The 68,935-nt window shown below is 45.6% G+C and overlaps 6 protein-coding genes across 6 annotated transcripts in view; 3 read left to right on the plus strand and 3 right to left on the minus strand.

The window, feature by feature from the left end:
* Window positions 1-4,579: 4,579 nt before the first annotated feature.
* Window positions 4,580-9,177, plus strand: zhx3a (zinc fingers and homeoboxes 3a). Its single transcript, XM_068742852.1, has 2 exons — window positions 4,580-7,215; window positions 7,687-9,177. Exons 1-2 carry the CDS (start codon window positions 4,580-4,582, stop codon window positions 7,718-7,720), a joined length of 2,670 nt encoding a protein of 889 aa, XP_068598953.1. The 3' UTR covers window positions 7,721-9,177.
* A 671-nt stretch (window positions 9,178-9,848) lies between these two features.
* On the minus strand, window positions 9,849-19,625 carry top1a (DNA topoisomerase Ia). Its single transcript, XM_068742238.1, has 21 exons — window positions 19,593-19,625; window positions 19,058-19,082; window positions 17,319-17,415; window positions 16,923-17,043; window positions 16,573-16,613; window positions 16,383-16,475; window positions 16,023-16,092; window positions 15,838-15,929; window positions 15,625-15,740; window positions 15,423-15,544; window positions 15,190-15,312; window positions 13,399-13,586; window positions 13,173-13,317; window positions 12,744-12,887; window positions 12,391-12,576; window positions 12,238-12,306; window positions 12,044-12,158; window positions 11,794-11,921; window positions 11,478-11,572; window positions 11,243-11,392; window positions 9,849-11,123 (listed from the first exon to the last, which is right to left on the minus strand). Exons 1-21 carry the CDS (start codon window positions 19,623-19,625, stop codon window positions 11,021-11,023), a joined length of 2,256 nt encoding a protein of 751 aa, XP_068598339.1. The 3' UTR covers window positions 9,849-11,020.
* Window positions 19,626-21,371: 1,746 nt separating this feature from the next.
* cyld2 (cylindromatosis (turban tumor syndrome) 2) lies at window positions 21,372-26,718 on the minus strand. The gene is made up of 13 exons (XM_068742985.1): window positions 26,284-26,718; window positions 25,883-26,012; window positions 25,171-25,418; window positions 24,921-25,089; window positions 23,804-23,936; window positions 23,195-23,293; window positions 23,027-23,106; window positions 22,850-22,970; window positions 22,572-22,704; window positions 22,377-22,485; window positions 22,183-22,301; window positions 21,903-22,107; window positions 21,372-21,553 (listed from the first exon to the last, which is right to left on the minus strand). The coding sequence occupies exons 1-13, from the start codon at window positions 26,716-26,718 to the stop codon at window positions 21,372-21,374; spliced, it is 2,163 nt and encodes a 720-aa protein (XP_068599086.1).
* Window positions 26,719-30,692: 3,974 nt separating this feature from the next.
* snai1a (snail family zinc finger 1a) lies at window positions 30,693-32,625 on the plus strand. The gene is made up of 3 exons (XM_068742836.1): window positions 30,693-30,768; window positions 31,274-31,789; window positions 32,441-32,625. The coding sequence occupies exons 1-3, from the start codon at window positions 30,693-30,695 to the stop codon at window positions 32,623-32,625; spliced, it is 777 nt and encodes a 258-aa protein (XP_068598937.1).
* An 18,018-nt stretch (window positions 32,626-50,643) lies between these two features.
* myh7ba (myosin, heavy chain 7B, cardiac muscle, beta a) lies at window positions 50,644-63,433 on the plus strand. Its single transcript, XM_068742221.1, has 43 exons — window positions 50,644-50,740; window positions 51,171-51,274; window positions 51,360-51,503; window positions 51,590-51,746; window positions 51,834-51,861; window positions 52,168-52,264; window positions 52,805-52,825; window positions 52,922-53,014; window positions 53,104-53,167; window positions 53,253-53,351; window positions 53,436-53,539; window positions 53,612-53,750; window positions 53,831-53,949; window positions 54,084-54,233; window positions 54,329-54,499; window positions 54,574-54,753; window positions 54,834-54,966; window positions 55,037-55,113; window positions 55,457-55,544; window positions 55,618-55,735; window positions 55,820-55,943; window positions 56,294-56,430; window positions 57,899-58,154; window positions 58,236-58,478; window positions 58,617-58,793; window positions 58,891-59,036; window positions 59,113-59,203; window positions 59,287-59,676; window positions 59,758-59,884; window positions 59,973-60,091; window positions 60,176-60,372; window positions 60,465-60,648; window positions 60,801-60,966; window positions 61,048-61,172; window positions 61,255-61,370; window positions 61,445-61,637; window positions 61,735-61,938; window positions 62,115-62,240; window positions 62,312-62,482; window positions 62,574-62,678; window positions 62,780-62,875; window positions 62,967-63,101; window positions 63,320-63,433. Exons 1-43 carry the CDS (start codon window positions 50,644-50,646, stop codon window positions 63,329-63,331), a joined length of 5,823 nt encoding a protein of 1,940 aa, XP_068598322.1. The 3' UTR covers window positions 63,332-63,433.
* A 71-nt stretch (window positions 63,434-63,504) lies between these two features.
* Window positions 63,505-68,935, minus strand: part of trpc4apa (transient receptor potential cation channel, subfamily C, member 4 associated protein a) — an 8,556-nt gene continuing 3,125 nt past the window's right edge. Inside the window, exons 7-18 of the mRNA XM_068742222.1 lie at window positions 68,710-68,911; window positions 68,458-68,643; window positions 68,222-68,364; window positions 68,014-68,145; window positions 67,857-67,915; window positions 67,583-67,768; window positions 67,420-67,510; window positions 67,166-67,306; window positions 66,974-67,085; window positions 66,779-66,891; window positions 65,976-66,182; window positions 63,505-65,435 (exon numbers count right to left, since the gene is read on the minus strand). Coding sequence (XP_068598323.1) covers window positions 65,298-65,435; window positions 65,976-66,182; window positions 66,779-66,891; window positions 66,974-67,085; window positions 67,166-67,306; window positions 67,420-67,510; window positions 67,583-67,768; window positions 67,857-67,915; window positions 68,014-68,145; window positions 68,222-68,364; window positions 68,458-68,643; window positions 68,710-68,911 — 1,710 coding nt within the window. The 3' untranslated portion in view covers window positions 63,505-65,297. The remainder of the gene's footprint in view (window positions 65,436-65,975; window positions 66,183-66,778; window positions 66,892-66,973; window positions 67,086-67,165; window positions 67,307-67,419; window positions 67,511-67,582; window positions 67,769-67,856; window positions 67,916-68,013; window positions 68,146-68,221; window positions 68,365-68,457; window positions 68,644-68,709; window positions 68,912-68,935) is intronic.

The raw sequence follows: 68,935 nt of genomic DNA on the forward strand, positions 1-68,935 counted from the left end.
GTGTAAACGCACACGAGGGGACGTAAAGCTGCTGTTAAATGAAGCGGAGCATGCTGCGCAAACGCAAGCAGAATTCAAACCCAACCCGATCCGGCGTGTTTTTCGAAAACACGTTTTCCAAGTCGAATCGAATGGATCAGATGTGCGTTTTTCTTTGGCAAATACAGTCGCTGGTGTTTCCCAGTGAGCTTAGAGGCACGTCCAAGAGCTCTGCCACCACCTGAGGGGACAGTGTCCAGCCCGGGCAAGGGGGGGGGGGCTCCGGGGACGTTCACCATCCCCAGCATCATCTGCCTCACAGGCGAAACACAAGGCCCGTCTTTTCACGGAACCCTTCAATGGCTCCCTGTCTGGAGGCCCTTGTCTTGCGTTTGATCGCCCATCCCGCTCGCCGGATGAAGCAGCCCATTCTTTGGAAAGGTGACCTGATTCTTCATGCAACCTCTCTCAAATATTGGCTTGTTTTCAGTTTCTGAGGCCCCGAGGCCATCTCATCTCATCACAGATCGGCATCCCCTCTGGTGGAGGCCCAACGGCGGCACCGTTTTAAACTCTTCGTCTCTGGCATCCCAACGCAGACAGCGTTCCTGCCTGTCGGACAAAACGAGACGAGAATCGTTTCAGACCGTGTGACAGCAAGACAGCGTTATTTTCACAAAGTTTTACAGGGCAGTGTCATTTAGATGGAGAATAGATCCCTCGGTCTAGTGGACGTCGTGTCCTCACCAGGGGTTAATCGAGTGCCGTCAGAGGCTGTCATGACCTTTCTGGGGGCAAACCACACACAACACATGCCCTGCGTCTGAAAGCAGCGAATCTGGATTACTGCATAAGATGCCGGTGACCTATTTTTGTTGTTGTTTGTCTTTGTTTTACTTTTTTTTTTTTTTCCCCCAGAAAGGAAACAGCCGTCGGTGTAAATGAAAAAGATCTGGGCCTCGCACTCTATCTGGGATCAGTGCGCACTGTTGGACGGTCATTTGAGGGTTTTAATCCTGGAACAGATTTATCTTTTATTTACCGTCCAACCGGCAACGGAGAACATCCACGCGGAGGCATTAAAATGGAAGTCTGTGAAAGTGCTTTTTGCTCTGTTCAAAGGCGCCGTAACAGGGTGGGCGGGTGGGTGGTGTGGGGGGGGGGTAACATGAAAGTGTGTCTTATGGCGTTCTTTGTACTCGACAAGATGCAGTACAAGACTTTGAGGTCTGCCAGACTTCAAAAGGAACCAGGTTTTCGGTGTCTTGGTGGCTGTATTTGTGCAGCTGATGCTATTCCCAGAATGCCAAGCATGCTGGGAGCAGGTGAGGTCAGAGAGATGTGGATGGAGGATGATGGGGTGACACTCGCGTTCGACAGCGTGTCACACGTCGACGTGTCTCCACTGTTAGAAGTGGAGATGAGAGCGACTCACAAAAAGGCGCCGTTTGGTTTGCTCGCCTGTTTTATCTGTGTCAAAAGTTCATGCAGCGGGCAGACGGTGCAGAGCGGCGCCTCCTCTCGCATAACGTTTCTCTCTGTTTTTTTTTGTGATGTACATTCTAACATTTAAACAACTGCCAAATGCAACACTAGCTGGGGCGTGTCCACGGCCTTAGAATCCAAACTTCGTTAGATATGGGCTTTGTGAGAGAACAAAGACGTGTTGTCAGCTCATTATGCGAAGAAGAAAGAGAAGAACTACTAAAGACTGCAGAGACGTCAGCATCCGTCTTTCTGGCTGGACTGTTTAGGAAGCGAAAGCCTGAGGGGGGGCTTTTCTAATGGCTTCGTGCAGCCGGTCGTCTGTGTATTGCATTTGCATGCAAGTGCGATGAGGATGAGATGAGCCTGCAGTTCCAAGATGCATTTAAAGGAACGTACAGACCTAGAATAAAGTGTAGCGGCATGCAAACGCAGACCCCCCCCCCCCCCCCCCGGCTGTCTTGATGCTGCATGTAACAAACGTAAAACATGCGGCTCACATCAGAGCACGGCAGTAAAACGCTCACCCCCGTCAGCAGTCTCTTCACCTTCACACGTACCTGCTTTATGTGAAACTAAAGAGGACCGGGACGCCGTGACCTGACCTGACCCGACACAGTTTTGCCATTCAGACATATTCTTGGCACCTCTGTAATAACTCCCATACTTTGAAATAACAATGCCTAAACACACAAAGAGCAGTTTACCTTTTGCAGACGACGATACTGAGCAGTCTGTGTTCTTTTGCATATTAATTGTTACTGCAGGCCAAGTTGAAAAACTGGTGTGGCGAGATGATAGATCCCGAGCGGCGAAGCGAATCTCACCCAGTGGATTCAGAATCCAGAAGGTGTGGATGGCCTTCATCTCAGCTGATGAGAGCGGAAGGATGGAATGTGATGTTTGTTTGTCCTTTTGACTGCTTCTATATAAACAGGCAGGGTTTGTTTATTTTGATGAAATTTTGCGAATAATATTTGAATATTTTAAATTATGGTTTTGGTTTCCTGACAACTGAACAATATTACGAGATAAGAATAAAATGTTTTGAACATTATGGCAGTATTTAAAAAAAAAAAGAAGAAATAAAATAGGCCAATCAAAGTAAAAATAACCCGACATGGATGACTGTTTCATTCCATCGCTATGCTCCATTGGATCCAGATCACAATCGAGAGCTGGAAAATTAAGATAGATATCAATAGGCAGTGTAAAAAGGCAGAGAGGGGTAGAGACACGGCGTTGTCACCAGTTTGTCATTGAGCGAAGGCAGATTCAGTCATCCGAGTGGATTTTGTGTGTCCGTGGGAGATAAATTGTAGCCTGAAACTGTTTTTCAGTGGGTAGAATTTAATGAAATTTCACACAAACTGTGGGGGTTAGGTTTAGAACCATTCATCTCATATTTAGGCACATTTGAATTTGGGTTATTTTCCTGTCATTCTGCTGTTACTCCACTCCGGATTGTGCCGTGGTATTCCATTAAAATTGCACCTCCCTCTCCTCCTGCTGTGGTTTGACAGTTTGGTGCAAATACAGGCTCTTGGTTTTTTTTTTCTCTCCACACTGAGGAAATTATTTTAGCTGCCATTTTTATGGAGGTATAAAACCAGTTGTGCAGTAAGACACCTTTGAGCAATCTTTAGTGAAATGATGTGTTTACGAACACTTCTGCCTTTGGGCTGCTGTGGTAAAAAAGACAAAATTATTCATCAATTCAAACCGGTAAAACTGAAGCGCCTCTGCACGACAACGTGTAATGAACTCATTGTCTCTGAATTTGCATTGTAAATTAATTCTTTTCAGTTCCTGAAAACAAAACACCCTCGACAGAAAACTGACATGCGTCTTAAGGCTTCTTAAAACTTGACTTCACTAAAAGTGGAAGAATTCGCATCTCCTTCCAAAATCCAGTGCGAAAAATCCACACTGGTCTTATAAAGCACACATTCTCTTGTCGATCAATTAGATAAATAATTTCCATCTGTAAAGATCCGGCATCTTTTCAGCCCCCCTGGTGAGATTTCCAACCAAGGACTTTTTAACCCGATCCCCTGGGATAAAGTTATGAATATCTCAACCCAAAAACATTTTTTCCATTGCCAGAAAATTATGTGCAGGGGATGAAGATCCGCCTTAAGATCTTCCTTTCCCAATTTTTTTTGCGGCCAGCCAAAGGAGGTGTATCGGGATTCCTTTGTCTTTCCGGACATCTGAATGGAATGGGGAATAAAAAAACAATACATTTAACACATGCTGTGGAAAGGCCCTGAAGGCGTACATTCTAGTCTGCAGTATTTATTGCAGGCTTTGTTAACACGACGCTTAGCTAAAAATAATTATTTGGACACGGCATCAATAATTAGAAAAAAAACAAACATATGGCAACAGTGAAGACAAACAACAAATATCCCCGGGATTAGACTGTCTTTTTTGGCTCTGTCAATTTTCATGCTCGTCTTTTCTGAATCCATAAAAAAAGAGACAGTTAGACTGAAGTCTGAAAATTCACCAAGTAAATAACCAGAACACTGACAGGCTGCATTGGGTTGTGTGTGCGTGCATGTGCTTGTTCCATTAATACATAAAAAAAATGTTTTTGTAGATTTTCTTGAAAAATGTGATTTTTAAACATTTACAAAATGACCTTTTGTTAAGAGCAAACCCCTCGACGCTTCCTTTATCGTTGTGCACTCCCACCTACACCAGAACCTCCTCTACATCCTTCTACAATCACGATATGTCATGGCTCAATGTTTAACGCATCAATGATACACCTGCTATCCAAATAAAACCGGTTTCTATGTGTCATTTAATATTCAGATGCCACAATGCTGTGTCTGTAGTCGTTAAATTAAAGATGGGCGGGGGGTTAAAGAAGTCTCATGCCTCCCTCTTTTTTATCCTCTTTTCTCACAGGTCTCTTGGAAGCCGTTAGACCTGTGCATGTAACCGGAGTCCTATAAAGTGGAAGAGGGCATGAAGCAACACTGTGATATATTGGCTGGTCCATGACACAAAACTATTTCCAACCCTCTCCACACTCCACCCACCCTCTGTTTTCATCACACAGGACAAGCAGTCACTCTCAGACCCATCGATACAAAGATCCGCAATGGCCAGCAAGAGGAAATCCACTGTACCCTGCATGATTCCATCCAAGTCCAAACATGTGCGTGAGGAAATCATACTGGGCTCGTTACCAGAACTCCTACCAACTATTCCAGAAGATAGCATACTCAGCATCTCTGGAGAAGAGTCTAGCCATCTCTCTCGCAGCTCCTCCAAATCTGAAATTGGCATCGAGATGCAGAAAGTTGGTTCATACCGCTGTCCAAACTGCCGTTTTGAGTCCAGAGATCTAAACTACTTTTTGGATCACATGCACAACTGCCACTTAGACTTCAGGGCCCAACCCACCTTCTACTGCCTGGACTGCGGGCTGTCCGTCGTCCGCTTTGAGGCTCTGGCTCTGCATAATGCCAACGCCCACCCGAAGATAATGGAGGGCTTGGTCACTGCCTCCTTAACTGTTAACAAGAGAGATGGAATAACAACAGTGGAGCAAAGCCTCTTTACGGATAGTGGAGAAGACTACAAAGAATCTGGGATCTCCCTCACCAAAACGCCGATTGCAAAAATGATGAAAGGCAAGGCGGAGCACAAAAAGATTGTGGTTTCTCACACCGTAGAGGTACGGAAGATAGACACTGGAAAGGATGTAGACCCCAGCATGCTGACACATGTGCCTGAACTCCAAAACGGGGCTCCCCGTGTTCCTGCTGCCCCAGCTATGCCGAGGACCGCTGTAACTCATGTGATTGCAACGACAGCGTCCAACCAAGTCTTTCACCAGCACAATCCCTCCCTTTACTCTCCCTCCTCCTCTGATTCCAACAAAGACCTTCCAAAGGTGATGATCCCTCTCAGCAGCATCCCCACCTACGATGCAGCCATGGACACCAGCAGCTTTCTGAAAACATCCTTTGGCAAGTTCCCCTATCCGACCAAAGCCGAGCTCTGCTACCTGACTGTGGTCTCAGAGTTCCCCGAGGAGCAGATCAAACTGTGGTTCACGGCCCAAAGGCTCAAACAGGGCATAAGTTGGTCTCCTGAGGAGATTGAAGAGGCCAGGAGAAAGATGTTCAACACGGTGTTTCAGGGCGGAGCACCCCAGAAGCAACCAGCTACACCGCGACCTGTCAATCATATCGTAACCCACCACACTGTCACTGCGCACCCAGGCTTAAAAGGAACAAACTTTCAGTTGGCCAAAGTTCCCTACAGCAGTATGAAGATGAGGCCTGTTGGTCTCTTCGGCACTCAGGCAAGCATGTCAAACAACCCTCACGTCACCAGGGTCTCATATTCCACTCCAATGGTCCCCCCAGAGTTTCCAGCCGCAGTCAGAACAACAAAGGTACAGACCAAGAATAATCAATCCACTGTGGAGCCAGACAAGAGCAACGGCCTCGGCCTGGACACGACTGGAAGCAAAGGTTGTGTCGGTAGCACCAGCAGCAGTCGAAGCAGCAGCAGCAGCAGTTGCAGTAGTAACAGCAGCATCAGCAGCTATTCCAGCAGCAGTAATGGTGGCGAGACTGTCACTAGGAAACTGGTGCATAACAGCAGCCCCATCAACAGCGTTGCCACTCGCTCTGCCGACGGGAGCAATAATGATACGCACTGTGTTACTGACACCAACAGGAAAGCGAATGTGAAAAGCAACGCTTTGCCTGTTGGGTTGGACAGTTCAAGTAGTACCAAGAGCCAAGCGATCATCACTAACACCAGCAAATCCAATATCACCCGTAACAACCATAGCAGCGGCGTCAACAATCCACAGGAGCAGGGCCAAGTCACACAGCCAGAAGACGAACGCAACGGCGGTGTTGATACTGCGTGCAATGACAGCGTCGCCAACCTGAACCACGCCAGCAAATCGCCAACCGAAAGCACCAGCGCGACTGCCGTGACAAAAAGCGTGTCATCCATTTTAGACGAGGCCAAAGGCAACGAGGACTCTCCTATGAAAGGCATGTCAATCTTACAGCAGCTCATCAAGGACGAGGACAGAAGATGCACAGAGCTGAAAGTCGACCCCATCAAGATCAGCTTCAAGAGGCTGAAGATGAGTGAAACGGAGATCACGTCTAAGGGTCATCAAGGACAGAACTCTGAGAATGCCAAGACGTCTGCATCTCAGTCATGTTTGCTGCCACCCTGGGGCAACAAGACCCCCGAGCAGCTACTTGTTCTTCGCAAGGTTTTCTCCAGCACCCGCTGGCCCAGCAGTCAACAGTATGAAGACTTAAGTTTCCAGACTGGCCTTCCCAAGTCGGAGGTGGTGCGCTGGTTCAGCGACAGCCGGTACACCCACAAAAATGGCCAGCTGAAGTGGCTGGAGAGATACCAACGGCCACCTGCTGATTCAGAGGAGGCAAGGGGCCACGGAGGCGCTGAAGCTGAATCTCCCAAGGACTCTCCAGTGGCAAAAAAGAAACTTGTTGAGCGAGACATTAACCCTGAAGGAGAAGCGGGGCTGAACTCGGGGCAGCGGGTTTTGTGGCAGGATTCATACTCCCCGCTGCTGGGTCTGATGGGGGCCAAGGGGAGCAGTGACAGAGGAAGAGCTGAGGAGTCAGAGCAGCCAGGCATATTGCAGGATCCCTGGTCAGAGCGAGGAGAGGAGCACCAGCAGCCGGCGGCTACACAGTCTCTCATTGAACAGCAGCCAGGTACTCAAGCCAGGTACTTCACTCATCCTCTTCGAGTTTGAACTTGTGATGAAAGCATCTCAAGGAAGATGCCCATCACTCACGCGCCATGTACAATTTATCAATCAGGGAGACAGAAGCAATATCCGCCCGGTGGGGTGGCGAATGCTCGACAGCTTGTTTGTAGCCATTGCTGCGTGACGTACAGTTTAAAGGAGGCAGGAGAAGCGGGCACAGGTACTCCTGCTGAGCAGTTTATTCAAGCAATCAGGTCTGAGCTATAACAAGCTATTTTTGGATACGTCGGAGTCTAGGTCTTTGAATTATATATTGAGAGCGCATGCTAATATATGTGAATAAATCATGCCGATTGTCTTTTGTAAGGTGGATTTACGCGAGGTAATTCAAACCGTGCACAGAACCTCGTCTACGACTGTAGCACCACACAACAGGAACTTTCCAATGCCATCCTCTCAATTTCCTCTTGTTGTCTTGCTACCGATAGGGATCGCCTGAGGATGGAGCTGCTGGAGGTGTGATGAAGCAGGTCCAAATATCACCGGAGGAACGGCATGATTAAAGGCCGACTTGCACCCCTGGCCGTGGTCTAAACCGAGTGTTCATAATGACAGCAGATGTGATTGTAGCTGGACAGTTGGACTCTGACTGTAACTGTGAATACCCACCTCTCCTCCTCCTCCTCCTCCTCTTCCATCTGCCATCACTTCCTGCCATCGTGAAAAGAAAGAACTTCTCACCTTTGAGTCCTGTGATGTTTAAGCCTTTCATGCTTCTTTTGTGGTTGGTGTGGGGAGGGTGCACAACGAGGTCAGTGCGAGGGATCAAAAGAAAAGAAAGTGGAAAAGGCGCACACTGACTGGAAAACTGACTTGAATGAGGGGAGATGGGATATGGCTGAAAGATTATGTTTTGGGGTCGGAGGGAGAAATATATATGATTGAAACTGCACTATAAGAGAGGGTTTTTACTGACTGGATAAATAAAAGATGAGTCATGGAAATGTTATTGTTGGCTTTGTGATATTTTTTACTTTTAGCAACCAGTACTTCAGCACTGCCTTGAATTTTACTTTTCTGTTGTTTTGTTTTTTCCCCAATTCTATTTACTCTTCTATAGTCACTGTAAGTCCAGATGCAATCAAAACATGGTTTATTTAGATCTGTGTAAGTGTTTGTGATCACTTTGCTGTTCAGCTACACGCAAGAGACTATATACAATGCACTAATGAAGACAGCAATGCTAAAAACCACACTGCCCAACAGTAAAGGTATTGACAGCTCTGTGAAGATCAATACACTACACTGCCCTGCAAACTGAACAGAGAAGCCTGTCACGCTAACGTTGCCTTACTCAGCTCTGTCCATGTGTTTATATGACCTGTCTGTTCATCACCTTGCTTTCCAGCTACTCTTCTTATAAAAAAAAAAAAGATAAGAAAACACATGCCAATGCATCAATGGTCACTATTGGTCTTTATCTGTGAATAAAATCTTGTGCTGCTTTCTGTACACTCGGAGATGTTTATCTAAGCTGTAATTGTAACTATTATTGTTACTGGCAAAATGTTGTTTCAAGCAAAATTATCAATTTGATCCCGAGACACTGACAGAGTGAGATATTGTGCTAGCTAGAGAGCCAAATGGGGAGACATTTGCTCTCCTCTGAATTTTATTGTCTTTATATAAACGCAGTCACTACCATGAATCCTATTAAGCTGCATCTTTGTCAAGCTGCTAAGAGCTAAGAACGGTGCTATACCATCCAAAGTGAAATTGGAGGTCGATCTCCTACCAGCAGTGTATGCACTTGTGTCGAATGTTGCAAATTTATTTTGGTTCGCGATAAATGGAATCTGGACTTACGGTGTTATGATCACTTTAAAAAGAAAATAAGATTTTTATGAAATAATCTGATCATAAAGCTCTGTTGTATCATCCTTTCTACACTTCTGAAACTTTACAGAATAAACTGAATACTCACTAAGCAGCGACGCCTCATTATTTGCTCAGCACTTTGCACCCGGGGGGGGGGGAGAGAGAATATGAATTGGACCTTGGATGCAAGACAAAAACTTTAATGTGATGCCATCAGGTTGAGCACTGCTGGGATTGAAGAGATGCATACAGCCTCACCTGCTGGTAGGCAGCCGGCAGCGCAGTTGGCCAGGCCGGAACGATGGGGGAAACTCTTCCTTGGTAGGCAGCTTTTTGAACTGTGGCGTCTGATGGGCGAAGCTTTGTCTCTCGTTTCATTTGCAGATGGCAACCAGGCCTCAACTCCGCAGTGAAGAATGTGTGCTGTGGGTGGAGGCCTGCCACACGCTGAGATTGTCTTGTGCCTTCTGCAAAAGATCTCAAGTCATGTTATGGTTTATTGAATACAGTGATCCATTCTTTGAGGTTTTAATAAAATTGTACTGAGCTGGCCTTCATTAGGTTTCACAAGAGAATATGTGTTTGGCAAAAATCAGTCGTCATAAATGTGGTAAGACCGTTTCTATGGTTGCAAAGTAAAAATTAAAAAAAGCAGCTGTGCTACTTTAAGGTCTTTGGAAATGGGGTCTCAAAAAAGACAAGTCCTTCAGTATCCCTCAGACATGCATTTTTGAACAAAATCACAGGTACACAAGAACATTTACTTGTAGGGATTTATTCATTTTTAAAGCTACAATGAGATAAAACTCAATGAAAGCATGATCAAAGGCTATGACAGAAGGTAAAACAGGAGTAGAATGCTGACTTTACAGCTACTTACATCAATGTTCCTATCATATGTGGCATAAAATGAACCTATAATTCACATGAAATGTTACATTATCCGTAATCTTTACATAATTAAAAACTGCCGAAATTTTAACTGATTGGTGATTTTTTTGGCAAAGTCGATATTACTCACATAATCTTCTGGGAATAAAAACGCTCCATTTTACGGACTTTAAATACATCATCATAGCATTATCTTCAAGTAACAGATACTGGGGGTCTCATGTTTCAGAACAATTATTAAATTAATTAAAAATCAAATGTAGATGGGGCTATGTAGAGAGATTCAGAGGATGCTAGCAACTTAAAAGGATAAAAATGACTGCTTCACATTTACACTGAAAAACAAGTCCCTGATGGAGGCTTTAAAACAATGCATTCACATTCTGCTTGCTTTAAGTAAATATTGACATGGTTGCAGTATTTCCCCTCGACTGCCCAGACATCCTCTTTCTTGCTCAACACCACATTATAGTCCAGTTTAAAATATTCAACCCGCTTCCACTGTGGAGCCCCTCATTCACACAGTCACGCGTGCACACATCTCAAAAGTCGAGCTCGTACTTCCATTTCCTCAAAAGGCGCGTGGGTGTAGTTAAGGAATTATTTGATTTAACTTTGTCTAGCAAAATATAGAATTCATTAATACATGTGAGGGATAAAAAACATTGCAAGTGAACAGATAAAATAAAATACAATGCATTTCGTTTCTGCTGAATACAGTAGATATAGACCACAGAGTTCAAAGTTCAGACGTTTTTGCAAATGACGGGGACAAAGACAAAGGAGTCATCCAATTACTGGGACCGAGTCTTGATGCTCAGTTGTGGGTATAGTTCAGCCTTGATGCCTGATCTCAGATCAGATTTTTAGACTACCCAAATCACCTTGCTGCCCCCTTCATTATGGCCTCATCTTGTCTTACCATGTCGCTGCGGTTTTTCTGCTCAAACGGTCTGAAGTTCCTGGTCAGGTCATCATCGAGCAAAATTCAGTTAAGCTAAAACAAATGTATCCAATTTAAAAAAAGGTACGGGATAAAACCACAAACTGGATTTAAAATTCAAAGTCGTCATCTGCCATGTCGATCGCCCAGGCAAATTTTTCACGCTGGGTTTTGTTGTAGATCTTCTCGACAGGAATGTTGCACTTCTTACACCTGGGAGACCAAAAAACAAAGATATTTAGACATAGAAAGTCAAATTGTTTGTTCACGGTCTTAACTTATATACCCACTTCTATAACATCAGACAGTTTTCTTTCTCCAGAACTTCTTACCATGCCACAGAGATGCGAGGATCCAGATAGTTGAGTTTAGAAGTACCGAGTGCAATCTGCTTGTTCTCTTCGCGATCGGTCGCCTGCACCTCCAGCTTCATCAGCTGCTCTTCTATCCTCTGAACCGCCTTCTTCTTGGCCTCCACAGCTCTACAGAACCAACAGCAGATAAAGTTACAAACGTGTTGAACGGGGAGAGGAATCCCTCATCTGTAACCAACTGGTATATACTTACTTTCTGGATCTTTCGTCTCTCCGTACTTTGGCATCAGCCTTGGCGCTCTTCAGTTCTCGTTTGGCGTCGGAAAGCTGGCCCCTTTTAGCATCAATCTAAGATAAACAGTTTCTGAATGTAGCTTCTTAGCGCAAGGATCAAAACCTGACAGGACATAATCAAGTACCAAGATACTCGTTTTAATTTAGCGTTACTAATTCTACATTTGCACATATAGGGAGCTTAAATGCTTCTCTCGTCAGTGAAAAGCGTGAATATCACCTATAATTGAAAAGAGGCCGTCAGGCTTAGACAAAGAGCAGGGCGCTCAGATCACCTTTGCCTGCAGGTTCTGCATCGACTTCTCAAATGTCTTCGGTGGAGCCCTCTGATGGTTACACAGGATGGCTACGGCCCTGTTGGCCCGGTTGTAGGACAAGATCTTTGCTGGAATGTTGTCCTCCGCTAGGCAGGGACAATGAGTACAATCATTTAAACACTAGTCACACCCAAATGAAAACTTTTAATATCAAGTAACCGTGCCATCGGCATGGAACTTGATGAAGTAACTGTCGGGGGAGCCGTACCACTTGTCAACACCTTCAGCTGCTGTTGCAGTGTGATTGAAGCATTGTAGGTACGGAAGACTTTGGCTGTCAAACCATCCATCAACTCCTGAAGGTGCTTGTTCAGAACGGATGTCTAGGCGGAGAACACTCGCTAGAAACCAACGGATTCACCAGAACTTCCTGATTCCATAAACGGGTCACGTTTTGCTTACATTCAGGCGATCAAACAGGTCATCTTCGGGGTCCTTGTTCTCCATGAACAACTGAAGGTTCTTAAACACCTACGACAGGCAGAACACACAAATACTTAGGAACCATACAAAAAATAATAGTAGAATAAAATCAGACAGACAATGCCTCCTTACCCTTTTCTCCACAGGGACCTTGTTATAGTAACGGATGGAGTCTTTACCCAAAAAGTCAAACTCCACCACAAACTCTTGACCATCGTTCTCTGGGTACAGCTTGATGTGTTCAACCCTGAGGGAGCAGCAGCCGACGGTGTCCGCCGTCTCGCCTTCCTCCTTCTCGTTACCCGCTCTCAGAGCCAGCTAGAGGACATCAGGGTTGAAGCAGACTTACGTTACCCCTCGCTGCAGCCGATGTTTAAGCACCAACAGAAACCCACTTAGAAATTAGCCAGTTAAAAAGCAACTACACTAAATTTAACCTCCACTTGAGTTCACACACCAAAATCAATAATGATTATGCATGTCACCTTGTCAATGAAGTAGAGCGCCACAGCCCTCTGTCGGATCCTCATCTCCTTAGACTTCCAGTCTTCACGGTACTGCGTTCTAATGCGGTCCACACACTTTTTCAGCCTACGAGCCGTTTCATACTTCTGCCAATCTTTTTCTCCCTGCAGACAACAGCATGGAGGAACGAATTAGAAGAGGAAACATTTGCGTCAAACATATGGTCAGTCCGTGGCAAACAAAATACTTCCACACACACACGTTGCATCACAGCCTACCTTACCTGAATCAAAGCCAACAGGATGTGTGTAAAGATTACGTAATTATCAATAACTGGAAATGAAAAGAAGCACTGCCAAAATCTAAATGTCCAACTCTTATTTTTATAGTATCTGGTATCTGGTTTCAGAGCCCTTAAAACTAGGTCAATACATTCCCCATCTGTCTACCTTGATCCGAGAGCTGGGATTCAGCATGATGTACTTGATGGAGCCTTGAATGTTCTCCGTCCACGACACCAACCAAGTCACCTTGTTGTCATGACGAACCTCCTTCCACTTAGTACCTGGTGGAGGCTGGGGGTGTTTGGAGTCCCTATGAGGAGCACATTCAAGGTTTACCTTCCTAAAAGTTCACCCGAATCAGGAGAAAAACAACCAAAAAACTTTCACTCACTTGCTGCAGTTAATGATAATATCCCGAGGCCTGCTGCGACGCTTGAGCATACCCATCTTCGGATGGTCTCCACGGCCACGGAACAGGCCTGGGGGCTCAATGCGGAAATTAGCAATACGTTCTCGGTGGTTGTCCATGATGCAGAAGCCGTACTCCTGCAGAATACGCTCGTTCTCCTCTTTTAATTTCTATAAACAGAGTGGAAACTTCACATCACACATTGCCTCTGAGTCAATACTTTGAGCCAGGACATTTAACTCACAATCCATCCACCGATCACAATGGGAGCAGAATATTAACACGTTTGTTCAAGTTTGTCCAGATTCCAAATGCGAGATTTATAAACGAGCAGCAACAGAATCTCCTATTACGGTAAATCTAACGTAATCTCTTTTAACACAGACACTTTGCCAACAACTCATACTCCAAGAAGATTGTTTTCGACACCGCCATTAAAAGGATACACCTGAAAAACCCTGCCGATGAGGACCGGTCAGCCGGGCAGTGGCTTTATTGCATTTCATCTGTATGGAAAAAGTTCCACCACAGCAAAGGGCAACAATCAGCCTATGCTTGATGAACTACTGAATTAACGTTGGACATCAGTTTTTAATGTTCAAAGTTCACGGTTCATGAAGTTTTTATATACACAATGAATATCTGAAAACAAATTTTACTTTGTTCTGTGCCGACCTTTTAACTCTCGAAGATTGATTAGATTACCGTTTATCTATTTCCATCAATTTTATCACGACATACCAACAAGGTACACTCAAGGTACGAGGTTCATTACACACATACTGATATATTTCAAACATTCATTTCGACAATCATAACTGCCAACTAATGAAAATCCCAAATTCAATGTCTCATAAAATCAGAATATCAAAACCAATACAAGAAAGGCATTTTTGGAAATGTTGGGCAACTGAAAACTACGAGCATGTACAGCACTCTGTACTTAGTTGGGGATCCTTCTGCCTGAATTACTGCGGTGCGGCATGGAGTCGGTCCGTCTGTGACGCTGCTCAGGTGTTCAGAGAGCCCAGGTTGCTCCGATAGTGGCCTTCAGCTCTCCTGCATTGTTGGGTCTGGCATATCACATCTTCCTCTTAAGGCCAGGCGAGTTTGCTGGCCGATTAAGAACAGGGCTACCATGGTGCTTAAACCAGGTACTGGTAGCTTTGGCACCGCGTGCAGGTGCCAAGTCCTGTTGGAAAATGAAATCTGCACCTCCATAAAGTTGGTCAGCAGCAGGAAGCAGGAAGTGCTCTACAACTTCCTGGTGGACGGCAGCGTTGACCTTGGACCTCAGGAAACACAGTGGACCAACACCAGCAGATGACATGGCATCCCAAACGGAATATAACATACAAGTTACTTTTTAATGGCATTACTGAACGAAAATAAACTTTCATTATATTCTATTTCTATTACCTGTATTGTCGATGTACTCCGCTCTTACTGGCGAGCCAAATCACTTACAAAATATTGCTGGCAGGCTAGCTCGTATCTCGGAACACTCGCATGCCGTGGTATTTACTGTACTCTGAGATATGTCGTGGCTTAACGGAGAAACGCATTCATATCCTTTGTGTGGGATCAGGAAATGCTGAGAAAGGATGAAGGACTGCTGGGGATGACCACCGTTTTAATAAATACTAGATTAACTACGCATTTAAAAATAGGCACTGGCATCTCATGGTTGATATTAGATCTTGTACTACATATCCAGTTTTGACAATACAAAACAAGATCAGATGTAGTGCCCACCCAAGTTTACTAACTAACCAGTTTCTGCTCTTTTGTCTTGTTCTTTCTGGCTTCAGACTGGGCGTTGAAGTATTCGCCCATCTCTGTGAAGTCACACTTCTTCAGGTCAGTGATCTTCGCCCTTTCCTCCGGAGTCATTTCCTGCAGCACCAAAATGTGTTATAAAAAATAAACAGGCATCTTTGCACAAATCGCAAGGCCACATTTTTTGACATGCATAATAATCGTAAACAGGTGACAGATTCCTCTACCTTCCTCCAATCTTTGAAGAAGTTTTTACGGAAGATGTCCTTTGAAGTGTACTCGTGGTCCAGCATTTTAGCAAAGAAAGTCGCTACCTCCTCCGCTTCTGTCCTGAGCTTCATGTGCTTACCTATGCAAAAATAGGCGTTTTATTATTACATGATTCTACGGTAAAACCAGATATTAAACTAATGGCAGATGAGCTCTTACCATCATAATAAAATTTAACTTTGTCAGGAAGAGGCTCATAAGGTGGTGCAAAAACTGGTCCTTTGTGTTCCAGAAACTTCCATTTGACGCCATCCGTGTATCTCTCCTCTTCCCACCTGAAATCGACCACAAAATAAGCCGTTTAAATATATCAGGCTGCGCAGACGACCACGTAGCCACACTGCATCTACAGATGGCAGATAAAGAACTCACCATTTCCACTTCTCCTCAGGCTCTTTCTTTGCTTTCTTTTTTCCATCAGCAACTTTTCCTTTTTTGTCTTTTGTTTTTTTTGATTTAACATCCTAGAACCAATCAAAAACATTATCCAAGTTCATTCTAATGCTTAGAGGAGGGGGGGGGGGGTAAACAAGTAGTCATTAGAAGCCATTTCTCACCTCATCTAGTTGTCTTTTCTTGGCCTTTGTATCATTTTCTAACTTTATTTTCTTGGGCTTGATATCGTAACTGAAAAAACAGCGGTACAAATTTAATGGACAAACTACACAAAACACAATGTGATAATATGACAGAGACACGAGCATCAAGTTGCATAAGGGCCCGCTTTAAAATGTCTTCTTATCAGGATTAATCAGCCTTGCTATGAAAATTAAGGATGCTTATTCTATTCATGCTGAGTTTTGCGGCCCAAGATCAGCCAGACAAGCGTTGTCCACCAGCGCTCCATTTTCATCAGCCGAGAATATCTTCCTTCCCCACACTGAACTAGGGCCTCTTCGCACTCCAAAGCCACTCACTCATTATCGTCATTGCTTTCTCTTTTTAGGGACTTCTCATGTTTCGGTGAGAAGTAACTATTATCCTCAGGTTCAGACTTCACGTGTGGAAGGCTGCAAATGACAAAAGAAACATAACTTATCAAAATCAGCAGACATCTGCCGGTAGCCCCAACATACCAGTCACGATAAACATGGAGCCAGTACTTACCTGGAAAAACCATTTTCCTTTTTGATTTTACCGTCATTGGACTTCACCTGAAACATTTACACCAAGAATGTAAAACATAGTAAATAGGAAGAGCACGGGATCATCAACATGCCCAGACAAAAGCTCATGAACAACCGTTGCCAAGTATTGTGATGGTTAATCATGAAATGACGGACTTTGTTTATTATACCCATAACAAAGAGGCTCCAACAACTGTGCACTAAAACATGGCTGATCAACGAACGCAGATATCACAGAGCTTACAAAACACAAAAAAATGGACATGCCAACTTCAATACATGCACGGGATAATTCCAGTCGTTTCATGAATTATCGGCACAGAAGTTCACCTTGTCTTCCTTCCTTTTCTCCTTGTGCTTGTCCTTGATTTTGTCTGTGCTACCATCTTTGTGCTTCATCTTTTCCTTCTCCTTGTCTCTGTGTTTTTTGTCTGAGGAGTCCTTGTGAGCACTGGAGTTAAACAAAATTATTTTTAGGCAACTCCAACTATATGTGGAATGTCTGTGCAGACAGCAATTGTACGTACAGTTATCGTATTTTATGTAAACTGGGAAAACACTACTATAAAAATAAAATATTCCACTGAAATGTAACATTTCATAAATGTTTTTTGTGCTGCCATCACCTTCAAATCCAACCAAAGGGTTTCTACTAAACTCAGGGCATAATTAGACATATAAAGGGGGTTGATAACCTGTTTTATAGTTTTAAATTACAGATCGTACCTGTTGCCATGCTTTGATTTTTCCCGTTCCTTGTCTTTCTTGTGGTCTTTGTGTTTGTGTTCCTTCTCCTTATATTTGTCTTTATGCTTGTGAGAATCTGAAGAAGCAGAAACACATTCAATAATGGGTACGGTTGCTGTTTAACTGAAGGCAAAACCTTGACTTTCATACATAAATTACAATGGTGAACACTGCAACCCCGTTTAACATGTGCTCAACCATAAACTGATCGATACGGTCGATTTCTGAACATGCATCATGATCTAATTATCGTACAGTGTCGAGATGGAAAGTAAGCCGCTTCACAGCACTGCATCTGAAACATCTGACGGGTTGAAACATGCTTCTGAACAAGACAGGCCTTCTACTCTCGTTCCATAAGTTATCAAAATTAACGCCCTATATGGCAAGCATTGTAAAAAAAAAAAAAAAAAGAACAAATAAAACTGGTAGGCTAAGAGCTAAGATGTCTGGATATAAATAAAGTTCCTGATATAATAGGGTAGACATAAAAGTGAACTGAAGTTTAAGCAGGCATGCAAACCCAAACTAGAAGACTTGAGTTTTGCCTTAGTAGTTCCATTCATCGCTTAAAACAAGTCTTTCATATCATTAAAAGGACACGATTTGATCCATCTTCTCATATCTAAACCTGTCATTGAGCAATAAGATTCATTTTGATTACCGGTAATCCAGTTAACCAACAGAACCTCAGATTATAGTTCACGGCCAAATAGCAAACGCATCATGGATGATAATCAAAACTACATAAATAAAATACAATACAGACCGGTCAACAATTAAGAAGCCTGCATAAACGCTAACCTAAATTGATCAAACAGTTTAATACCACTGATTACCATTTAAGTAAATATCACTCCCAGTTAAACGTTGCTCTTCATTCACAAAAGAAAAGTAAATACGCAGACAGCCACAACAATGTTTTATAACAATGTGGATTCACAAAAAAGTTAATGTGTACTTGTTATTAATCTTTGAGACACTGTTGAAATATTCTGAAGATTGTCCTAGATCTTTTTTTTTTTTAGCTTTTGCATATGTCCTAGGGGGAAAGCTGTGCTTAGAAAGTTTCAAAAACATGTAGAAATGTAGTTTACCATAACAGTAATATAATTTTATTTAACATTTAATGATCTATTAGTGTTGTAGTTGCGGTGCCGGTCTTCAACCTCACTTGGGAGAAATGTAAATCCACTACAATTAAAATTTAGCAAAGAAAAGCGTTCCAGACTATCCATTTGCCTAAAACAGAGTCCCATTCACAATACTGGATCTTCATAAATGCAAAAAGCCTTAACACTTCTCCTCCACACAGCCAGCTACACATTACAGGCTGCTCCAGCTTGCAGTACAGTCAGGCCGCTTCACCGAAAAAGAAAATGGCGCAGAGACTAAGTCCTCAACCCCCAAACCCTTACTTTCAGGTGGGAAATTCGGTATTTTAAGCGAAACAACAACTAATTCTAATGCGCCAAACGGATAAAACACCTCCAGATGTGTGTCAATAATTATTGGAATCGAGAAACCGCCAATCGGAAGAGCTTTAATTTTACCTCCCTTTTGAACAATAGGTGCCTGTGAGTGAGACAGAGGACTTAGTCTCTGGACGCCATTTCTGTCCTATACTGAGAACTAACGTTAGCGCGACGCTACATGAAGCTAAGCCAGAATTAGAGACAAATGATCTAAAACCTGTTAGCTTTATGACATAAACTCACCATTGAACCGAGATCCACCGTCAACCTGAAAAATCAAACAGATAAACATTAAATTTCGCAGCAGCTAACTGACTGGCTAACTAACTTTGAACTTGCTGGATGGCCAAGCGACAGTTCATTAGCTTCCATGCTAGCTGGGCTATATTGCTATGCTACCTATGCTACACTGGCTAGTAATACGGTTTGACTGGCACCAAAGTCACTACGGCTTTCACTGGCCAGAGCTAAATGCTAACGCCAAATACATGCATCTTTAACACACTTTGCTCTTCACCTCACCACTATCTACACAAAACGGAATACTAACCATTTCCCATTTTTCCATGACACTAAAAATATGCATGAGATGGATCATGCCAAGTCGCTGTTAACAACAAATCGAGTTGGCTTACAACCACACTCGGCTAACGGGCGCTAGCATTGGCTAATCATGTTAGCTAGCTAAGCTACCTTGTCAAACCAAGCAAATAAAGGTATCAATAAATTGTACCCAAAAAACACCAGCGGTGACATTTCACGGTATTTTCAACATTACCTGGTCCTCACTGTGGGAATGGTCCCCACTCATTTCCTTAACGTTATTTGACTGAAAAACCAAAAATGAGAAACGTGTAACGCTTGACACCGGCGAGGAGATGCGGCCCGGCCAGAATGAAGAAAAGGCCCAGACGTAGGAGAGAAGAAGTCCCAATTATACACCAATGCGCATGCGCATACATTTAAACGGAATAGAGCAGTGTAGCTCCTCCCCTTCCCAAAACGTGGTTCTCTGTGGACTCAACACACAAACAACCTGGCGCTGCGAGTTAAAGTTCCCGAAGCTAATGGAAGAAGAAATAAAAATAATTGCATGTTTTACTAATTTTGTATTCATTTTCTGATGCTTGATATTATTCATTGTGTACTTATTAGCCTGTTGAAACTAATACCTAAGGCATAATACTTTATCGTGTATCTTATGTGTGTTGTCTGCACTCTCCTGGCTTTATGTGGTCTGACCTAACAAGGAACTGAAATTAACAAATATATAATATATAAAAACATAGATTATTTTGTTGCCAGTCTTGTATTTATACACAGTTACAAAAATAAGCAGAAAACAAAAACAGAAAAGTTAAAAAGGAAGCAAAACCAACTAAAACAAGTTCAAATAAATGATTGGACCTATACAAGCATAATATATTAGATGGATAGAGAAATATATAAAATGCAATTGTGACCAACATTCTGTTCAAGTTTCTATGTAAACCAAAATTTTGAATGGTTACTGAAAGAAATTACTTTATAGACCTATATATGAAGGTATATAGGTAGATTAGAATACAATCTGTGTACATGTCAAATGAGATTTAATATAAAATTAAAGCAAGTACTTCTGTAGATGTTTTACAAAAAAATTACGAGACTGTAATTGGGAAATATTATTTATAAGGTTTGGAAACAATATGCATCTGGACATGCATGTGTATAATGTATACAAGTATATATTATATTGAGTAATTACATATTTTTCCATCTCCATGATTTCTGTAGTCACTCGACTAATGCAGTGGAATGACGGGTCAGCATACCAGCAATTGAAGGTGGAGCATAAATAAATAGGGGACCTGGGAACTTGACGTTACAGCCAAACTTATTTCTGTCCACAAGGTGGCATTACACCCCATTAGATTACCTGCTATATGGTGATATGCAGCACGTCATTTTACTACACCTTAGTTAGCATAATCTGGGAGGCTTCGGTACACAAGATCTTAATGATGCATTTTTGCAAATCGTGTGTTGACATTTTAGGTGACGTCACTTCAAAAGACTCGTCACATAAGGGGTTAGACAACAGTTTAGATTAAAGCCATTCACGGTCTATTGAAGCAGGCCATTATGCAAAACTCTTGCATAATTCTAATGGTTGACATTAACCAATATCTACATGCGGCTTGCAATACCATACAACCAAGTACATAAGTGTACTTGCCAATAGTCTTTTCGGGTGAAATTTAGACGCTCCAGTTGTTAAAGGTCTAATTTATGGCTTGTTTAGAGACACAGACAACAAGGTTTGTAGAGAGTTTTTTTTTTTTAATGCTCCTTTATTGTATGCTCAGTATTTGCCAAGACTACACAAAGCCAAATTTCAGATAAATCCTTTCCCTTCAACAATGTTGTATTTCACTGATTTTGAAAAGCATCGATTTCAGTTCCTCCTGCTGGGATGCAATGAACAACATTCTGCCAACTCAGCAGATATGAGGTCAACAAGACCATTGTTGAGAGAACATAGTGTCCCAATTCTCAAGGGCTTTTCGGATTCCCGTTACGTTTTGAGCGGCTTGTCCGGGTTCTGGTAAAGAAACATGTAGGAGTCGCACAGCAGCCGTTGCCCCAACTCAGGCATTGGTTCACGAAACATCTCCCTCTTTGCCACCTTGGACAGGAAGTCACCGAGCTCTGAACAAGCTCTGATCTCAGGAATGCTGTAGCCATCGTCATCACCACCTGCGAGGAAGAGCAGCCATGAGGTCATCCATCGACTCATGAAGTGATAAAAGCAGTAATAGTCGTCAGACGGCTTTATCCGATACCGTCAAGGCTGAATTATCGGGAAGCCAAACAGTCATTTTTAATCTCTTCATAAAACCAAAATAAATCAGTCTGCATGAGAGTCACGCTACTTTGGGTCACCCCCACACAAATCGTTAAATGTTAAAGTTCAAATCAATTGTAAGCCATCGTCTGCATCGTGGGAAATTCATGCATAGCTTTTAAAATTTGCAGAGATGACCCTTTTCACCTAAACTGTTCCAGGAAAGTTCAAAACATGTTTCCAAACGAGATAAAATCGCACCATGTCTGTCTGCCATGCTGTCAAAGAAGATCCAGGAGTTGGGATCAGGGCCGTACTTGACAAACGACACATAATGGCTGGTGTTAATGCAGAGCACGCCGAACAGCTGCATCTTGCGTCTCGGAGCACGGGAGTCAGAGGCCAGATTTTCTGACAGTACGAGCGCTCTGGAAGAATGGTCCTGCCTCGAGGGGTGGGTGTGCACCTGACAGAAGAGCGGAAAGATGTACATTTGAAGTTCGGGTATTTAGCGACACCTGAAGAAAGGTAACTAGCTTACGCGGCTGCTGCACTCGTCGCAGTACTGCTTGATTCTTCCCGGCTGCATTTGATGATCAGGCAGACAGTCCACACATTCAAACCTAGCAGTCCGCCCACAGATAACGCACTCCCTTGGATCTATTGTGGAGAATAAAGCAGGCGAGATCAGAATCGTTTAAAGTTATTGAATGAATGCTGATCGTATTTGCTCACAATTGAAAAGGAGATCAGTGATGTCCAGCTCAGTAGATGGAATAATGTGGGAGAACATCTTGTACTTGTTTCCAAATCTTGGCATCTGAATTATCAGCAGGGACGGCGCCTGATAACGGGAGACATTCGTCAAATTAACGTGAAATCTTGACTCAGTGGGTTCTCATTTTAATTTAATTAAAGAATGGCACTCACCTCCTCAAACTTCATGTCAACCGATAGACAGGACGTGTCCAGCAGCTGTTGGACAGTGGGCACCTCTACCATCTGCTCCTTTTCCAGAATGATCTGGAGAGTGTAGGCACTATGGGATTTGTCCTCATCTGATCTATAGAACAAACCTACAAGTCACTTCTGCCCACTGAATAGGGCTTCGAGGCTTGTGGAAGTGCAGAACATCGTTTGAAATGAGCACATGCATTTTCATACGTAAAAGTCGAACCACTTTAAATGCGAGTAGATCAGGATCTCACCTGAGCTTGAGCAGCGGCTCCACGCACAGCACCCTCTGGAAGAAGACCGTGATGAACTCCTCCGGGTCTGCAGAGAAGTCGCGACACAAAGAGATGCCGTCAGCATGTTGTGCCGCAATGCCTGAAGCCCTTCAATTACACATTTTGAAAGTGCAGGTGACAAATGTGGGCGTGCACCTTTTTCTTCTGTCCGGAATGTGTCACAACCAAGCCCATTACGGAAATTCATCACACTCTCAGCAGGCACGAACCCATGTCTGGGGAAGAAGAAAAAAAAACAAGTATGGTCGGTGAGCAACAAAACCTCAAACACTTGCAGACAATCCCCCCCCCCGCTGAAATTACCTGCGCAAACGGTTGACAATCTCTCTCAGAGAGCGGATTATGGGATGCTCCGTCTCAGGAGGGTTCTTGCAGATTCCCAAGTTCACAGATGTGAATAAACTGAAGACCACAAACATTTTAACCAGTCGTTATATTACAGGTGCACCTACTCAGAGTCAAATAGTTCCATTTAAACTCAATCTACAAACAATGTTGTACATTTATAGTAGTTCTGTGACATTCAAAAAAAGGAAATTCTTACAGATTCTTTATTTTTAAATTTAACCAATAACAAAATATTTGTCCTGGTCAAATAGGTCAAACATGTTACGTAAGGTTATTTGTAAATGTATATTGATGAGGGGTGCCGTTCAGGTGGTTCAGCAACATTAACATCGCAGAAATACAGAAACACATTGCATATTATTAAAAGAAAAAAATAGTGGACAGTCCAAACAAAACTTAGTATTCTCTTATATTTTAATCAGTATTTTTTAAAAAAAAGAAGCATCTCAGTTAAATTTTAACTTTACTATTTCTTCAGACTTCAACTTGTCTGTAAAAACCTGCTCCAAATCCAGTTACACGTGCAAGTAAGCACCCGCATATTTAAGGGGGGTGAACTCTCACATGAATAGAGACGCGTCCAGGTAGCAGGAGTTGACGTGGCCCTGAATCCCTTTCATCCTCCCAACCAACAAGGGCAAGACCTCAGACGCAGGAATCGGTGGCGCATCCTCTTCGGCGGGATCAAACGGGGGAACTGAAAACACAAGGCAGATCCTAGAACCATCCGGTCCAACCGGATAATCACGGCCGAGCGCCAAGGAGAATAATATGTAATCAACCCACTTTAAAACGAGACCGACGTAATTGTTAGATGCGCTCCAGGACAAAAGGTCACAAACCTTGAGGCCTTTCAAGCACCATATTTCTCCCCGGACGGGTGTGAAAACGGAAGTCAAACAAAGCGGCACGACGCGGGTTTTACGCGTGCGCAGCCCCGCATCCGAGGTTTGAAAACGCGAACGGCTTCCGAGCTCCCTGACTGCCGCTTTGTAGGACGCACGTGTTAATGGGCCCAGGTAATTAGCGCACGGTGACGTCATACTACGAAACAAGCTTAAAGAAATAAAATAAAGAAACACCGACCTCCGATGTAGATTTGTTACAAAAATAATCTGTGTCAACTTTCATTACATCTTCAACATAATTGTAATAAATATAACATCAATTAGCTATATCATTTTTTCTCAAGAATTTTGAAATGGAATTTTCGCGTTGTCCTAATTGGCATCCACATTAGTAACAGACATGACACTGAGGTTAACAAACAGCATTTCTGTTGTCTATCAGAGCGTTAACAGACTGTTTCAAGTACTGGTACTTTTACCTCGAAAGGTTCTATGATTGTTTTTGTGATTGTAATAGTTAAATACAGGAATTGATTTTTAAAAATCAAATGACACTAATTTGGATGACGCTGAGGAGTTCTTCTGGACCTCTTGAATCTGGACATGATGCTATTTTAATAGTTCTGTTGTTTGCACTGGATTTAAATTAGATTACATTTGAGTTTATTTGAGTGTTTTTTTTACATGGTAACAAATTATATTATTGCAATTTTCAATCTCTTGTTATCCCATGCAATATTTCATGACATTCATTAAGAAGGTTAAGTAATATTAAGTGTGTTTGATCTGAACTTCTTGTGTGGACACGCACTAACGAAGTAGAAAGATCTAACCTGGGGGTCTCTCTGCAGGTTTGTTGTTCTCCTTTTCTGTAGAGTTCCAGGCAAACCTGCTGTCAGGACTGCACTTTGTGATGGGAACAAATAATGCCCGGTTCCCTTTGCAGGTGAAATACCTCTGGCCTCCATACTTCCCATTAGAGCAGTTTCTCACATCAAAGTCCTGAAAACAAAATCAAATGATGATCCTTTGATGCCTAAAGACAATAGAAAATGTAACTGCACATCATTTTAGGCAACTCACCAATTCAATCCCAGCCCATTGACCAGACTTCTCTTTTAGGAACCCCAGCCACTGAATTACCCCGTATACTTTGAAGCCTGTGTTGGACACCACCTCCACAATAGAGCCGACCTCCAGAGGTGCATGCGATGCGCTCGAACTTTGGTTTTGAATGCCATTCTGTTCCGTGTGAGTTTCCCTCACTCGTCGTGGTTCCGATCCTATTCTGGGCACGGAGTTGATGCATGTCTCAGGGTTTCCATTTAGACCTGCATGGAGCAGCATATGGAGTATTGTCACATGCTGACTTTATCAGAATGCATAATCATTTGCGGTATGTAGAAAGCTCGGAGAGCATAATGTTCTAAAACTATTTAGTGTTTCGAATTCCACAGCCATAGGACCGGTTTTTCCAGCTGTGACTTCTGTGTGTGTGCAGGAATTTGACCCTCATATCAGAAATCAGCAACAGATCAGTTTAAACGTAAATGTTAAAAAAAATAAATTGAAAGGGTCCTCAGGGGTCAAGGAGGAAAAATAAAAAGCTGCATGCCTCTGGTGCCAGATTTGGTCAATTCTGAAGTAATTATGCAAAATCATAAACATTGAACTTGGTTTTATTCTGATAAACTCAGCAGACCCCCCCCACACACACACACACTTATTGTAGGGTTCATATCTATGTTGAATATGAATGAGCGAGATTAGCTGTGACTTTGGCTCTTTTACTTACTCCCGCAGTTGCTGTCTTTCCACTGTAGCACCGGCGGAGCAGTATATGACGAGACCACCTGGACGATGTCTGCGGCACAGAACAGGGGCAGAGGTGCATGTTTCTTGGATGACGACTTGAAATCCTGGTCCTGCAAGGGAGGAACAGAAAATTCAGACAGGATGAGCCGAAAGCAGATAGAAGATTTGTGCGTGTGAGTATTTTGTGATAATGACTTTACATCTCTGTGTCGATCTCAACAGGTGACACTGACACGGAGATTACCGGAGATACTGCGGTCATGCCGCGGTTGAATGCAATTCCTTGAGTCAGAGTTATGTCTCAGAAGCATGATCAGCCTTATTATTATTAGTTATTCCTGATACACTCATTCTGATGTCGAGGCAAACAACTTTACCCACCACGAACGTCACTTCGAAACCAAGCATGCACAGATCGTCTCGGTTGTCCTTCCTCCCAATCTGCATGATATTCTTCACTATCGCGGACATGTGTCCTGATTTGTGCTTCACCACCACCAGGTCTTCCTGAGACAGCTCGCAGATGGCCGAGAACAGCTGGAGGTTACACAGCAGATCCAGGCGCTTGCTGCCGGATGGAATAAAGAGCAGCAGCTGGGCTTGATGGCGGCTCAGGGGGTACGTGTCCTCCAGCTTCACGGTGCCTCCACTCTTGTGGCTCACCGCGTTGCTGCCGCCGCTGTACATCAGCACCGACAGCTTTCCGTGCTGCTTCTCTGACTCCACATGACCGATGCATCCGGGGCAGAAGCCTTTGCTGGACTTGCCACGTAACACAATGAAGAACTTCTCCTTGATGGGACTTGTGGCATCCATGGAGTTTTCTTATTCGCCCCGTCAGAGCCTCTCAGACTGTGTGGAAGCAGATGCGGTTCTCAGACAAGCAGCTACTTGCAGGTGTGCAAATGATATTGTGTCACAACAGCTCCAGGTTATAGGTCATTTCATTAAAACCTCTGGAGATAATAAATATGTATTATATTTGAGTGTCTAAATAAAAACTGCAATATAAAGAGAAAACCCTAAATTTTTATACTCCTATAAATAATCTTATAGTTTCTAAAAACTAGGTTTCAATATTCTTTAGGAGGAAAGTAGAGCTCAAACTTGAAAGCGCGTGTTTACTTACTGTTTGATCTGTGGGGACTCGGCGCGCGCTCACTTCTGCGCCGTCCAGGTAACCCGCACGCGGTTAAATACTGACCTGCGTGCGACCAGCCACGCCCACTAGGCGTCGCTCCACAGTCTCCGCGTCGACAAAAGGTTCTTTTATGATGGACAACGCGGATAAAGCGGACATGAAAATGAATTAATAAATTGTGTCTCTTTGTGGTAGAGCGGCGGGGGGCGTGGCGCCGCCGCCACGCGCAGGTGAGGCAGTAGGTTTCGGTGTAAAGTGAAATCTGCCCTCAATGCGACGATTCCATAATCGATGATCTGCTGTTAATTCATTTTCCCTATTGTTCGTGCGTCATATAATGGCAGAGGTGTTTCCTTCCTTCCTTCTTAAAAACAGTGTAAAAAAAAAAAAGAAATGAGCAAAGTGTTCAAACGAATCTCGTGACTGCTGTGCGACTTTTTGATTGACGTGTTTATCTGCTATAGACTTAACGCACGTCACCTGTTGCACCTCGTGATTCAGTTGGTATGAATGCAGTTCATTTTGAGTTCAAATCGGTTTTACGCAGCAGACCAAATATTCTTAAGCGCACGCTTAATACAGGAGCGAGACGCGTCTCACAACAGAATGCATCCGGCAGGATTAATGACAGATTAATTTGTCATCTTTCATGTGAAAAATCCATCCAGTAATACGAGTTTGGAATTGGAACACAAGATAAGGTTAGAGACGGAGACAACTTGGAGGTATTTGTAGGAGGACTGTCCCCTGGTGGCTGATCAAAGCAACACAAGGGTCATCAAATTCACGTTGTGTCACGTTTGTGACAAACAACTTATCCGGATAGCATGTTACAATCAGGCCTTACATGGAGATATCCACGAAAAGGCCACGTTTGTGCGTGTAATAAAGCTATTATAACTCTAAGTGGGTTGTGTTATTACCATAACGTTGTCTTTGCCCCCCCCCCAGGTAACTAGTATTTGTCTTCATTCTTCAACTTTCTGATCTTCCCCATGCAGAAACTGCACACTGACTCGCAAAGTCAACTTAGTGTAATTTTGGAATGCAAAGAATTATTAATATGCCAAAATGGTTTAAGTAAACATTGTCAGTCTAGTTGGGTCAACATTGGGAATGGATTCCTCGAGGAGAGGCTGTCATTTTAGCTCATTTTGAAAGACCAGTGAAGCGATCTCGACTCGCAGCAAGAAAACAATCAAAACAGTAATTATTAAATATCTGTTCCTTGAATTTAAATCTAATCATTTATCATTTAAAGTGTTCAAACCAGGGCACTGTCTGCCTGAACTGCTTACTGCAGAAAAGTTCCCACATTTATGGAATGCTGGCAGCTCTGTTGTGGCCATGAGATGATGCAGTCCATTTTCTTGGATGTCCTGTGATTTCCTGTAGTACAAGCAGTAAAAACGATTCATTGATGGGGCTTTTATTTTGTGAGTTTTCTAATGTTTGCACAACTGTTTGGCCTGTAAGCCCAGTAGAAATGAGGCGTGACTGTGTTATGATTCTTCTCCTAAATGGTCTGCCCAGGAACTCCAACATCATGAAGATAAAAGTAGTATCACTGAATCCAGCAGCTCGTAAACTCCTGGCGTGATTATTTATGCCAGATTGCTCGTAATTGTGCAATCAGCTCTGTCTGCAGAGATTGCAGGGTAGAGGAATTGATTATCTGGCAAATCGCTGCACCTTGACTCTTAATTATGTGACAGTAGGCAGGAAGTGCGTTAAACACCTACTGTACCGACTGGTTAGTTTAATAATAATTAGATATGCAAATACGCTCATGAATCGGGTGAATAGGACAGAAAATTGATTCAGACAATGAACATTCCATGAAAATTTAAATGAGAATGCCTGATATTTTCTGCTAAATGCTCCTCCAATGTTAAGTAACTTCAAACTGAAAACTGTTTGTCTGATAAAACTCACCCTGTGATGCTCTTGGCTGGATTTGCCTTAAACCTTGGCTGAGTCACATCCTGTAGTGTCACTCTCAGGTAACATCACCATGTTATATTTTGGGTTCAGTAACATTGTGACCTTGCATGGCAACAGCAGCAGCTTGATTGATAAACTGCATCGATTGCATGTAAGAAATACTTTTTCGGAATAGAAGACGAAGCCAAAAATCATGTATCTACTTCCCACGCAGGCTGTGAGCATGGTTTAACCCTTGAGCATAGGAGATGTCTATAACACGACCACATATAGTTTCCTTCAAGGCAGATATGCAGGATCAGAGCAATGGTCACTCCTGTGGAAAAGATGATATATATTGTGGTATAAATATATACATATATATGTATACTAAAGCACAGTCTCCAAGTTATTTTTTTTCAATACATCCTTTTGTAGCAATAGCTTATAACGATAGCAGCATGAACGCCAACAATAAAACTATTCCTTTAAATTTGTGTTTTGTTTTAAACTTCAGTTCATCATTGCAAAGACGGAAGCGTCCCAAACCCACAGCTGTATATAAATGGTGTTATAAAACACCGTCTTCTCCATCAGACTACTTGCATTATTTATCATCATTCAAGAGATATAATGGTAAACTCTGACTAACTCTCTATTAGGCCAGCGTCAAAATGAGTTAGTCCACATATGTCAGTAAAAACTGAATGCTTCTGTATAATAATCTCCGAGAAGAGCCACAGGATGGAATTATCGATTCAGATTTAGAATCCAGATTCTATAATGTATAAATTTTGAAAGCGTCGTCGTGATGATCAGGAATAAATGTGGTATTCGTCCAGAAGACGGCGCAGTTGCTCTACTGAGCTCTATATCAGGGTGCAGCTTCATCAAATCAAGAGCAGCAGGTACGCTGTGACGACACCAAATCAACTCCTCTCACGACAGGGAGCGAGCAACATTAAGTTATGTACATCTAATAAAAATAAGTAAATTGCTACTGTCTTAATTTTTTAATATTTCCAGACCTCGTCATTTACAAATTTCACAAAGGATGACAACTGATCCTGTAAAATCAAGTCTCCATACTTGAGGATAAAGTCACCCGGAGATCTTACACTAATTTTATAAGCAGACTAGTCGACTTATCCAGTTTCACGTCCCGATATCTGCTATAGTGTTGAAAACGGAATGAAATCCAGCATCAAAGATAAAACGCACCAAACAGTTCTCAATCACATTTAGAGGCATCCATATCTGCGTAATTCACCCAGAAAGTGCCATTTACGCATCATTCACGTCGTCATTAATACCCAGTCATAGCAACATCTCTTCACCATTGCTCTTTTAGCGGGTGAACGCAACTTAATTGCTGTGCGTAAACGTTGTGCGGCTGTAGTGTTTTTGTTGTTGCAAAGTGTGGCGCACGAAGACGCCATCCTGCGCAGTGATATGGGAAGCGGGGAGGGCCCTCGGGGCGAGCACACCCCTACTGCCTGTGTCAGAGTATTTGAGAGCAGAGGCCAAGCGCTTACTCTCTTATGTGGAAGCGACGCACACACATATGCGCGTCTCTGCTGTAGTTCACCCCGACTTGTAGTTCACAAGGGGCATTTGTCGCATATATGCCGATCCCGAGGAGCAATATTTGATTTGCTTACTTTTCGCTCTTGCGCAAACTGTGCGTCGTGACCAGAGGATACTTTTACGCACACTGACAAGGACAATGCCTCGATCTTTCTTAGTCAAAAAGTACTTCGCCAAACAAAAGCCCAACTACAGTGAACTGGAATGTCAGAATGGTGAGTAGAAAATAGTTTGTTTTCTTCCATGACTCGTACCAGCATATTTACCGAAGCGCGTAAACACATGAAACCACACCGTTATCTTTTGGGTCGTTTCTACTCTTTGGTCAAATTAAAATGGATTTTTGGAAGTTTATTCTGATGGGGTTTTTTTCTTTTCTTTGCAAGCCCTGTTACTCCCCGTTAAAATCACTTTTCCTCCATCTCCAGCCAGACAGAGCTCCATTCATGTTACAAGCCCTTGTGAATACGTGGGAGGAAACGGCCCACGAAGCCTTCCCAGCTATACGCTTATTAGCCGATGCGAAAAACAAGAAAGCATTACTAAAACTCCTTCGGTTTATTTCAGCTTCATTAGAGATTTGTTCTTTTAAAGTTGCTGGTTATTGTTTCGTAATTTACTCGTGTGTGTGTGTGTGTGTGTGTGTGTGTGTGTGTGTGTGTGTGTGCTGGATGTTTGTTTATTGGCTGGCCCATTGAACCATCGTCTCCTTTCTCGTAGACGCTCCAATGGAGAGGTATCCGCTTGCTGAGCTCTCCACAGGGGACAACACCTCCACTGCCACCTGCCTCACAAGCCTGGTGTGGGACCTGAGTGTGCTATCCACCCTCTACCAGCCCACATCCAAAACAGAACCCCCAGCCACCCCCGGGCCCCTGGACCTCAGCTCCCCATCCAGTCTCAGCAGCAGTGCCAGCAGTTGTGGCGAGGAAGATGAAGGACGCACCTCAGACCCCCCAAGCCCCGAGCCCGTACACGCATACACGCCACGCCAGCGGATGAAATGCACCGGCGTTCTGGCTCACGTCACCCGCCCTGAGGAAGAGGAAGAACGGGAGACTGCCGTCATAGCAGCCAGGCCAGCCTTCCTCTGCAAACACTGCCCGAAAGAGTACACCAGCCTGGGGGCGCTGAAGATGCACATCCGCTCTCACACGCTGCCCTGTGTGTGCACCACCTGTGGAAAGGCTTTCTCCAGACCGTGGCTGCTGCGCGGCCACATCCGCACACACACAGGTAAAACACGGCGGAACAAATCCTAAAGCACGACACGGCCGTCCTTATCGGTAACGTTTCCACTGTATTGCTGAGTCATGGGTGAATAAATCAGTGTGTGTGTGTGTGTGTGTGTGTGTGTGTGTGTGATTCCAGCTCCTTCACCGTTGGAGTTGGGTGTGAAGGAGCAGGAGAATATCCATGAGAATCAATTTGATGAGCTCGGTCAGCTGATCAGCAGATATAGGGAAGCCCTTTGTGGACCCTGCACTCATTGATCGCTCATACATACTTAGAGCTGCAACAGTGACTCCTCAGCTGATCATCTTATGGCTGAAGGGGGGGGGGGGAGACAGCAGACTGAGGAGACAAGGAAGATTAAAAGAACGCCTATCTGTGAGCGGCAACAATTTGTTAGCGTGCTAATCTTGTTTGGCTGATTGAATTATGCTAATTGACTCAGTTTAGGACTCGGCCAACCGACCATGTGCTTCTCCGGTATCTTCAGAATGTGTGTTTGTGTGTGAGAGGTGTTAATGGAAACCTCTTTTGAGGTCCGAGACGCCTGACTGTTGACGTTGCGTGACGACCGCCATTAAAGCCACATGCAAAAGGGGGGGGGGGGGGGGGGGCAGTTCAATCAGATGACGTATTTCCTCCCTCTCTTTCTAGGCGAGCGCCCGTTCTCCTGCCCCCACTGCAACCGGGCCTTCGCCGACCGCTCCAACCTGCGGGCTCACCTGCAGACCCACGCCGAGGTGAAGAAATACCAGTGTGGAATCTGCTCTCGCACCTTCAGCCGCATGTCATTGCTGCAGAAACACAGCTCCTCGGGGTGCTGCTCCGCCACGGTGTGAGACGCCACGGAGACAGGCAGAGGGGACCCACTCGGAGTTCGAGGCAGTGGAAGGCTGCACAAGCCCAGCTGGCCTGTTGACAAACTGTTACGCCACAAAGATCAAGAAATGGCCTGCTTTAAGAGACTTGGAGGGCATCAGGTTTCATTATTGGATATGCCTTTATAAGCCGTTTAAATTATCTGCTTCCTGCAATCTAGATTGAGGTTTGGAGGCTGGACCAAATCTGAACAGAGCAACGCAGACACTCATTTGATACCAAGCCCTTTGATGCTATTGTTGCCCATTCCAAATATCTAGTGAACTCATTCGGGTAAGAGGTGTCCTTTCCTGTCTCTGTCTCGGTGCCGACCGGCTCTGGATCACAACCTCCAGACACAGCTGCCAAGAGGTAGGGGTGCGTGGGTGGCATAAATCTCTCAACGTGCCTCAGAACACACACACACACACACACGCACACATATACACTCACTTACAAACAAGCGAATGCACACACAGCTGTCCCTGGTACTGTGGTGTCGATAGACGAGGTGCTAACAGGTGCTTCAGCCATGACCTTCAATGGTTGATAGCAGGTGATTTCCACTGCCCTTGGTTTGCTTAGGAGAAAAAGAGGAAGCATGTCATCACAAAAGAAAGGCATCCGTAAGTCTTTAGCGGCGAGGATTGTTTCAAGTCTCTGTTTTGGCTACATCCAAACCTCCTCTTTAATCTGATGATTTTCAGAGATAGGAAAAGACACTCCGTCATCCAGTCTTTCACTTTCCAAAGAAGCTTCACTTTGCAACGCCGCTGCCAGATGGGCAATAACGCAAGCCATGCACTCAAGGTTACCACAGTGTTAATAATAACAACACCCAAAGCCATATTTTGTAACATAAATGAATTTGTGCCTTGAAATTGTAATAATTTTGAAACCAAAAATGTGCCTCTTTTACCTCAGTTATTATTTGTGGATGTAAAATAAACATTAATTGCAGTATTAGTAGAAATTAGCGCCAAACAGTCTGTAATAGAAGAAGGCTGGGACCAAAGATGAAAGGTTTACAGTATGGAGGCATGGTTATCTAATATGTGATCACAACCCTCTAAATTGACAGATGAATTTTGACTTTCCTAAATATTTTACGACTGTTTTATTGTGCAATGTGCAGATTTCATTTTTTTTTTCATTATGTCAATTTTGTACCATGCTTGTGTGTTCACTTCCATTTCTTGTATGTTGTACCTGCTCAATTTTCATTCAATAAAGTAATTTATGTTTATTAAAAACTTCCTCCGTCAGCGGCATCAAATCAACAGGTGCATAATTTCATCTCTTCCTTCGTAACGTAGAAGTGGCTGCACTCCGACGCGGCCGTGGCGCAACGGCTGATGGATCATTAACTGGGAGATTTCCCGGCATCTATACATCCGTGGCGAAGCCGAATTAGCAGAAGTGCAGGTGAAGACGCTGCGATTGAGGGCAGCAACTGATTGCACCTGCTTCCAGCTTCCACCTGCCACCTACTTTTCACTGTCACTGTGCAAACACTGCTGGACAAATGAGTGTGTGTGTGTGTGCGTGTGTGTGTGTGTGTGTGTTTGAGTGTACGATTGAAATAGAACCTGAGAGGAATTCAGCTCATCTTTTCATGCTCGTGCATTATCTTCATATGCTCACGTCACCTTTTGAAATGTTCTTAAGGTGGAATTCCAGTAATCCATCGCCATGATTGCAGTGTATTTGTTTGTGTATAACATTCTCCTCTTCCTCCGCCCAGACGGTGAGTTAGAGCCTGCCCAGACATGGAGCTTTGGGTTCCCATGGTTCTCTGCTCTCAGTCAGTCAGTCAGTGGGTAGTTTTGCGTGGGTTGAGGCCCAGCCGGGCCGGGCCAGCACAGAGTGAAGTAAGCTGTTCCACAGCCACGGTTTCTCGTTTCCCCGCTCGAGGCAGGAAATGTGTTCTCGGCTACCAGCCTGACGGACCGCTGCAGCGTGTAACAGTGACTCACTTCACACTCAGCACTTCAGACGCTCATGCTTATAGAACGCTCAAACATCTGTGTCCGAACCTCAACCAGGTCCACGGTGGAACTAATGAGAGAGTCCTTGATCGCGGCTCCTTTGGTCATCATGCTCTCACGACTTTTACCCAGGATGCTCTTGCATAAACCGGCTGTTAAAATCTCAGCTGTTGGCGGTTAGCTCGGGACTATTTTGATGATGTCAGCTGGTATGTCCTGAGGTGAGGGTGTTAGCTCGGTTAGCAAAGCAAAGACGACTGAAACGGGTCTAATTCAGTCTCCAAACTTCTTCTTTTGGGTTTCTTCTGTTCACCTTTAGTCTTCTTGCATCTCCCCAATTGATTATTTTAATATATACATTTAATGTGTAGACGCTCATCTCAAATCTTTGCTGCCTCACAATTCAGCGTTCTTGTTGCCTTTTTATAGAAACATGAAAACGCACCGTGCTCCCCTCCCTGTTCTTTGTGGAGCTAGAAGGCCTGGATAAGAAATCTGAGAGCGTTTTTCTGCTGTGTGCTTTACAGTGCCAGAGCACTCACTGTAATTTACCAAAAGTGGCTGCTATTTATGCCATAAAGCATGTGTTTAACATTCCTGAACCCCACTGTGTTTGTGTATTCCTTGCTCTCTCACTCATTGGCTTTCTCCCACTCACTCTCTCGCTTGCCTCCTTGGCTGTATTTCTATTTGTGTGTGTGTGTGTGTGTGTGTGTGGAAACAGTCCCTACAGAGCAGCAGCCCTTTCCCTCTTCACAGAAGGATCATCTCTCCCCCTCTGAGACAAGGCCGACAGGAAGTGGGAGTTTACATTGGCCTACTTTACCCAAAAAAAAGCAGCCCCGGTTGAAGAGCTGCAAAGCTCAAGTGCTGTTACTGTCATTGCCGCTGCAGCACTTCGCCATCACCATCGCCCCCCCCCCCCCCCGGTCAGCTGTCCCACCCGATGCTGCTCCTTCAGCCAAGTTTTCAGGGTGGAGTTGGGTGGCCAGAAACTACTCAGTGGTCTTCGGTGCAGCAGTTAGGGCTCTTTGCATGGGAGACAGGAAGGGGCTGTCAGCATCTCGTAAACAGGACTCATCTTTCACTTGTGACTGAGACGACCAGGGGAGAGCTCACCCAGGAAGATCCTTTAGATCATCTTCAACCCAGACTGTGGTTCAGTCAGTGACCTCCTCTAAATGAACCACGACAGATGCTGCATGTATGCAGACGACTGCTCACTATCATCTCAGAGTCAGTGGTCATTGCCTCCGCCGAGGAGGTTATGTTTTCGCCTGCATTGTCTGTCTGTCTGTCGGTTGAACTGTTAGCAAGATTACTCAAGAAGTTATGGACAGATCCTGCTGAAATTCAGTAAATGTTGGGAATCTTGCCAGGAACAGTTGATACATTTATAATGATGCTCCAGAAGAGATCCTGGATCACTTTGAAATTGGAACTTCAAAATTCGTTTTTTAATATCTCGGTTGATTATTGTCCAATGTTTATGGAATTTGACATTGTCATGTAGGGTGGAGACTTCTATCTGACCACCGAATTTCATCCAGATCGGATCCGAATTGCGGATATTGCCGCGATCTGGATGTCACCCTTTACTTATAATGGAGGCTTTGTAAAAAAAAAAAAAGAAACATGCATTCCATTCACTCACCAAAAATCACAGTCATAAATATGAACTAGAATGCAAAAATGTCTTCTGGATCTGATCCAGAATGAGGTTAGGAAAAAAAAACAAACATTGAAAACCCCATTTACGGATTCAAAAATCAGTTAAAAACACACATCAACTCTGATTCACTTTTGCATTTCATGGTTGGTGTATAAAGATACCGAGAACAATTTAGAACCTTTTGATGATGGTCCAGAACATTGATGGTCTAAATCCAATTACGAAGGGAATGAGCTGCTTGGTGCTCTCGGAGTGCTTTTCTAGTTTTAAGTATGACTTTATCACAAACACATGATCCAACTAACGTGTGATGCATCATGTAAATTTGAAAGTGGGACATGTAAAATGTAACCTCAACACCGGATTCAGTGTAAAATAGCTGCCATTTGAAGGTGTGGAAAAGAAGCCATCCTCATGCTCTATGCTTAAGAATAGCAAGCCTGCTCAGTTTTGATAGCAGCAAAGCCAACATCCTATCCTCAGCTGTGTTCCCCGGGCACCTCTCACCTTACTTCCTTGGCCTTCTCTGCCACGATTAGCACCTCTCAATGTCTGTCACCGTGCTCAAGAGCACTTAATTACTTTATAATGCTTAGTAGTTAATAACCTTCCCCGTCGGGGTCTGATGGGAGTCTCTGGGACACCTCCTGCTGCTTCGTCACACTCCTCACACAGTGAAATAGAGAGTCCTGATGTAAATCTCAGAATATAGAGCTAATCCGCCGCTGCTTAGCTACAATCAGCCCAGAGACACAACCGCTGCATCTGGTAAATAAGAAGGCCAACAGCGGCAACACCACAAGCATGCCTAATGATGGATTTGATCAGGCTGTGGAGGAGCCCCAAGGCCGAATTGGATTGAAGTGGTTGTGGTTAGGGGATGGGGGTAGGGGGTGCATAATAAAGAGTAATGAATCACACACTCAGTCACAGGGTCGCCAGTTATGAATGTACTCTCTGTTGGTTTTCCTGGAGCCTGGAGTTTACTAACTGATGACGCAGGCTAGACTTGATCAGAGACATGTGTTGCAACGGATTCAATGCCAGTGAGAGTCAGAGAGAGCGAGGGAAGGGGGAGAGCTGGAAGGATGCATGGCGCCTAAGCTCTCTTCTTTTCCTCTGTGTGTTCTGCTGGGCATTGCCTCACATAGGGGCTTATGGAGGGGGGGGGGGGTTAAACCTGACTTCTACCCTGGGACAGGAAACAAGAGATTCTCTTGCCTTAACTTTCTTGAAAAAACATTACTCCTCAATTTTTGAGTGGCATCTCAACGAGCGGAGGAGCAAAGGTTTGGCTCACCACGGAAGCCGATAAAATCGATTTGACCTGGACAGAATGAAAATATGATAATAGTTCTAATGTGACTGTTCTTGAATAAATCAGAGTCACCAGCCAAGCTTGAAGCTCTGGACGGCTTAAGCAGGCGTGCTAGTGCTATAAGCTAAAAATAAATAAATAAGAGCAGCGGCATGCTCACATGATAAAGCTAACATCTTGATGTTTTGTTGGTAGAATTGTGTTTTGATACATGACAGTTCACCCTCAATGCAAAGTACAACACGATGAATTTAGCAGGATTGTGGTTTTAAGCCAAAGTCGAAGACAGATGATGCCGCTGCACAAAAAAGATAAGGAGTCACCAAAGAGTTTAGAATTCTTCCTAAAGGGTATAATCTCCCCCAGACCATCTTTCATTAAAAAAAAACAAAATATCAACCTTGTGATCAATGCTCTGGGCAACATGAGTGTCATGAGAAGATGTAATGAGAATCCAACTGACCATTTCAGTTTGGAGTAAACAACTCTGCTCATTTAATGCACGTTCCATTCAATAGTTGAGGAACCATCAGCGCTCAAATGTCTTTACCATGAGATTCTGGTTCACCTGATAAATAGCACCTGCTTAACCCGCTGGAATGCACCTGAGCATATTTTCCCAGGCAAGGTGCAAAAGGACGTTGAGTTGTTGCCGGAGGCTTCGCTGTGTGAAAGAGGTAACGTGCACCTGATCTCACCTGTCAGGGCATGTCCTGGTGTAACATGTGTAAACAGCATCAAACGGCGCGCTGGGAAACGCTCTTTCCCTTCTTTCCAAGGTTTTGATTCGTCGGAACTGAGACAGATGTGTGTGAACGAAAGGAACGGCGACTTGGGCAAGCAGAGTCATGCCACGACTCGACATATCACACAAATAAATATCACCCAGAGTCGGCCACGGCTAATTGATAGCACATTTAGCAAGTCACAAATCTAGGTCTATAGAATAGACGGGACAAGGACTGTTCTTCATCTGCGCCAATAAATATGAAGGAAGTTGAGGGTCAAGGCGTTGATGACCTGGAACAGATGCACGGGATCAGAACGCAGATGGCAAACACAATCTGCTTTACGTTCAAACACTCGGATACAGAGTACATTTGGCCGCTGTTAAATTGTCATTAGTCAGCAAACATCCTGTCACCAATATTCCCAGGTACAAACACAGAGGCGTAGGGGAACACAGAACGCAATCGGAGGAGGGCTTCTCCGTGTGGGAGGCCTACGCAGCAGCTGGATGTGATGGAAAACACTCCGACACTCCCACCAGCACCCCACAGGCCATCCCTGTCATTGTGACGCATCGGGACTGTTGACTCCCCAAAGGCTCAAAGGCTCCAGACATGGAGGAGAGCAATCTACTCATCAGCGGTCCAGCTTTCAAACAACTGCAACCAAACAGAGAACCGGCTGATTCTGCAGGGTTATTTCCCAAACAATAGACACACACACACACACACACACAGACATAAGGAAGCACTCCCCCAATTTCCAAACTGTGCGCACGCACACACACACACACATTGCTGCACATGTTGAAGCCATTATCCTGTTGCTTGTTAAGTCATTACTCTATGGCTTGTTATTTTCTCAAGGAAGAGAAAGCAATCTATCCACAAAGGAGTGCTGAGAGATTTGCCACCCGACTGAGCCCTGGGATATGGGAAGTTACCCTGAAATTTGAGGAATGTGGTGAGGTCTGAAACCTAAGGAATAGAGAGGGGGGGGGGGGGGGGGGATCTTATTTTGGAACCTTGAAGCTTCTTTCCAGATCGTCGCAGCAGCCAAGACTGTACGAGATGCACACTTGGAGGGAGGGAGCATTACAGACGGTTCTGATGACAGTGCAGAAAGGTTTCAGTCCACCAATGGGACACGGAGGAACTGACATAGTCTGGGAGCTTTGACATATTCACGCTGGATCTCAGACATCTGGTTTCCATTTCCCTTCTCTCCTAAGACAGCGAGCCGCTGGCAGCAAGGCTCTTCAATGAAATTGTATATTCAACTTCCTGTGTTATCAGTTTAGCATTAGTGTTTGCACCACAAAGGATAATGAAAGAGATGCTCGGCACAGCGTTAGTTATCACAGGGAAGAGCACAGCTTTCCTCCATTTCTTTTTTCACTCCCCACCCCCCCCCCCCCCCCCAAGCTCCAACCACCACCCTCGGCATTTACGAGCAGGAACACCCCGTGACCGGCCATTTTTCACAGCATCCTCTCCACACTAGCAAAACATGTGAGCCGGCACACTGTCACCAAACTGCTAATGGGTGAATCCTGTCCCTGAGCTCTGCCGCCAACACCTAAGATCAAAGCCCTGGAAGAGATGGGGACAGGTTTAATGTTAACACCCCCCCCCCCCCCCCTATCTTCCTCATCCCCGTCTACCTCCTCTTTGACACCCACATGATATGTCTGAGTGCAGCCAAATGGTGACACACCTGTCCTTCCGACATTTAACAAAAGCCGCGTGACTGTCTTGTGCCTCCATTCACAGGACCAACGTCAGGGCAAAGTAATGCGTGTTCCGGCTGCAAGCGATAACAAGCCCGATAGCATCATGCAAATATGTCGGATGTCAATGAGACACTGTTCTTCGCCAAAACTAATCATCTGTGCTGAGGTCTGTTTGCGGACAGATGAAGGGAGGATACGGAAGAGCGGAAACCTCGACAAGTCTCCGCGGCGAATCTCTCACCCAGTTATCCTTGCAATCATTTTAATTAAATCAATTGGCTCGGCAATCCCCAGCTGTTAAATGTTCGGAGCGGCTTCCATACTGTTGAAGGGCGTTGAGAACAGAGAGGGTGGACAGGGGAAGGAGGGGAGGAGGGCCAGTCAGGGCAAAGGCAGGAAATCCCAATGCAGCATGAACTATTTTCCTCCATAGTTCCACCAGAACAGCTCTTTGTACCAGCCCCCCCCTCCCCATCCCCCTCCATCAGGCCTCTGCCTTTGACAACCATCTACTGCTGTTCTGCGATGCAACCGCACCACTGCCACCACCGTGGAAAAAACAATCCAAACCTCTGTATCGTGCACATACTCAGTTCACATGTGGCCTGGGACTCAACAGTGTCGGGGTTGTGGAGTGTGTGTGTGTGTGTGTGTGGGGGGGGGGGGGGGGTGTTAAAAGCAAGGGGTTCCCCTACATCTCAGTCCAAAGTCCCGCTGTGGTTAGACTACAGACAGAGAGGCACCTTATATTATACAGAGCGCCTGACTGTCAAAAAAAAAAAAAGACAAAGAAAAATATAAAAAGAACGAGGCGCACATGTGTTTCGAAAAGCCATTGCGACACAAATTCAACACAGGAGGGAGATAATCTGCCACAAATCGAGGCAAATCTAGTTCTTCTCTGCAAACATTCCATGGCAATAAATCAGAATCTTTTCTCAGTATCACTTGTTCATGGAAGATGCACATGCTCTTCACGTGACTCCAAGGACGAGACGGCTCCGCAACAAACCTCCAGTCTGTTTGTGACTCTCATTTCACGGTGACACACATTCCATTTGATTAAGGCCGAGCGCTCAGAGGAACGAGAAACATTCTCATGGACTCTCGTGGACGGCCAGAAAAGCAAATAGCATCAGCCGTAGAACGATACCCGCTGGATGCGTGTTTCCACACCGCAACATCAAATCCAGACACAGTGCTGATTTATTGCAGAGCAGGAACCAGGCCAATGATTGACTTGGATTTATTTTATGTACAGTGAGACCCCATGCAAAGAGTGAGACTGCCAAAAAAAAAAAAAAACACAGCTGGGGCTCAAACTCAAGACTGTGGAAGAGGCAAGTGTGAGCATAGCGGGTTAAAGTAGGCAAGGCACCTTGCAACAGCTGGTCTGAATTAGCCGTGAGGTTGGGGGGGGGTTGGCTCAGGGAGGTGGAGTGGAGTCGAGGAGACTCCTGGCGCCAGGATCGGGCCAGCAGGTCAGGGAGGATGACGATTACCAAAACACTAGCAGGCGGCCATAGCCCTGCAGAGAGGGGGGTGTTCCTGACTCACACCACTCACAGCTACAGGATGGACAGGAGGGTGGACGACCATGGGGGGGGGGTGAATGTGTGTGTGAGAGAGAGGGACGCTCCTACTTCCACTTCCTATGAGATATCCGCTTCCTGTCATTGAGAAACATGGAGAAACACCTTGTTAATGGCTTCTCGGTGGAATTAGCTCCGCTCTAATAACGGCTGCACGTGTACAGTTGGGGTTTACAGCGGCTCGCCGCTCTCTTATAAAGCATCGACTCAAAATAAGTTTTGGTTCTGCAAATGCGACACGATTTCTTTCTGTTAGCTGCATGTAAATCCAGCTGCTCGCAAGGTGCAGCCCAGTCACAAGGTTCCTTTTGTGCCTCCTCCCTGACTTAGCTGGCCACATGTGAACTGGTTCAGAACTGTCACATTACTGGTCACGTACATGAGCAGGGCTCTCCCTGCTGACGAAGCCGAAACACTGCATCAACAAAAAGCAGCAAGCCTGGAGCTACATGGCTGCTACAATTAGGACAGTCGGCTTAGCCCTGATTCGCCGCCATGGCGAGTCATCATGGTGTCTTTTTTTTATCTCAAGGAAAGCACTGAGAATGGAAAATAACAAATGTTGAGCAGGAATGATCTTTCTCTACAAACCTCACACTGACGTGTTTTTACATTTAAAGACTGAATTTACAGTGTCTATTTGTAAACTAAGTGGATGTGCATGTATATTGTCCACTTTTCTATTTATTCCATTCATTTTATTTGAGAACACCAAAAATGTCAGCAGCATAAATTGCCCAACTGGAGAATCTAACATTTTGCGCAATCGGTAATCGGTGTGATTCCCATCGTCACCGATTATACAGCAGAGAACCGCCTCTGGATGATGTCATCATTAGGCACGGCGTCCCATTGTTCAGACAGAGCAAAAGTAGCATGATGGTAGCATGATTCACTGACTGTGAAAACCTAACTGCTAGTCAATAGAACAACTTGAGCTCCAGTAGAAGTTTGATAATTATGCACTGATGGTGGATTTGTTCACGATCGAGCTCAGTAACGTTTGAAGATACTTAAAGTCTGACTTGCTTCACAATCCAACAAATCCCGTTTACGGCAGGAAGACTCCCACCACCTTGAATCGCCTGTTTCAAAAGGCAGATGTTATGACTAGGGCTCGACGGCATACTGTCATTTACCAACGACAGTCAGCATATACTTTACAAGGAACCTTCCAAACGGATAAACTTTGTTATAGGCCTTACAAAATCCCCAACTTGGCTTCGCACTCTGGCGGATCGCACCAGTCCATCTCTGCCTTTGGTGACACTGACAAGGCCATAACCCTCTCTGTTACCTTTCCTGAACCATCAACACGAGTTCTCCTTCAGTGAGGTTCGAATTTAACGTCCTGCCATTCCTGTCTTCCATGTAACAAGGGCAGATATTCCTTCAACCACCGCTCCCAGAAAATTGAGGCAATTTAAGACACTGAACTTGTCTCCAGCGTTTCTGAAAGAAGGGGTTTCCCTTAGCAATAACAGATGGTTTGGTGTCAACGGGACAAAATTAACAAAAGTCATAAAGGGAACAGTTGCTTGCTTATTTCATGGGGACATGTAATTAATGCCCTGCTGCAGTAGGGGGCAGCACCTGCCAAGATAGCCAGGGCCACCAAAGGGGAGTTTTTGACGGGTATGTAGTTGACATTATGTCCTATAACGCTCCCTAAGAATGAAATATATCCCTCTATAGGAAAGTCATTCCCACCCTGATTTTCTTTCATTTCTGTTCGGGTATCGGCTACAGGTAAGACAAATCCCCCTGAGACTACAACCTCTGATGTTGACACCATTCTAGTACTGCCAATTAGGAGATGACAACAGAGTCTGGACACAGTGTCTTATTGTGTGCTAAATACAGTACGAGAGAAGAGAAGGGTTCAGACACACTTGGTGGCAGCTGCCCAAGTGTGTCTGGCCTGCTGCCGGGAAGTAGCACTTCTCCGAATGCCGAGCTGATCCTTCTGTTACGTCTCAGAGAGTGAAGCAGGAGCCCCCCCCACCCCCCCGGGGCTCTCTTCACCTGCTCCAGCTTCTTGCTCCACATCATCCTGGGGCCCCACATGCCTCTGACTAGCTGTTAAATGTTGGCAGTAGGGAGCTCTCTGAGGCCGGGGACGAGGCTGTCGCCCCCTGCTGGTGGAGATTCTGGAAAAAACCTCTGTCTATAAAGCATGTGTAAAACATACTTCATTCCTGGTTAGTTATGTGGATATATGCCACCAAAATATTAAGTATTATATTCTAACCACCAGCAACAAGAGTAGAAACAAGATGTGATGACATGTTTCTGGGGTATGATGACTTTTTGTGTCAGGGTGCATCTCCCCATGGATATTACTTTTTTAATTTTCTTTCTTCCTATTTTTTATTTTTTTTTGTATCATTAGGGAGAGAAAAAGCAGAGACATCTCATGATGATCCATCTCTACGTGAATTTGGATCCAACTCCGGATTGTGTTTGTCTTGGAGATTTAAAAATAAAAGATTTTGGAGAGGGGTGAATCACTTTGGGTCAGTGCGGTTACTGTGAGAGTAAAGCCAGCATTTGAAGATCAATATTAGTAGATCAATATTTTGATGTGTGGAGTTACTACTTCAATGACCATAAACAAAAGAATATTGGCAGGAGTCCTTTACATTCCTCAGCCGTCTCGTCTACAGCCGTTTTACCCGCCTTGCCGGTCAGGGGTGTTGCTGGAGCCTATCCCTGATGACTACAGGCGAAAGGCAGGGTACACCCTGGACGTGTCACCAGCCCAACACAAGACAGACACCAACTCACAGCGGACAACGGACAATTTGCAGCAATTAATTCACCTAAACTGCATGTTTTTGAAGGAAACCGGAGAAAACCCACGCAGACACGGGTTAGAACAAACAAACTCAGCACAGATTGGAATCGAACCCAGAACCTTGTTGCTGTGAGGTAAACAGCGCTACTCACTGCGCTGGCCAAAATATTAGCAGAGGATGGCTTCGATCCATCGACCTCTGGGTTACGGGCCGAGCATCGCCGCTATGAGTTTCCTGTCTGGACAAATTTCATCAATACCTTGTCTAGGATCAAAGCTTTGACAGAGAATTTTATTTCGATTGTTATTTTTATGCGAAATCCTATTTGGACAACTGTTTTAGAGTCCTGTGTCTCCTGCAGTCTGTAGGGAATCTGTCCCCTGGCGATCAATTCCTCGCATTCTACCACCAAGTGAACTAAATGAACTCACAATCTGATGGAAAGACACAAGTGCTGCCACTTCCCCTCCTCTCCCTCTGTGTTTGAGCAGTTGCCACAGGCAACAGGTGACGTCGTCTTCTGTGGAAGAAGTGGCGATGGTGTTTGTGTGTAAGCACGCACTTTTGTGTATGCCGGAATGCTTGTGCATGTGTTCATAAAGGAAAGATGGGAGGGCATGGAGCCTGTGTAAACTGTAAGGGAGCTGCCACGCGGCCTGCTGAGATGCCGATCATTGCGACAGCCGCTCTGTCTAAACTGCGATTATGGTCAGAGGCTCCCACTCCCACTCCCACTCCCACCTGCATCGCTGGACGCCTTTAACAGAGCCACGCTGACAGGACGTTAGATGCTGCAGGTCGCTAAGTGAACGTCTTTCCAAGCAGCTACACAGATTGAATTGATTGTACAGGATAGACAAAAATAAGCTTCAGCTTCAGCCTATTAAAATAATTTATAAACATTCTTTATTTTGTAACTCAGTGTTGTTCATTCATTCATTGATTAAAAAACTACAAATAGCAATAAATGGATAAATGATAAAGGTCATGATTGGATAAAAATGCATTACAGGGTCAAATAATGGAATTTCAAGCTGAAAGTTGGGATTTTCAAATTGAACCCAAAATTAGCCCCACTTGCCAAAAAATCCTTCAATTTTTGAAGAGTAACAAAAGGTTGAAAGTGAAGGCGAGCAACTGAAGTCTCGTACGACTGTTAAGAAGCAGTCATTTCATCTGATCTTAAATAGTAGCTGTAAAAACTATGCAGGTGTGTGTGTGCGCGCGACTGAATCGTCCTGTTTAGCATTAAATAAAGAATCCGATGAGAGAGACTCGCTTCCATGTGCTTGATCAGTGATGTGAAGTAAATGGTCAAACTGGTCGACATAAGAACCGATGAATAAAAACACTTTAAAAACAACTTTAAACATAAGATCTAGAGCGAGCGTGCGTGTAGACCACATCTACAAACTCAGATAACGTGACGCTGTCCTCACTCCGCTACATTTCTGTCTGTTATCACGCAACAGACTCGTTCATCGTGGCGTGTTTGAAAGAAGCCTCCCGACCCATGCCTCCGTTCAGCCCCATTAGCCCTTTCATTCTGCTTTACTGGGCAGCAGTGGGGCTCTCACTGGGATCTCGGAGTGCGTCAGATTGTCTGCGGGCCTGTGTTTGGATAAGGCAGCATGTCCATTGTCTCTGATGCCCCAGCTGGGCCGAGGTATGCCTCCATGCTCCTGAAATAGAAAGACAGCTGAGGGCTGCCATGCATACTGAGGGCAGGGCTGGCAGGTCGGGCCGGGCCCACTGACCCGGACCGCAACTTAGCACAATGAGACGCAGGGTATTGTCTGGTGCCAGAGGTTAATAGCTGAGGTATCAAGGCTCGCTAAAAGACTGATTCACTCTGCCGTGTGTTATTGTTGCCTGTGTATTTTGGGGAGGAGGAGTGGGTGTGGAAGAGTAATTGTGGCTTTAGTGTGTGCTGCGCGACAGCCCGTCTCCACTCTGATGAACCGATTGCTAAGACCTGAGCCCACACAGTTGCTGCAAGGTATTGTGGGCAGGCGCGAGGCGATTACAGAAATATCCCCCCTTCCATGAATGCTTTGATCCAAAATGAAACACTACTTCACCTCCCATTTTAGGTTACTGCTATAGAGCAGAACAAGAGCCGAAAATGTGTTCTGTCAGCAAGCATGCAGACTTATACAGCGCTTTATACAGAGGGACAAACAATAATAATAATAGTAGTTATTATAATAATAATAATAGTAATAATAGTAATAATAAGAATAGTAATAATAGTAATAATAAGAATAGTAATAATAGTAACAATAGTAATAATAATAATAATAGTAATAATAATAATAGTAATAATAATAGTAGTTATAATAATAATAATAATAATAATAATAATAATAATAATAATAATAGTAATAATAGTAATAATAGTAACAATAGTAATAATAATAATAATAGTATTAATATTAATCATGCACCAAATGCCAACCGGCTCAGGCAGCGAAATGGAGAGCAATCGGGAATAATGGCTGCAGTAATTCTCAGCAGCGTTTCTTCTTTCTATTTTAATGTGTGATGATAATGATGAATATATATATATATATGAATATAAGTACAGTCAAACATCCTGTCTAAGAGGAGCGTTTCAAAACAGCCCTTGCGGTCTGGTTTCAGTTGAAAGTCCTTCGTACGTAATTCATCGACATGTAGCAATACCAATAGAAATATTAATATTAATATTAATAATAATAATAAAATAAAGAGACGGGCTGACACACTAAAGCCCCAATGTTTTGTTACTGGTTTATAAGACAGAAAATTTGCTAAACACAGAATACATTAATGACATCTTAATTGAATATAAAGCTCTGAGATCAATGGACTCGGGTCAGACAGTCGAGCCCAGAGTTCAAGAGAAACATGGTGAAGCAGCATTTAGCTTTTATGCTGCACACAAATGGAACAATCTCGCCAGTGAAGTGAGGCGAGCACCAACAATTCAGACTTTTAAATCCAGATTTAAAATGTACCTTTTTACCTTGACCTTCTGCATTTGGGTGAGCTTTTTTAAAGCACTGACATTTTTAGTTTTGCAGTGTTAATTTCATGTAAATTATCCTTATTGGATTTATATTTATTAACTTTTTTTGTGCTTTTTTTCTTTCTATTTTAATGTGTGATGATGATGATGATGATGAATATATTTATTAGATAGAATGTTGGAGCAGTACAAGTACAGTCAAACAATGGAATGTATTACAGTACAAATAAAGTCAAACATCCTGTCTAAGAGGAGCATTTCAAAAAAGCCCTTGCGGTCTTGTTTCCGTACGTAATTCATCAACATGTAACAATACCAATAAAAATAAAAATAAATTACTCCACAGATGCAAAATAACAATAAATTAAAAGACACATAATATGTACAACGTAGGTGGAGAAAAGGGGGGAGGAATGGGGGCAAGGTTAAGGGGGAGGGGGATTGATCCGGAGAGAGTCGTGATGACTATCTCCGTTTCTGGCCTCCTGAAAGGTGAATTTTCACGGCTGTTTTGAAGGAGGCCATCGAGGAGTCAAGCAGTTCCACCCTTAGGTGGCAGTACTGTAAAAAGACAAGCGTGTAGTAAACCTTTGTTTTATTGGACAGCACACTGAGCTACTGCCATGTATGAAACGTGTTATATAAATTAAAATGCCTTGCCTTGTCTAATAATAATAACAGTGAAGAAGAAGAAGACAGACGGACATGATGCTCATGCATGGACAGAATCGCGACCATCGCATGTGACTGAACGCTGCTGAGAATGACTGCAGCCATTATTCCCGATCTCTCTCCATTTCGCTGCCTGAGCCTGTTGGCATTTGGTGCATGATGATCTAAAACAACTGTGACCCCCCCCCCCCCCCAGGTCAAATCTCGATGCCCACAAAATGTTGCCTCCTCGCTCGCACATCACTGAACTGTCGGCTGGCCAATTCCCCAGAATGAACCGAGGACTCTGTCGCATTATTTTGGGGTTGAGGCCCGCTGCCGGTCGTCAGTTTGGTCATTTCATTTGAGAAGGTAATTTAAAGCTGCACATATGCCGAATAATCAAAACATGAGAATTAATGGGTCTGATCACATTCAGGTCTAAATGATTTAGAGAAACTCCAGGGACGTAAGCAGAGCTGTGGCTCCGAGGAATCAGCTGTTGCAGCGGGCTGCAGCATAGCAGTGCAGAGAGATGTGCTGGGGGACCACGCTCACGGTCCATGTACTTCACCATGTGTGTGTGTGTGTGTCCCCGTGTGTTTATGTGCTAGAGTATGCAGACTTATTTAAAGCCAGCAGCTCTGGGGACTTTGGGATTCATCTTGTCCTCATGTGTTATCAGCATGCCAGCTTTTCAAATGCTGCAGCAAGTGACATCGTACACAAACCAGCCTCTGCCTCTCTGAAGAGCCCCTCGTCCCAGAATAGCTCCGGCCCGCGCTATCTAACTGATGCCCAAGAAAGTTTGAGCCATCCCAGCGACACCTCTCAATCTGCCACGGCAACAGATAAGATGGCCACCGCTCGAGTCAGCGCATCCATTTTGGAGATTGTTTTTTTGCTTTGTGTGTTTGTTTATTAGGAGGAATCTTTTTCGACGTCGGCTTACCTCCGCTCTGAGTTAGCAAAAGTCTCGGCCGGCAGCAGATGGCCATGCTCGGCTAATCTGCACGGCTTTTGTAGAAGTCGAGGCAGCCAACAGCGAACAGTCAATCTCCCTATCAGGAATGCTGGACTCTGGCTTTGTCTATTCTGAGAAACTGTGGTCCCCTTCCCCACCCCCGTGCTGCACTGTCCCCTCGCTCTGAAGGTCAGATCTGGTGGAGCCAGAGTGTGAGAGACACAGTCCGTATTACAGAATCACCGCTAACACAGATTTACAGCAGCTCAATGTAGAAAAATCCCATAAAGTACATTCAGGGGAAAGTTACCACCAAGATACGGCACATTTCCGTCTGAGGCCGAACGCGCTATAAAGCTCCGGATGTGACCGCTGCGTCACGGAATGTAAAAGAAAAAAGAAAACCAAAAGAAAGAAAATCAAATCAAACATTTCATCAAATGAAGTGGATAAAATCATCGCTTGCGTTTACGACTTTGAATTCATGTGGAGCACTTCATTGTGTGGCAGAAGCCACACGCCATGTTGCGCCCTATTAATACAATGCTGTGTATTTATAGTCGCATATTTAATGGAGCGCTGCTCCTGAAATAATCTCTCCTAAGGTTGCATCCTCTCTGGCCACACACAATAGCAAACATCTGTGCTGGAACTCATCAACACACACAAGTACGGCGTGTCTATTACTGAAGGGGGACGTGAGTTCAAACAAGACAAGACAGTATTGTGGATTACAACAACATGAAATTGATATTTAAGGCCTTTCGGGAGTCTATCCCTGCGTGCTTCTGGGTTCCATAGATTTTCCTCTTCAATTTTCTGTCTCGATTGGCACAAATGTCTGTCCTGATGGAAGCAATGATGCGCTCCCCTTCAAATAACACAGAGTCCAAAAAATAAAAAAAGTCCTTCCACGCAGCTCTCTCCCACTCCCACTCCCTCGCACTGTGTCCAGTGCATCAAATAACTGGGATACAGAAATAGCCGGCTTCGGTTTAGTGCGATGACAAAAACGTAGCTTTCCTTTTGTGTCAATTGAGACAAGCGCTCAGCACCAATAGGCGTCAGAGGAGGTGGCATATGCTAATGAGGGACAAATAGCCACTGGCCGTGACCTTGAGAGGCACAGTATAAAGGAGGGCGCGTCTCACCAAGCTGTTAGTTCGTTGCGCTCGTCCAGAGGTCAGGGGACAACTTTGCGCCGTTGTTTGGTAGGTCCGTCATTTTACGCGCGGATCATTTAATTTACAAAGATACCTAAGATGACGCGTGTCACTGAACATTCTACCTTTATTTTGTTCTCATTTGCTGAATGCGGATTTGCGCCTTTTACGCACGGGCAGATTTGCTGTCCGCGCGGGCCTACAGTTTCCATCATTAGTGGAAGAGAAAGAGCCTCAACACGTTCAGAACTACTCAACCTAACACACCGTTTTGTTTTGTTATGTGTGTGTGTTGTTGTTGTTGTTGTTTAAAACAAAGGATCTCCTCACCTCGTGTGCCACCGGTGCGTCAGGATTTGGGGGCCGGCGGGGAGTTGCCATCATGTCGCGCTTAGACTTGAAGGAGTTCGGGGAAGCTGCGCCGTTTTTGAGGATGTCCGACGTGGAGCTCATGGCTGTAACGACGCTTCCTTTCGACGGTAGGTTAAATACAACGAAAACGAAACTTCACATTCAATTTACGCACGTTGGATAATAATTGAGTTTTAATTCTGTGATGAAAAAAAATAAAAAAATCTGTATTTGAATGATAAAAAAAAAAAAAAGAGCCGATGGTAATTCATCTAATTGAATGGTAGTAGTGGAGTTTTTAAAGAAACTAATAACAATGTTTAAACATACTAAAATGGGTATTAATATTATTACTTTGTTTTTGTGGAAATAGAACAATATCAACGTTTTTTTTTCTAGTAAAATTGTAAAACTCATATCTAATTTTTTGCGATCTTTCTACACACTACAATTCAAGATGAGTGTTTCCACCACAGCAGTTCAGCTGGTCTATTTTTCATTCTTCTGTTTTTTGTCTCTGTCGTCTGAGTTTTCCTGACCCCTCTGCTGACCTCCTAGGTAAGAAGCGAGCCTGGATTCCTGATGAAAAAGAGGCGTACCTTGAGATCGAGATAAAGGAGCGCAGCGGCGACCAAGTCACCGTTGAGACCAAAAGTAAGACGGTAAGTAACTGTAATTTATTTGCATGAATGAATAAACAGACCCGTTCCCATTCCACGCTCTGCTCCTCGCGTCCCTCTGAATTAGACTCTGACGGTGAAGGATGGCGACATCCAGCAGATGAATCCTCCCAAGTATGACATGATCGAAGACATGGCCATGCTGACACACCTGAACGAGGCCTCTGTGCTGCACAACCTGCGCAGGCGCTACTCTTCCTGGATGATCTACGTGAGTATCCCTCCGCCAGGGCCACGGCTGGCCCGGAGTAAGTGAAACAGTTCAACAAGCTGTGGTCCCCCCCCCCCCCCCCTCAGACCTACTCCGGGCTCTTCTGTGTCACGGTGAATCCGTACAAGTGGCTGCCCGTCTACACCGCCCCTGTGGTCGCCGTCTACAAAGGGAAACGGCGCTCGGAGATGCCGCCGCACATCTACTCCATTGCGGACAACGCGTACAACGACATGCTGCGCAGTGAGTGTTGCCCCACCTTAAACACAGAGGCACATGTGCTCTGGTACTTCCATCAGTCCACTCATCTTGGGCCCTTCTCCTCTCCAGATCGTGAGAACCAGTCCATGCTCATCACGTAAGTGTTATCTGATTCAACTTCATGAATTTGTCTTGCTGAAGTAAAAAAAAAAAAGTAGATTAATGTTCTATAGTAACTGTATAAAAATATACCGTCCGACCACAGAAGCCTTGAATGGTTTTTTACCCACCAAAGTTTTTATCTCTTTTATTGAAATCTGTGCCTCACCTTTTTACATTTTCTTAACATTTGTGCCATGCAGTGTAAACATTTTGACTTGAGCTACCTTTACCAGTTTTGTCAACTTTTTTTTTTTCATTATGTGTACACTTTGTATGTTATTTTTTTTTCACACACCTATAGCGGAGAATCCGGTGCTGGCAAAACTGTCAACACGAAACGTGTCATTCAGTATTTTGCTATTGTGGCAGCTCTTGGGGACACACCTGCCAAAAAAGGAGTAAGGCTGATGTGGCAACCCGTATTTTTGTTTCCCAGCTTTTTTTTTTTTTTTGCTGTATCTCCTTTTTATTTTTATTTTTTTTGGCCCCAAGAATCCTTTAAACTGTTTCCCTACATTTTCCTTTGTCAAAGTGGTAATTGTGAGAACTGATTGCACTCATATCTTTACCCTCATGTGTGGTGTAACCTTTTCCAGCCACTTATTCTCCTTCCTTATTGGTTTTTTTAAAAAAAACTATTTTTTTTTACCCTTTCCATGTTTTTTTCTGTTTTTGCTCCAGATTTTCCGTTATCTTTCCCTTGGCTTTGAGTTTTGCTTTTGACTTTTATGTGCTTTTGTATGTTTCTTTTTCCTACCTTTTTCTCCCCTGCAATCACCACACTTCATCATATAAAACAAGGCAGCCATTGGTTTTTACCACAGCTTTAACAACCTGTATCTAATTTTCCAGTTTTCCTCTGTGGTTGTGGAAGCTTTGTTCAGTTGTGTATTAATGAAATGACACTCACAGGCTTCTGGTTTTGTTTTTTGCATCAGGGTCCTGCAACGAAAACAGGGGTGAGTTTAAACTGTGCAAAAAAAAAAAGCAATTTTATTTCATTTAACTCTAAATTGTAAAAGATGAGATGACTATGTTTGAACTTTTTATCACAGGGAACGCTGGAGGATCAGATTATCGAGGCGAACCCTGCCATGGAGGCGTTTGGTAATGCCAAAACGATAAGGAATGACAACTCATCCCGCTTTGTGAGTACTTTGTACCAAATATTCATTCATATGGATGATCCTTCTAATGTGTGGGACACTTCAGAGATGATGCAAACGTTTCCTCACAGGGCAAGTTTATCCGGATCCACTTCGGACCGACTGGCAAACTGGCCTCAGCTGATGTTGACATATGTGAGTTAACGGTCAAACCCGTTGGACTTGATATTGTCCTCTTATGCCCAGACTGAATGCGGCGCTCTTCTTTCTTGTGCTTCAGATCTTCTGGAAAAATCCAGAGTGATATTTCAGCAGCCCTCTGAGAGGAGCTACCACATCTACTACCAGATCATGTCGCAGAAGAAGCCAGAACTGCTCGGTTAGCTCGTTACTCGGCCTGCTTCGGATGTTTGTTTGTTTTTACTCACTTCTGCAATGATAACCTGTGAGCTCTTTGTCCCAGACATGCTTCTGGTGTCCTCCAACCCGTACGACTACCACTTCTGCTCCCAGGGCGTGACGACCGTGGAGACAATGGATGACGGACAGGAGCTGATGGCCACTGATGTACGATGTGTTTCCAGAGACACCGAGTTGAGTCGTGAAGCTGCTTGATAATGTTTCTCGACTCCTTTACAGCATGCCATGGATATCCTGGGCTTCCTTCCCGATGAGAAGTACGGCTGTTATAAAATAGTCGGAGCCATCATGCACTTTGGGAACATGAAATTCAAGCAGAGGCAGCGTGAGGAGCAGGCGGAGACTGACGGCACTGAAAGTGAGGCAGTGAAGGCTGATCTAGGGGGGGGGTACTTTAAAAAAATTAAGTTTGACATATTTCTACGGTTTGATCCCCAGGTGCTGACAAGGCTTCATACCTGATGGGAGTCAGTTCAGCTGACCTCATGAAAGGCCTGCTCCACCCGCGGGTGAAGGTGGGGAACGAGTACGTGGTGAAAGGGCAGAATGTGGAACAGGTGAGGAGATCCATCGGCTGTGTCTTCTTTGTTTTGACAATATAAAAGGTAATGATGTCACTGTTCTGCAACGTGATGAAGAACAAACCCTGAATCTTCATTCTGTTGTGTGTGTGTGTGTGTGCGCGCGGTAGGTTAACTACGCCGTCGGAGCTCTGGCCAAAGCCACGTATGACCGCATGTTCAAATGGCTCGTGAGTCGCATCAACCGGACCTTGTACACCTCCCTGCCTCGCCAGTACTTCATAGGAGTCCTGGATATCGCCGGGTTCGAGATCTTTGAAGTAGGTTGAGCCACAATTATTTTTTCTGACACTAATCTTCGCATGCTGTCGACTTCCAGGTTGCACTCTGAACACCCGCTTCCTCTTCGTTGCAGCTCAACAGCTTCGAGCAGCTGTGCATCAACTTCACAAATGAGAAAATGCAGCAGTTTTTCAACCACCACATGTTCATCCTGGAACAGGACGAGTACAAGAGGGAAGGCATCGAATGGACCTTCATTGACTTTGGGCTGGACCTTCAGGCCTGCATTGATCTGATTGAAAAGGTTCATAGATGAAGCGTATCCTCTATAGTGTGTTATAAATGAGCTGTGTCCCTAAGTCCCTCCTCTCCGTCCAGCCTCTGGGCATCATGTCCATCCTCGAAGAGGAGTGCATGTTCCCAAAGGCCACGGACAGCAGCCTTAAAGCCAAGTTGTACGATAATCACTCCGGCAAGTCGCCCAACTTCCAAAAGCCACGGCTGGACAAGAAGCGCAAATACGAGACCCATTTCGAGTTGGTCCACTACGCTGGGGTTGTAAGTGTGATCTTACTAAAGCGTTCCAATTCAAATGTTTACATTCAATAATTTGGGTGTCCTTTTCTTTTTTTAAACAGGTACCATATAACATTATTGGATGGCTGGACAAAAATAAAGACCCGCTGAATGAAACCGTGGTGGCAGTTTTCCAGAAGTCCTCCAACAAGCTGTTGGCTTCCTTGTATGAGAACTACATCAGCTCAGACTCAGGTAAGGACCGCGGCGTGGAGGGGGACGCCTCCATGTGGCCCGATCGATCACTCTGCGTATTCCCTTTCAGCCACTGAGCCCAAGCCTGGCTTCAAGGAGAAGAGGAAGAAGGCGGCTTCGTTCCAGACCGTGTCTCAGCTTCACAAGGTGAGGATGCTGGAGTCAGGCGGTCCGTTACCGGTGCAGGCGGATGCAGGCGCGATCCACCTCTGTTGTGCGTGCTGGGGGAAATGTGGAGCGTCACTGGGAAGCTGGGATGGAGGCAGTTAAGACTTGCAGTGATGTTTAGGGCATTGATCACATGAACATCACTTTAAGTCTGTGCTGGCTCCTTTCTCATTCATAGCAACGATTTCACATCCGGTGAGCAGAAAAAAAGTTCCTGAAGCGTTTGTTTTTTTGTTTTTGATGCCCAGATTGATATTTAAAAAGATTCATCTTTTTTTTTTTTTTAAGTCTTCTAACTTGATTTTCCTTTTTTTTTCTTCAGGAAAACCTGAATAAGCTGATGACCAACCTCCGCAGCACCCAGCCTCACTTTGTCCGCTGCATCATCCCCAATGAGACCAAGACCCCAGGTAACACACGGCACGAGGGACTGAGGGACGGCCAAATGGGACTGAGCTCATGTTTATAAACTATTCTGCACAGGGATCATGGATCCATTCCTGGTGCTGCACCAGCTGCGCTGCAACGGTGTGCTGGAGGGCATCAGGATCTGCAGAAAGGGATTCCCCAACCGCATCCTCTACGCTGAATTCAGACAGCGGTACATGGCACATTCAAGTCACTTCCAAAGGTGTGTCCTGAGCTTTGAATCACGTTTTGATCGGTCGTTTATGAACTTCTTCAGCTACCGCATCCTGAACCCCCATGCTATTCCTGAAGATACGTTCATGGACAGCAGGAAAGCTGGAGAGAAGCTCCTGGCCTCCCTGGACATTGACCACAACCAGTATAGATTTGGACACACGAAGGTACGAGCTTCCACTTCATTCAGCAGCATATGGAATTGAAAAAAAAAGAAAGAAATTATTTGCTATTTTTTTTAAATCAAGTGTCAAATTGGCACCATGCAAAAATTAATAGAAGAGAAATACACGTGGAATTTGGAGAGACAATGAATTAACACTGCCAATACAGTGAGGGGATTTATCTTGACAGCAGGTCTTAAATATATTCTAGAATAAATAGTTTCCATCACAAAACCAGTAAATATCTTTTAAATCAAGATACTTATCTCAGGATTTCTGATCTAAGAGTCTAAATCTTGGCAAGTGAGGGCCAATGTGCCGTGTTTCATTTTTGCATTGCCGGCACCGGACAGGTGTTCTTCAAGGCTGGCCTGCTGGGTCTCCTGGAGGAGATGAGGGACGAGCGTCTAGCCAAAATCCTGACGATGCTTCAGGCGGTCGCTCGAGGCAAAATCATGCGGCTGCAACTCAACAGGATGTGTGCAAGGAGGTAAAAAATGACCGAGGCAACGTTCATGAGCCTCACAGTACAAAAAAGCTGCGCCTGCTTCCAAACAGGGTCAATGGCGGCACCATCCGTGGCGAGCCTCTCGGCTCCATCCGTGGCGTTCACTCCCCCCGCTGGAGTATTCGTAGAATGCCAGGGTGCTGTTATCAGCGTGTGTGTGAGGCGCGTGCTTGCCCATGTATGGTAACCAGGCATGTGCGTGGCACCACAGTAAATAGGGGCTCCACCCACCCCCCCATCGAAGCCATTCTCTCCGTCCACTCTAAACAATGTTGACGGTGTCCTCAAAGCCAGGCGGCAACATGTGTCAAGTGACAGCTGCACGGACCCTCCCTAAAAATACCCCCGGCCCCTTTTGTCCGTGGCGCCTGCGCTACTAAATGAGCGCCGTGGCGGGTGGTCAGAGGGTTTAAGTCAGCCGTTTGACAGGCGGCTTTAGTTTCTAAATAAACACAGATTCCCACCTTTTTTTCAGAGTCATGTTAAAAATGCATTCACCCCGCCGCCCTCACCCTCACAGAGTCACCTCCTAGCCCGGCGAGTGCACAGTCGCTCCAACTCACCCTTGAACCAGTGACAGGAAGTCCTTGAACGATCTGTTCTGGGTCCATATTTAGGCTCGTGAGGCGCCGTCCTCCTGAGCCTAAATCAAAAATAACAAAAGCAGCAGGAGGTTTATGATTTCACGTCACATCATTAGGAGCCGGGTCAAGATCCAAGGGAGCGTGTGGTTCCGGGTCGGAGGCCCGACATTAAAAACCAAAGAAGTTCAGTAACTAAGTAAATATACACTACTGTTACTGTATTAGAATACAGAAAGGTTTCTGGGCGTGTGGGGCAAAGGGTAAATCCAGATGGGGGTGGGCTGGTAACGATGTAGGGAGGTTTCTTAAAGGCAAAGAATACAGGGAAAATAATACAATAAAAATATGGTGTCGCTACACCTGCGATTAAAAAAAGGGACGGCTGTACTTCCCTTTCATCCACATCACAAGACGTTCCAAATGTGTGCCGTAGTTAAAGCATTATTAACCATATGAAAATAAACACAAAAACGTGGAGTGGAATCATTTTGCCAATACTTTGGGGAAAATATTTGAACTGTTTATGTATTTCTGAACTATTTTCGACTGTCTTCCAGGACTTTTAGCTAAAAGCAAAGTAAAATATTTAAACAAAAATAACAACGTTATCCCTCAAAATAAAATCAGTCCGAAACTACATATTCTGGCATCATTTAAAGTACTTTTAGCCACACTTAGACCACCCTACTAAACTTTAAGATCATTTTCATGCCGAACTGTGTGCAGACCTTATGCAGTCTTACCCCCCCCCCCCCCCCTTGCTTGTAATCCACCTGGGGGACAGGCACATGGGATTGGGAATCTACAACTACTGTAAACTACCCTCCACTCTTCCTTTCCTTCTTATCACTCTGTCCTGTTTCCAGGGAGGCTCTGATGATCATCCAGTGGAACATCCGGGCCTTCAACGCCGTCAAAAACTGGCTCTGGATGAAGTTATTCTTCAAGATCAAGCCTCTGCTGAAGAGCGCCGTCACAGAGAAAGAGCTGGCGTGTCTGAAGGAGGAGATGGCTAAACTCAAAGAGGCTCTGGAGAAGTCAGACGTCAAACGCAAAGAGCTGGAGGAGAGGCAGGTCAGCCTGACCCAAGAGAAGAACGACCTCGCGCTACAGCTGCAGGCAGTAAGTGGCGGTCCTCGCCGTAGCGCACATCGTCTATTAGTGCCGTAGCAGCGCTGATCCTGTGTGTCCTGGTCCCCATAGGAGCAGGACAATCTAGCCGATGCAGAGGACCGCTGCGATCTGCTCATTAAAACTAAGATCCAGCTGGACTCCAAAGTTAAAGAACTAATGGAGAAGCTGGAGGACGAGGAGGAGATGAGCGCTAATGTGCTCGTCAAGAAGCGCAAGCTGGAGGACGAGTGCTCTGAGCTGAAGAAGGACATCGACGATCTGGAGATCACTCTGGCTAAAGTGGAAAAGGAGAAACACGCCATGGAGAACAAGGTCAGAAAACGCAGTGACATCAGCTGCCTCCAGAGGGCACTAAGAGGCCACATGAGGGGCGCCCCAAAGCACAGTCGGTGGATTGTAGTTTTTTCTATTTTACTTTTATGAAATTGATTCTCATCTACTGTCTTCCAGGTGAAGAACCTGATCGAGGAAATGGCGGTTCTGGATGAAACCATACTGAAGCTGACCAAAGAGAAGAAGGCTCTTCAGGAGGCTCACCAGCAGACCCTCGACGACCTGCAGGCAGAGGAAGACAAAGTCAACTCTCTGACCAAAGCCAAGATTAAACTGGAGCAGCAAGTAGATGACGTGAGTTTATGGGCAAAGAACGGCACGGGACAAGTTGCATTACAAAAACCACGCATCCTGATCCATCCCGTTTTTCAACCTTTGCACTGGGAATCAGCTGGAGGGCTCGCTGGAACAAGAGAAGAAGCTCCGCATGGACCTGGAACGGGTCCGACGTAAGCTGGAGGGAGATCTAAAGCTCTCCTTGGAATCTGTAATGGACCTGGAGAACGACAAGCAGCAGCTTGAAGAGAAGCTGAAGAAGTTAGTATTTGTCACCACAAAGCATTTCATTGTTGAAAATAATAAATTACTTACAATGATTGGACCCCCCCCCCAGGAAAGACTTTGAAATGAATGCTGTAAGCACCAGGGTTGAAGATGAGCAAGCCATGGTCAACCAGCTTCAGAAGAAGATAAAAGAGCTACAGGTGGGACTTGGTGACCTCTCAGCCTGGTCGAGCGGTAACGAAACGTCCCTTCAGCAGCGTAACCGACTGTTTCCTTCCACCAGGCTCGTACAGAGGAGCTGGAGGAAGAGCTGGATGCCGATCGGGCTTGCAGGGCCAAAGTGGAGAAGCAGCGTGCCGATGTGGCTCGTGAGCTGGAGGAGCTGAGCGAACGTCTGGAAGAGGCCGGCGGGGCCACCTCGGCCCAGATTGAGATGAACAAGAAGAGGGAGGCGGACTTGCTGAAGCTGAGGCGAGACCTGGAGGAATCCATGCTGCACCACGAGTCCACAACGGCAGCCTTGCGGAAGAAGCACGCCGACAGCGTGGCGGAGCTGAGCGAGCAAATCGACAGCCTGCAGCGGGTCAAGCAGAAGCTGGAGAAGGAAAGGAGCGAGGCCAAGATGGAAGTCGACGATCTGGCTTCTACTGTGGAGCAACTCTCCAAGAGCAAGGTAGATAAATAAAACAGAGACAGTTCAGGTGATGGGGGGGGGGCAGCAATCTTAGAAGTACCATTTCTATGTCTTTTGAAGGCTACAATTGAGAAGAACTGTCGGCTGTACGAAGACCAACTGAGTGAAGCCAAGGCCAAAGTGGATGAGCTCCAGAGGCAGCTCAGTGACACCAACACCCAAAAGGCCCGCGCTCAGACGGAGAGCGGTAAGAAGCACTCGTTTGATCACGAATCGTGCATCATGGATGTCACAGACGCAGTGGAAATGCATTTCTGTGTCTCCTCCCCGTTTAGGTGAGATGAGCAGGAAACTTGAAGAGCGGGAATCCTTGGTATCCCAGCTCCAGCGGTCCAAGAATTCTTTCATCCAGAATGTTGAGGAGCTGAAAAAACAGCTGGAGGAGGAGAATAAGGTCAGCTTCACGTTCCACCGGTTATTTACGAAGCTGGTCCACTTCAACTAACCGCTCTGCACCGTCGTGGCTGGTCCCTTTTAGTCTAAGAACGCCCTGGCCCACGCACTGCAGTCATCTCGACATGACTGCGACCTCCTGAGAGAGCAGTACGAGGAGGAGCAGGAGGCAAAGGCTGAACTTCAGAGGGGTCTGTCCAAGGCCAACGCTGAGGTGGCTCAGTGGAGGACAAAGTATGAAACCGATGCCATCCAAAGGACCGAGGAGCTGGAGGAAGCCAAGTGAGTGCGACGCGCTTTCAATGGACGGGTGAGACGGCACTCCATGATTTGTTTGACTTGGTAATTACCAAATGTGCCGTGTTTCCGATTAGAAAGAAGCTGGTGACGCGTCTGCAGGAGGCTGAAGAAACCGTGGAGGCTTCCAATGCTAAGTGTTCCTCCCTGGAGAAGACGAAACATCGCCTGCAGACGGAGATTGAGGATCTGGTCGTTGACCTGGAACGCTCCAACGCTGCAGCTGCTGCCCTGGACAAAAAGCAACGCAACTTTGACAAGGTATCAGTCGATGGAAACAACAGCCGAGGGTCGATTCTGTCGTCTTCTGGACAAATCACCCGGATTATCGGGTCAATAACTCATTTCTGCATCCGTGTTCTTACCCCGAGTGGGGGTCTGGTTCTGCTGAAAAGTCGTGCGTTGTCTCGCAGGTACTGGCCGAGTGGAAGCAGAAGTATGAAGAGTGCCAGACGGAGCTGGAGAGCTCTCAAAAGGAGTCTCGAGCCCTGAGCACTGAGCTCTTCAAACTGAAGAACTCCTACGAGGAGACCCTGGATCACCTGGAGACCATCAAGCGGGAGAACAAGAACCTCCAAGGTATTCGTTGTTCTAGCGGCCACCGTGATTTCCCAGAAGCATTGATGCGAAGCGGGACTTTGTTGTCTGCTGCTCTTCCAGAGGAGATCGCTGACCTGTCGGATCAAATCAGTCAGGGATCCAAAACCATCCACGAGCTCGAGACGGCAAAGAAGTGTCTGGACATGGAAAAAAGTGAGATCCAAGCTGCTTTGGAGGAAGCTGAAGTAAGTAGTTTGATGCCCCCCCCCCCCCCTTATGGTCGACTTAGAGAAGAATCGTCACGCGTTACACGTCTGTCCATCTCAGGGCACTCTGGAGCACGAGGAAAGCAAAACTCTCCGAATCCAACTGGAGCTGAATCAGGTGAAGGCCGACGTCGACAGGAAGCTGGCAGAGAAGGACGAGGAGATCGATAACCTTCGGTGAGCCCGACGGCAGACCTGGAATCATTAGCGCTGCGTCACGCTGCGTCACGCTGCGTTTCGCTTCTCCGTAGCCGCAACCACCAGAGAACGCTGGAGTCCATGCAGGCCACCTTGGATGCCGAGTCCAAGTCTCGCAACGAGGCCGTGCGCCTGAGGAAGAAGATGGAGGGTGACCTGAACGAGATCGAGGTGCAGCTGAACCACGCCAACAGGCAGGCTTCGGAGTCACAGAGACTGCTGAGAAACCTCCAGGTCCAGATCAAGGTGCGTGTCCCCGTTCAGCGGCGAGTCCGTGAACTTACAGGACGCAGTCAAATGTAACCCCCCCCCCCCCCCCCCCCCCAATCACTCGCTTGTCCAGGACATTCAGTTGGAGCTTGATGAGACCTGCCACCAGAATGAGGAGCTGAAGGAGCAGATGGCGGTGACAGACCGCCGCAACAACCTGCTAAGTGCCGAGGTGGAGGAGCTCAGGGCCCTGCTGGAGCAGAACGACCGTGCACGCAGGCTCGCCGAGCACGAGCTGCTGGAGGCCACCGAGAGGGTCAACTTGTTGCACTCTCAGGTACGAAGCACCTTCACAACCGCAGCGAAAGAACAATACTCCCAGCTACCGAGCGAGTCGTCGAGGCTGCGAGCTAAAATCACCGCGAGACTGAATCCCCCTCGGCAACCGTCGACCCCGGTTACGTTGCGATGGGAGGTTGCGTTTCTGATCCCGAGAGGATTCTCCTGCTGCAGAACACTGGCCTGATAAACCAGAAGAAGAAGCTGGAGAGCGATCTGTCCATGCTGTCCTCCGAGGTGGAGGACGCTGTGCAGGAGTGCCGCAATGCAGAGGAGAAGGCCAAGAAGGCCATCACTGATGTAAGCTCACCGGAACGGAATAGGAAAGCACGCGATGTGTTAGGCCTACTTAACGCCTGCTGCATTTGTAGGCGGCCATGATGGCAGAGGAGCTGAAGAAGGAGCAGGACACCAGTGCCCATCTGGAGAGGATGAAGAAGAACATGGAGCAAACCATTAAGGATCTGCAGATGCGTCTGGACGAAGCCGAGCAGATTGCCCTCAAGGGGGGCAAGAAGCAGGTGCAGAAGCTGGAAGCCAGGGTGAGCGATCCGACGATGATGTAATCGGTCACGAGGTTTGTTTTTTTAGCTTCGTGTGAGCAGAATGCTCAAGTTCTGATTTTACGCTCAGGTCAAAGAGCTGGAGAATGAACTCGATTCTGAGCAAAAGAAGAGTCAAGAGTATCAGAAGGGAATCCGCAAGTATGAGAGGAGAATCAAAGAGCTCTCCTATCAGGCAAGGCGCCCGCGTTCCCGCCCGTAGAGCGCGCTGGACTGGCTTTTCATTACGCGAGTTCAGAGCGAGGCAAGCGTTCTCATTCTCTTCTGTCTGCACAGGGCGAGGAAGACAAGAAGAATCTGCTTCGGTTACAGGACCTCATCGACAAGCTGCAGGCGAAGGTGAAGTCATACAAGAGGCAGACTGAAGAAGCGGTGAGTCGGTTGCAGATAACTCAACTCCATCATCGATCATACCCGGGCTGCCGGAGGTCCCTCTGATCCGTCTCCTCGGTTTGCTCCGCAGGAGGAGCAGTCAAACTCCAACCTGTCCAGGTTCAGGAAGATCCAGCACGAGCTCAACGATGCGGAGGAGCGGGCCGACACGGCCGAGTCGCAAGTCAACAAGCTCCGGGTTCGCACCCGGGACCAAGGCGGCAAGGTTAATGGTCTCGGTGCATTTCACGTTAGAGGTTGATCCTGATTCATGACCTTTGCAAGTATTTATTAAAAATAGCCAGTAGGCTGCATAACATGGACTAATCATAGGAGAGACTCGCTGTAATCCCTTGCAGATGACCTCACGCAGCCCTCTCGCGGTCATGAGTATCTGACACTGTATGTGGTTACTAATAAACATCTCTGTCTTGTGTTTTTCAGCTCGCTGAGTGACGTGTTAAGGCCAAACGCTGCAGCCAAAGATATCACAGCCAGCCAGCTGCAACAGCTGTGCGTGGCCGTTAGGATGCATCCAAATAAAGACATTCAAACCTTTAAATAGGAGTCTTTTTGTTTTTTTAGTGTGGAAAAGTGCTTCAAATAGAAATCCCACAAAGAAGGTCTAAAGAAGAATTTATTTTTATTGACAGCGCTGTTAAATAAGGAAAACGAAATTCAATTCCAGAGTTGGGAGCAGAGACACGAGGGTGAACGTTGGCTGCAGATGAAGTAAAACCGAAATGTGATTGATTGGTGATCAGGTTGAAGACAGAACCACCGTGTGAGATTTTGATGCACTATACAATGTAAAACATAACAAATACTAGATGAGTCCCCAGCAGGTTGAACATCAGGTCTGAAAGGAAACGTATTCAACACTATGCAGCGCGCCCTGACGAATGAAATCTAAGGCCTACTAGGAGCATCACGACACGTGCGGCGTAACCGTTGGAAACCAGTTCTCATGCACGTCAGAGATGCATCGACCTCTAAAATCCAGCTCACGAAGCGACAGAATTCAGGCGCCGTTCAATTTAAGAGCGCTCCGTGTTTTCACACACACGACCTCGCTGGCGACGAGGGGGATTCGGATCAGTCACGATGAAAGTCGACGTAGCCCCGCCTTAAATCACGTCACGCTGCGTTAGCGCGCGGAAGCTGAACTCATCCAATGCATGTGCAAACCCATCGGCAGATTTAAGACATGCTGGACGAGGAGAGAAAACATTTCTGGTTAAATAGCGAGAATTGTTTTTTTTTTTTTTTTTAAAGGCTTTATGGATATTTGTTTGCATCCAAAAGGCGGCATAGCACTGATAGCTCATAGCATCACGGGTAGAAACGCTCTTTTACATTCAAATACACATGTATTATGACTCATGGCGTGCTGGGAGGGACTCATTAGTTGTGGCTCATCCATTTGTACCCCCCCAGGGTGACGGTTTAATTTGTACCAGAGAAGGCGGGAACGCTTCAGTCCGAGGCTGACGATGCGTGAGGGAGGCTCATTTAAAAGCACACGGACTGTGTGGAACAACGAAATCGGCGTAACTCTGGCACCTGCTTGTACTTTATTCTATTCCCAAAGCATCTCTCACAAATGGATACAAACTGTTACGGAATGAAGATGGGTTTGTTTTTTTTAAATTAACAAGTGTGTTAAAATATAATAAACAATAAAAACAGAACTTTCAAACTGAAGTGTTTTATTCTACAGTTTACCCAGAGCTAAAAGCCACTGTTTTCAGAGACAGAAGTAAATTAACAAAAGGAACATCATGAAGAAACGAGTCCCGGACTGAATGGTTTCCAGCTGGCCCCGGCTAAATGAACCGAGTAGAGCCAGAAAGCACCGATCGGTTAATCAATAGCCACCTAAGCAAACAGAACCGCGGCGAGGCTGAGCAGAAACGCTGTTAGTGGAAGCGACCTCTGATGAAGCGCTGGCCTGAACGTCTGAACGTCTGCCGCTATGTGAGAACACAAACCTTTAACTCTTAGAATTTGTTGAATCATACACATTCTTTTTTTATAGAACTTTGTATAGGTTATATAAAAGGCTGAATTCTGAATTTTACTTCAAGCAGACAATCAATGCAAGTATAATTTTGAAAAGGTCCCTAAATTGTCTGTTTAGCGGTGTGGACGATCTGGGGGTGGGACATACACGTTTCCCCCTCTGCCTTTGTCGAAGAGGACGGTAAAGTTGGCCGAACTAAACATTTCCTCTTACATGCGTGACCGTGTCTCCGTGTGAAGGTACAGACAGCAGACATGCGAGTCTGGACATCCAGGACGTAGTCACGAAACACCGGGACGTCTCGGCTCGCTGTACTCGTCACCGTCAGGTGTCCATGCCCCCCCCCCGTGACCCTCCACCGTGCCCCGCTCCCAGCACACCGAGCGCACGCGCTGAAGGTCAATGTTCCAGCAGGTCTCTGTCCAGATCCATGAAGGGCTCATCAATGTAGCTGGCAATGGCACACAGAGAAGTCCTGTCTGAGCCCAGCAGCACAGACACCGTCTCCTTCCAGTAGCTGAAGGGGATGCAGGAGCTCTGAGGGGGGGGGAACCAGGGGGGGGGGGGGGTTACAACAATAAACCTTCTAAGCACAGCATGTTTAATAGCTACTCGGTCTCAACTTAGACATCCTGTGTAAGGGACTAAACAACAGTCCTCAGAGAGGAGCTTCCTGGAAGTCCCTTGAACCAGTTCCAAGTTAAATATACACAAATACAGTCCAAACAGCAACAAACCACCAACATTAACTGGAATGTTTTGGTCACACTTAGCTAAAATATCTGAGAGCGAATTATCCACGCATGCATCATCAGAGCCTCGAGCTCATCATGGGGCGCGTAGGAACACAATCCTTCTGCCAGAACGTCCAGGAAACAGTTCTGGCCGCGTTCCTGCCTGCTTTAACCCAAAGAGGTGTGACGATACAGAGAATAGTTGCTCCACCTGCTGGTTCAGAGGTGAAACAACAATGGCCCCTTGCACAGAACCGCTGACTTCCTGCCTGCGAGACACTTCCCTTGCAGACACTGCTCAAAGAAAGCCTTTCCCCGGTGATGAAGAGCGAGCGTTACTCACGTTCTCCAGACAGGTGCTGTCTTTGTCCTTGTTGAGGTAGTGGCGCTGCCAGAAGCGCAGCAGATTGTGGAAGTTATTAAGCAGGCAGCCCGGATATTTCTCAGCGTACTCCTTCTCTCGCAGGGCGTTGAGGTAGAAGGGCAGTTTGGCCTTTCTTCTGGCGAGCATCGAGATCACCAAACTGGTGTTTAAACAGCTCACATTCTCCTACAGGAACGAAGAGGTACGGAAACATTTATTATTCTGCGTCACAAAATGAAGGTAAAATTATTTTTGGATTAGACAAGCACCGACTTCCTTGATTTTGGGGGATCGGACGATTCCTACGTATGAAACCGATCTTATCTACCTCCGCAAAAGGTCTGAAAGCCAACAACTGTCTCCTTCTGCTCTGCCATGAGATCATTGACAGCCCCGCCTACCTACAGTGGGCGGAGCGAAGGGACTCCGCCCACTGCGCAAGCATTGAAAGCTGGACATGTGGATGAGAAAAGAAGTCGCCTGTCTGGCGTAAAAGTGACTGAAAAGTCTGAGAACTATTAACAGTTATTACCCGTTGACTTGTGAAAATGTTTGTAGGATGTTTGACTTTTAGGAGTTTTTGTCCTGTAAGCTGTTGCAAGTAGAAATCGTGAAATAGTCACAAAGCTGCTGCATTTGGGCATTTTGTTTTCTTTTTGCGCTACAATAAAGAAAAACAAAAAAAGTCCGCTTTTTAAAGCTTGCTGATCGGCCAGGAAATTGCAATCGGTGCATCCCGAGTACGTATGAATGAATGAATGAATGAATGAATGAAGCCAGACCTGTGTGAGCGTCTGAACGTTGATGATGTTGACCAGCCGGAAGAGGAAGGCCAGCCGGTTCTCAACTCTGGCCATGTAGGAAAGCAGGCAACACTCGGAGAGCACCTCCACCACTGGGAGAGAACACGCAGCAGAGTCAAGGAAGTGCCTTTAGTCTCCTCGAGCCACTATTCCTTCCTTCCGTTCCGGGTTTACCTTTGACGTCTTCATTCTGGCTCTCAAAGCGGTCCAACGAGAGGACGATGCAGCGCACCAGCATGTTGGAGTCCACCAGGGAACTATTGATCTGCGTCAGGAAGGTCTGAAACTGCAGATGAGAAATTCAAACCACGACGTGTTCACGTTCTGCGTTTTAAAGTACACGTTATGTAACGAGTGCAGCCGTACCTTCTCTGGGGTGTTCACGTATTTATTGAATCTTTTGAAGGCATCGATATTGAATTTCATGAGCTCTCCGAGCAGATCAAAGTAGCTCTGTAGGACGTCGCGAGACGTGCACCCGCTGTCTATGATGCAGAAGAGGATGTGCTGCCAAGGGAAGGAAGGAACGATAAAGAGAGAGAGAGAAACCATGAAGTCACAACGAGGAACAGATTCCTAGACCGTCTCCGAGCGCGACGAACTGCAAGCTGTGGTTTCACCTCGAGCAGTCCTCTCTTCAGGAGGAACATTTGGTCGGCGTAGGACGTGGCTCCCCTGAGGAAACTTTCCACTGCCCTCGCCTGCCAGAACCTGCAGGAACGGGGTTAGCATAAACACCGAGACGTCTGGAAGTGGAAACATCCACATCTTCACGATGCTGACCTGAAGGAGGAGTCCGGGGGCTCCCTCTTCATGACGGTCAGGATCCGTGTGAGGAGGCCCTTCTTCCCGTCACACGCCAGGCTTCTGTCCGTGTTGACCAGCGCCTCCACCTCGGGGATGTTGGCCTTCATGGATATGGCGCTGAGTTCATTCAGTTCCTGGCTGTTCAGCAGGAGGTATTTGTTCCTGAGCGAAGGGAGAAGAAGAAACGCGACTTAAAAAGGAGAAGTTACAATAACGGGGTGGGGGGGGGGGTGAATCAGCGGCTGCTTACTCGTGGTGATCGCTGAAGCTCTGGAGTAGCCGCAGGAACTGGATTTTAAAGGAAATTTCCTGCTCAATGAACATAAAAGACAATTAATGTTGATGTCAAAACTTAATGTGAGAATTATTTCAGTCTCCGAAGAGATGAATGAGTCCAAGCTCCACACCGGACTGCAGTCGCAGTTCTCATTCTGGCCGTGCACCACGTGATTGGCAGCCGTGTACTTCCTCCAGATCAGCTTGTCAAACAGATTGTTGAGCCCCGGGATGAGGCGGAACTCCGCCAGCATCTTGTGGACCTTCGCAGGAACACGATACAGAGGTCAGCGATACAGAGACGCCGAAGCGGAGGGAGGAGGCGTTGCTTGCAAGTACCTGATTCCTCTGTCGGCCCATGAGGAGGACGCAGAGTACATAGAGTACTTCCACTTTATACATAATCTCGTGGACAATCTTCATGGACTGGGGCAGCCGATGTCTCAGAGGGCTGGTGGCCAGAGAGCTCTCATCTGATGACTCTGGAGGCGAGTAAAAAAAAAAAAAAATCAGTTTGAAATCAAAACTCAGAGGCTCAAAGACAGAACGAGCAGCAAAAGCAGGCGTCGCCTCACCTGTGCTGCTTTGCTCCGCCTCCTCGGTGGCCATCTGCACGAGAGCATCCAGCACCAGAGCGTTATCCAACCACGTGTACCAGTCCTCCAGCTCCTGCAGGAAGTTATCTCCCGTAGCCTCCGACACCTTCCTGGTTGCTAGCTTACACAACCGCTCGATGAAGCCAGGAATGTTCAGCAGGGTAACTATGGGGGGGGGCATTCATTATCACAGTGGCACCATACACAACCAGTGCGCTGAAGGACACCTACCCTGGTTGACCTCTGCTCGCGAGGGGCTGGCGTTGCGCTTCTGCTGGGCGTTTTTGGCTAGCAGCGTGTTCTTGTCATCATTTCCCACATCCGGTTCAGAGATTGTGACGGACAGGATGCGACAGAAGTTGGCCAGCTGTTGCTGGTCAAAACTCTGGACCAGTCCAGACAGGTCGGGGATGCCCTCCAGCTGGATCATCTCCTGGGAAACGCACAAAGTAGGAAG

This window comes from Brachionichthys hirsutus, chromosome 8 (assembly GCF_040956055.1).
Source record: "Brachionichthys hirsutus isolate HB-005 chromosome 8, CSIRO-AGI_Bhir_v1, whole genome shotgun sequence".
NCBI lineage: Eukaryota > Metazoa > Chordata > Actinopteri > Lophiiformes > Brachionichthyidae > Brachionichthys > Brachionichthys hirsutus.

Excerpts from the sequence above, each read along its gene's own strand:
- zhx3a (XM_068742852.1), top strand. The coding sequence starts at position 4,580 with ATGGCCAGCAAGAGGAAATCCACTGTACCCTGCATGATTCCATCCAAG. Across the intron at positions 7,216-7,686 it reads CAGCCAGGTACTCAAGCCAG|GGATCGCCTGAGGATGGAGC; the intron begins GTACTTCACTCA and ends TGCTACCGATAG.
- top1a (XM_068742238.1), bottom strand. The coding sequence starts at position 19,625 with ATGAGTGGGGACCATTCCCACAGTGAGGACCAG. Across the intron at positions 15,741-15,837 it reads CCTGAGGAGAAGTGGAAATG|GTGGGAAGAGGAGAGATACA; the intron begins GTGAGTTCTTTA and ends GGTCGATTTCAG. Across the intron at positions 15,545-15,624 it reads AGTTAAATTTTATTATGATG|GTAAGCACATGAAGCTCAGG; the intron begins GTAAGAGCTCAT and ends ATTTTTGCATAG.
- cyld2 (XM_068742985.1), bottom strand. The coding sequence starts at position 26,718 with ATGGATGCCACAAGTCCCATCAAGGAGAAGTTCTTCATTGTGTTACGT. Across the intron at positions 26,013-26,283 it reads GTTTCGAAGTGACGTTCGTG|GACCAGGATTTCAAGTCGTC; the intron begins GTGGGTAAAGTT and ends CCTCCCTTGCAG. Across the intron at positions 25,090-25,170 it reads AATGGGCTGGGATTGAATTG|GACTTTGATGTGAGAAACTG; the intron begins GTGAGTTGCCTA and ends TTTTGTTTTCAG.
- snai1a (XM_068742836.1), top strand. The coding sequence starts at position 30,693 with ATGCCTCGATCTTTCTTAGTCAAAAAGTACTTCGCCAAACAAAAGCCC. Across the intron at positions 30,769-31,273 it reads TGAACTGGAATGTCAGAATG|ACGCTCCAATGGAGAGGTAT; the intron begins GTGAGTAGAAAA and ends CCTTTCTCGTAG. Across the intron at positions 31,790-32,440 it reads CCACATCCGCACACACACAG|GCGAGCGCCCGTTCTCCTGC; the intron begins GTAAAACACGGC and ends CTCTCTTTCTAG.
- myh7ba (XM_068742221.1), top strand. The coding sequence starts at position 50,644 with ATGTCGCGCTTAGACTTGAAGGAGTTCGGGGAAGCTGCGCCGTTTTTG. Across the intron at positions 56,431-57,898 it reads AACAGGATGTGTGCAAGGAG|GGAGGCTCTGATGATCATCC; the intron begins GTAAAAAATGAC and ends TCCTGTTTCCAG. Across the intron at positions 61,638-61,734 it reads ACCTCCAGGTCCAGATCAAG|GACATTCAGTTGGAGCTTGA; the intron begins GTGCGTGTCCCC and ends TCGCTTGTCCAG.